At 38.4% G+C, this 69,454-nt stretch overlaps 5 protein-coding genes across 8 annotated transcripts; 3 read left to right on the top strand and 2 right to left on the bottom strand.

Annotated features, from left to right (window-relative positions):
* The first annotated feature begins 18,967 nt into the window (after positions 1 to 18,967).
* Positions 18,968 to 22,131, top strand: COPS6 (COP9 signalosome subunit 6). The gene is made up of 10 exons (XM_051996053.1): positions 18,968 to 19,083; positions 19,291 to 19,416; positions 19,727 to 19,858; positions 20,148 to 20,236; positions 20,714 to 20,776; positions 20,880 to 20,927; positions 21,058 to 21,172; positions 21,264 to 21,356; positions 21,523 to 21,623; positions 21,805 to 22,131. The coding sequence occupies exons 1-10, from the start codon at positions 19,023 to 19,025 to the stop codon at positions 21,943 to 21,945; spliced, it is 969 nt and encodes a 322-aa protein (XP_051852013.1). The 5' UTR covers positions 18,968 to 19,022; the 3' UTR covers positions 21,946 to 22,131.
* A 194-nt stretch (positions 22,132 to 22,325) lies between these two features.
* On the bottom strand, positions 22,326 to 32,132 carry MCM7 (minichromosome maintenance complex component 7). The gene is made up of 15 exons (XM_051996046.1): positions 32,015 to 32,132; positions 30,735 to 30,814; positions 28,903 to 29,067; positions 28,662 to 28,786; positions 28,397 to 28,577; positions 27,951 to 28,088; positions 27,525 to 27,674; positions 27,298 to 27,412; positions 27,071 to 27,202; positions 26,797 to 26,880; positions 25,381 to 25,774; positions 25,024 to 25,107; positions 23,733 to 23,901; positions 22,769 to 22,878; positions 22,326 to 22,678 (listed from the first exon to the last, which is right to left on the bottom strand). Exons 1-15 carry the CDS (start codon positions 32,043 to 32,045, stop codon positions 22,468 to 22,470), a joined length of 2,169 nt encoding a protein of 722 aa, XP_051852006.1. The 5' UTR covers positions 32,046 to 32,132; the 3' UTR covers positions 22,326 to 22,467.
* A 177-nt stretch (positions 32,133 to 32,309) lies between these two features.
* On the top strand, positions 32,310 to 41,917 carry AP4M1 (adaptor related protein complex 4 subunit mu 1). 2 transcript variants are annotated; one of them, XM_051996051.1, is made up of 15 exons: positions 32,310 to 32,549; positions 32,740 to 32,828; positions 33,097 to 33,203; positions 33,276 to 33,372; positions 33,525 to 33,635; positions 33,723 to 33,803; positions 34,026 to 34,088; positions 39,785 to 39,851; positions 39,971 to 40,024; positions 40,280 to 40,386; positions 40,482 to 40,576; positions 40,699 to 40,743; positions 40,968 to 41,018; positions 41,178 to 41,289; positions 41,417 to 41,917. In XM_051996051.1, exons 1-15 carry the CDS (start codon positions 32,492 to 32,494, stop codon positions 41,627 to 41,629), a joined length of 1,350 nt encoding a protein of 449 aa, XP_051852011.1. In that variant the 5' UTR covers positions 32,310 to 32,491; the 3' UTR covers positions 41,630 to 41,917. The 2 variants fall into 2 exon arrangements, with proteins under 2 accessions (XP_051852011.1, XP_051852012.1); XM_051996052.1 differs by having other exon boundaries at positions 41,178 to 41,221; positions 41,417 to 41,500.
* On the bottom strand, positions 41,762 to 54,782 carry TAF6 (TATA-box binding protein associated factor 6). Of its 3 annotated transcripts, none has more exons than XM_051996048.1 (15): positions 54,641 to 54,782; positions 48,508 to 48,708; positions 48,280 to 48,366; positions 47,963 to 48,116; positions 47,397 to 47,453; positions 45,955 to 46,074; positions 45,556 to 45,701; positions 45,305 to 45,382; positions 45,080 to 45,181; positions 44,792 to 44,974; positions 44,522 to 44,596; positions 44,261 to 44,386; positions 43,140 to 43,313; positions 42,824 to 43,021; positions 41,762 to 42,330 (listed from the first exon to the last, which is right to left on the bottom strand). In XM_051996048.1, exons 2-15 carry the CDS (start codon positions 48,661 to 48,663, stop codon positions 41,950 to 41,952), a joined length of 2,037 nt encoding a protein of 678 aa, XP_051852008.1. In that variant the 5' UTR covers positions 48,664 to 48,708; positions 54,641 to 54,782; the 3' UTR covers positions 41,762 to 41,949. The 3 variants fall into 3 exon arrangements, with proteins under 3 accessions (XP_051852008.1, XP_051852007.1, XP_051852009.1); XM_051996047.1 differs by lacking the exon at positions 54,641 to 54,782 and adding an exon at positions 54,260 to 54,484; XM_051996049.1 differs by lacking the exon at positions 54,641 to 54,782 and having other exon boundaries at positions 48,508 to 52,403.
* A 242-nt stretch (positions 54,783 to 55,024) lies between these two features.
* Positions 55,025 to 62,070, top strand: CNPY4 (canopy FGF signaling regulator 4). The gene is made up of 6 exons (XM_051996054.1): positions 55,025 to 55,338; positions 58,951 to 59,077; positions 59,226 to 59,322; positions 59,604 to 59,726; positions 59,997 to 60,114; positions 60,204 to 62,070. Exons 1-6 carry the CDS (start codon positions 55,203 to 55,205, stop codon positions 60,302 to 60,304), a joined length of 702 nt encoding a protein of 233 aa, XP_051852014.1. The 5' UTR covers positions 55,025 to 55,202; the 3' UTR covers positions 60,305 to 62,070.
* The last annotated feature ends 7,384 nt before the right edge of the window (positions 62,071 to 69,454 follow it).

Here is a 69,454-nt window from a genome sequence, read left to right as displayed (position 1 = left end):
TATGGTCTTGGGTAAAGCCTGCTCACAGTTGTCCTGATCTGGGCTCTGAGTACCTAACCCAAGTTTATGTCTGTTAGCTTGTCATTGGTTGGGAATTTTGTAGGCCTGGTCTCAGGTACTGTAAATCTATTGCGAGGCTCTCCAGATTCCGAGCAACTGAATTGCATATCCTCCTTTGGGAGGTCTGCCTTGATTATTCTACTATAAATCTCCACCCTCAACTAGAGCTAAAACTGTGTCTCCATTCTGCTCCTGGAATTAGAATAACAAAGTTATTTTTATTTTTTATTTTTTATAATAATATTTTTTATTATTATTTTTTAATTTTTTATTTAATAATTACTTTATATTGACAGAATCCATGCCAGGGTAATTTTTTTTACAACATTATCCCTTGCACACATTTCTGTTCCGATTTTTTTCCCCTCTCTCCCTCCACCCCCTCCCCTAGATGGCAAGCAGTCCTTTATATGTTGGATATGTTGCAGTATATCCTAGATACAATATATGTTTGCAGAACCGAACAGTTCTCTTGTTGCATAGGAAGAATTGGATTCAGAAGGTATAAATAACCCGGGAAGAAAAACAAAAATGCAGATAGTTCACATTCGTTTCCCAGTGTTCTTTCTTTGGGTGTAGCTGCTTTTGTCCGTCATTTATCAATTGAAACTCAGGTTCCTTTGTCAAAGAAATCCACTTCCATCAAAATATGTCCTCATACAATATCGTTGTCGAAGTGTATAATGATCTCCTGGTTCTGCTCATTTCACTTAGCATCAGTTCATGTAAGTCTCGCCAGTCCTCTCTGTATTCATCCTGAAAAAAAAAAAAAAAAAGAATAACAAAGTTATAATTTGCTTTGGAAACTTGTTCTTTATTCAGTGTACAGCTAGGGCCCTGCTCCCAAACCATTCCTTTCCATCCTGTATCTGTGACCCAGAAGTGGATAATTAAGTAACAGAATTGCTAGACGGCATTCTTTCCAGGACTCAGTAACCTCTTGGCATCTCTTTCTGCCTTGGTGTCCTTGGTTCTCTTTTAGTCCTAAGTGCTTGAATGTTCTGCACCACTTGCACTTCTGGCCAGACCCCATCTTCAGGATCCATAAACCTATCTTTCTCCCTAAGCCATAGTGAGCTGGAAAAATGGCTCACTATGACTTTTTCTTGATTTTCATGATCAGAATTTGGTTTGATACATTTTATAGATCTTTGTGGTGGAGGTTTAGTGAAGAGCTAGACTGTATTTCTGCCAGTCTTGACTCTTCTGAGAGATCACTCCTTTCTACCCCTGGATTTATGACATAAAACTGGGTAGTGAAATACAGAAATGCTAGGGATCATCTGTTTTTGCAGCTTGTAATAGTTCAGGAATTTTTTCCTGCCCTGATGACCAATCTCAGCTCTATTTCAGTTTCTACATGCTGCAATTTTCTAATGTTGCTGGCCAGACCCTGTCCCCAATATGCACAGATTTGTTTCCCTAAGGCTCTATGGGCTGAAAAATTATTCATTTTGACTTTCTTGGATTTCCCTATCAAAACTAAGTCTGTTGTGTTAATGGTTTTTTGTTTTTTTGCTGAGGCAATTGGGGTTAAGTATCTTGCCCAAGGTCGCACAGCTAGGAAATATTAAATGTCTGAGGTCAGATTTGAACTCAGGTTGGTGCCCAGTCTTCTGCCCCTATTGTGTTTTCTAGATCTTTGTGGAGGTTTGGAGGTGAACTAGGCTGCTTCTATACTTCTTACTCTGTAACTCTACTTCTTTAGTTATCTCTTCATTTTCCAAATCTGCATCTTTTTTTTTTTTTTAAAGTCCCTAGGTTCCTTTGGCCAGAAGCCCTCTCTCCGAGGCAAGGCAGAATATTTTCCATTTGGCTGGCTGGTGGCAGAAGAAGAGTTTTCAGAGGAAAAAGCTACGAGTCGAGAGTTCAGTGGACAACCAGATTCATCTTCATCTCACATCACTGTGGTAGATGGCTGGGCTCCTGCACGCCCCCCACTGAGACCAAGCTGGTCTGAAAGACTCACCAAAAAGCTAGCCGAGCCCCAAGTGAAGGAGACAAGAGATTCATTCCATCTCTGTGCTGGTTGGAGGCAGAAGAAAGCAGAGGCAGAGGCTGAAGGACCAGACCTTAGGATTTGGTGACATTCGGAGGGAGCTCTTGGAACCAAGCAGAGAGATAGACCTCTAAACTAACCGGGCTATATTGGAGATAATAAAAGATCTGAACTTTTATCACCTGGCTGTGTTTTGAGAAGAAAAAGCTCACCACATTTTGGCGCCCGAACAGGGACCGACAAAATCCTGATTCCAGGGAAGGCACCCAGAGAGAACTTTTATAATATTTTAAAGAAGAACAAGAACACAACATTTGAACTCACAACATATGTCCTTTACAGTCTGTAAAAGTTCAGTGATTTGCTGTAAATTTATAATTAAACCTTGGCTTTCCATAACTTTGGCAATGCTCTCTAAACATTTTCCTTGAACAGAAACAGGCTGTTTTCTAAATATCTGTCCCATCTTAGATGAAATTCTACTTTAACTCTTTTAACAAAATTTCTTTGTTGTACTCACTCTAATTTCTGGGTCAAGAAGACTTTTCCACTGGATCAGGATCAGAGGCTTTTCCACTGGAATCAGGATCGTAGCTTTTCCACTGAAATCCACTGAGGAGTCTGTTGGTCCCTGTTCGGGCGCCAAAATGTGGTGATCTTCCCAAATGCAGCCAGGTGATAAAAGTTCAGATCTTTTATTATCTCCAATATAGCCCGGTTAGCTTAGAGGCCTATCTCTCTGCTTGGTTCCAAGAGCTCTTGCCGCTTTGTCCTTTGCTTCTGCCTCTGCTTTCTTTAGCCTCCTGCTTGGGGGAGAGGATTTGCTTGCATCTCTACATGTGGAGAAGGAATCAGATGGGTGCCGATAAGCGGCATTCGCCTTGTCCATCGCAGAGAGATGGAACAGACCCTTGAAACAAAGGAGAAGACCCAAGAAATATCAGGTGGTTCTGTTGCTGATTGTGCTCACCATTGAAAGAGCATAGCTGACAATGAGACTGTTAAAAGAACTTTTAAAAATCTTTAGGAATCATTGGATTAAGACAAGATGAGACTGTTTCAGTTCTTGAAAAAACAGCAAGAATCATTGGATTCCTTCAGATGAAAAATTGTTAATGAGACTTTTTGCAGTACTTTCAGTTCATGCTGGCACATGAACTAATGGACAATGGATTCCTTATGAACTATTTCTAGGACTTATGGACATGTGTAAATTTTCAGGTTGATTCATGTTGTTACATTACTACTAGCCTGTGTTATATTGCTATGTGCTTATGTAAATTATGTATAATGCCTCCCATATTGATGGATTTATGTATACCATGTATATCTGTTACAAAGTTCTGGCCCATATTGATGGATTTATGTGTACCCCTTCAGAAATCCACTAATCTGATTTGATTTCCTATTTCCTTTGGTGTTTTCATCTCCCTTCCTGAGGTGTCAGGGAAGGCGTGATCACCTTTTAGGTGGGGTTCTCACCTCCTTGAGAAATCAGAGAGGTCATGACCACCCTATGTTCTAAAACAAAAGCAAGGGGGAGATGTTGGAATCCTTACAAACTGCTAACTAATTAGAGTTGATCTAATCTTACAAGAAGATGTTTTGGGCAGACCTGAAACAAGGTACTAAGTAGAACTAATTAGTACAATGGTTGTGTTTGCACCTTTACTCATTGGAGTTCACAAGTTTGCCAGATTCACAAAGTAAACTTTGTACCTTCGTGAATTCACATCTCCCATGAAGCTCTTTGGGCCAGAGAGCACTATGGGAGAAAACCCACAATTCCTCTCTTGAAGGAGCATAAATAGAGCTTCAATGGGCCAGTCAAAGAAGTTCTTCAGAGTGAAGAAGCTACAAGATTTTCAAAATTCTTTCTAGATAATTTCTGGCAGTATATTTTGCCTGCACGGATTTACATCACTTGAAGTGGAATGATATCATTAAATTAGGTACATCTCAGGATGATATCTTTATTGTATCTTGGATACATGTCAAAAGAGTGGATTTTTCTGTAGATTATGCATTCAAAAAACAACTGTTTTGGTATCACTTAGGATATCCCATTTATATTTTTCTCAAATGTCTGTTTTGCTTCTGACCACTGTCTCCCTTAATCTATCCTCAGTTCCTTTCCTTCTCTTAATCTCTTTTTCTCTTATTTCCTTATAGGGTAAGATGGATTTCTATACCTGTAGGGTCCCAATTGGTGAAAACCATACTATTGGGATGAAAGACATTTCTAGGCGGTTGGAGGAACAGTGAAAGCTATTACAAGGATACTGTGCCTAGCAAATAACATTATGTGTTTGTCTGGGAGTTTACTCATGGCCTTGTGGGGTCCCTATTGCATTGAAAACAAAGATAAAGTAACTAGGCACAAGCTATAGCAAGACATAACAAAAACACCATAACCAGAACATAATCTTTGCTGTTTCCACCATGTGTGGGACAAAGATCACTGGCTCAAATAAATCAGATTCTCAAGGCACAAATAGGAAGACATTTTATTGTGATCTCATGAGAAAGGGAGTCTTCCTCCCAACAAGCAGTCAGACAAGGCAGGGATACAGTAAACAGACAGTGGGTCTGGGGTACACTCCTTATAGGCTGGACTTTTGCCCTGATTAATCAGGGAAAATGACCTTACATTTTAAGTTATAAATGAGGGAAAAGCTTCTAACCCAATCACATCTTTAGGATTACTAAATTACCTTATATGGGAATTTTAATGCCAAAGTGGCCCTAACTTAGTCTCACAAAGAAAAGGGTTGTAGAGGGCTGAAACTCTTGAGTCGTTGCACTGAGGTCAGTTCAAACACTTAGGGTTAATTACCAATTGGACAATATGGGCATATGCTTGGAAAATGGTCCTTCCCACTATCCTGTGCTGGCTCAAAGATTGGTGTATACAGAGGATTGTAGGAGGGGCTAGGGGGTGGAGTAAGACTATCCAGAGTCACACTCTTGGCGGTAGACGAGGAAGAAGGAGGTCGGGGAGAATCTGCTTCCATCTTGTTCAATCCTGGGTCTAGAGACCAAGAATCAGGACTAAGGATTTTTGCTTATCCTGACTCTGGCTGGTCCTGGGGTGTCTGGGGTGCTAGTGTGGTTGTCACAAAGGGCTATATGATCCTATTCTTTGTAAACCTGATTTCTGGAAGAGAGAAATTTGGGCCTGGGGCACAGCCAACTTCACTCAGTTTTAGAACACTGTCTCTATCTTGTGAGATAGCTTTCATAGACCACTTCATTCAACCACAGGTTTCTAGGCACTCACCCAAGGGTGCTGATATATTGCCCAAAGCCTGGGACCCAGGCCCAAAGTTAGAAATGCTTGCTAATGTCTGGGACCTGTTGGGTACAAGACCCCTGTTCCCAATTAACTAATTAGAGACAACATCAGGTAAAAAGAGAAAGCACTTATTTAATCCCTGAAGGTAAAGGCCCAGACACACCTGGGAGACATCCTTACCCCTCACCCATGCTACATGGTATCTCCCCTAACTCCACTGTGCTTCTCAAACCCACTTCTTCTCACAGCTAACTAATTCTTTTAGGATGCTAAGTCCCCTTCAGGATTTAGCCTGCCAGTTAAGGGCATGCCCTAAACTCACACGGTGTTTCCTTTCTCTTAGATAATTATGAGTTCCACTGAGGATCTTGGCCTTCTATGCTCTCTCAACTCCATTTCATATTTACTATTCCTGATGTCTATTGCATCCCTTCATTTTGTCTGTAACCCATTTCCCTAAATAAATCTACCTTTTGCCAAAAAGAATGGCCATTATGAATTCTTCATATGACTGAAGCCCAAATTTTGGTGTCTACTATAATCTGATGTCTACATCATCCACATCAACTTTACATATGTTTTCTTAATAGATGGAGGGTTATGTGGGGAGGAATGGAGACAATCTGAAACCCAAGTTTTAAAAAGAAATGCAAAAAAAACTCGGTTTTACATGTGACTAGGAAAAAATAAAAACACAAACAGAAAAAAAAAAACTTGTTAATCTCTTATTTTCAAAATTTGTTTTGTTGGAAAAACAATTAACAATTCATTGGAAAATCACTTAATTATTTAAAAAAAAAAAAAAAAAAAAACCTGGTCTATCAAATGATAAATGATAGGAAAAAACTCCATCCAGGAAAATTATAGAAATGAAACATCACAACAAAACTTATGGGATACAGCTAAAACAATCTTTAAGAAAAATTGACATGGAATAATAATTACAACAACCATCCCCATTTTACAGACAAGGAGACTTAATGACTTGCCCATAGCTACATAGCTAGGAAATGTCTGAGAATGAACTCAGATCTTCCTGACTTCAGGCCCAGATCTTTATCTACTGTTTCCCCTAGCACCAAATTCTAAATGTTTCTGTCAACAAAAGAAGGAAAGAATAATTCAATGAATTGGGCACACAATTTTTTAAAATACAATTTAATACAATTGTTTTAGTACAAAACAAAAGAAAACTAGGACAACTTTTCAAAATCTGCAATAAAACAACAAAGCAGAAGTTCAGAAATTAACAAAAATTGATAGCAAAAAAATTTCTCTTCAAATGAAATAAAAATAAGAGCTAGAAACGAAAAATGGACTCACTATAGTATATTATTATTATCATATTATAATCAGTGGTCATAAAACCATTTTGTACTGATATAATATAGCTTCTAGGGAAAACAGCAATAATTTTAAGGTCCCCTTACCTAGAATAGGTCCTCTGTTTAATGTTTAAAGGTCCCCTAGCCTAGAAATATAATAAATATTTCTTCCCTTAGACTTTAGGGAAGATATATTAGTGATCCTGACAGTATTGTTCTAACAATCTGTCAATGATTTCAAGTCTTAGAATAGTTCTACAAACATTGCTGTCTGTTAGTCAGTGATAACCAAATTCTTGAGCCACTCCCTGGTTCTATTCCTAGCCCACAAAATTAGCATATTAATGACATGAAGAACTGGATAAAGAACTCCTTGCTAAAATTTTCTTGGAATTTAGACCTTTTTAATTGATATTACAATGACCAAAATCTTTGCTTCTTCGACTTGGTTATGGATTCAACCTTAACAGTATTAAGAAGTAGAGTACTGGATCAGTGGAATAGGTTAGGTTAGATTCACAAGACCTAAATAGACAAAGCATAATCTAATGTTTGATCAACCCAAAGACTCCAGCTTCAGGGATAAGAAAACACACTATTTTTTCTACAAACAAAATCAATGAAGACAAGATTAGAAGGGAATCAATAAAATGGGAAAAAATTTACATTCAAGGGTTCTGATAAAGGGCTCATTTCTAAAATATATAACTGACTCAAATTTATAAGAATTCAAGCCATTCTCCAATTGATAAATGGTCAAAGGATATGAACAGACAATTTTTAGATGAAGAAATTGCAAACATTTCTAGTCATATGAAAATGTGATCAGAGAAATGCAAATTAAGGCAACTCTGAGGTACCATTACACACCTCTCAGATTGGCAAAGATGACAGGAAAAAATAATGACGAATGTTGGAGGGGATGTGGAAAAACTGGAACACTGATACATTTTTGGTGGAATGATGAACTGATCTATAACCATTCTGGAGAACAATTTAGAACTATGCTTAAAGGGATATCAAAACGTGCATACCTTTTGATCCAGCAGTGTTTTTACTGGGCCTATATCCCAAAGAGATCTTAGCGGGAAAGGGACCTGTATGTGCCAAAATGTTTGTGGGAGCCCTGTTTGTAGTGGCTAGAAACTGGAAACTGAGTGGATGCCCATCAGTTGGAGAATGGCTAAGTAGGCTATGATATATGAATGTTATGGAATATTATTGTTCTATGAGAAATGATCAGCAGGATGACGTTAGAAAGCCCTGAAAAGACTTACATGAACTGATGCTAAGTCAAATGAGCAAAACCAGATCATTGTACATGGCAATAGCAAGATTATACAATGATCAATTCTAGTGGATGTAGCTCTTTTCAACAATGAGACAATTCAGGCCAGTTCCAATGTTCTTATGATGATGAGAGCCATTTACCAGTAGAGAAACGTCTGTGGGAACTGAGTGTGAATTCACAGGGAGGAGGTACCTTTTGGGACAAGTTTTACATTTTAGTCCCTAACGCAAATAACCCTCCCACCACTGACCATCATCCTCATTGGCTGAAGAGCTTATATTCTAAAAATGGGAATTACCCAAGAAATTGAACTTTGGCCATTAAGTACATAGTTGCCTATATTTGATCGAAGTAGGGAGAAAATTATGTCATGGGAGAATAGCAGGAAAGTGACTTAAGTATGCCCTTGAGTCAAGGACTCTCAGGCTTACTTCAACTCTTAAGTAGATGAAGCCTTACTCGATTTTCACAACAGTCTTGAGAGATCTCATCCCATCTTGTTCAAAGTATATATGGCTCTTTTCATCACTGAACAAGTGGAACTGGTTTGAATCATGTCATTACTGAAGAGAGCCATGCCCATCAGAATTGATCATAGTATAGTCTTGTTGTGACCGTATATAATGATCTCCTGGTTCTGCTCATCTCACTCAGCATCAGTTCATGTAAGTCTCTCCAGGCCTCTCTGAAATTGTCCTGCTGGTTGTTTCTTATAGAACAATAATATTCCATAACATTCGTATACCATAATTTAATCAGCCATTTCCTAATTGATGGGCATCCATTCGGTTTCCAGTTTCTAGCCACTACAAAAAGGGCTGCCACAAAGATTCTTGCACAATTTCCCTCTTTTAAGGTACCTTAAACCCTTTCCCTCCTTTAGAATCTCTTTGGGATATAAGCCCAGTAGAAACACTGCTGGATCAAAGGGTATGCACAGTATGATAACTTTTTGAGCATAGTTCCAAATTGCTCTGCAGAATGGTTGGATACATTCATAATTCCACCAACAATGCATTGTGTCCTAGTTTTCCCATATCCCCTCCAACATTTGTCATTATATTTTCCTGTCATCTTAGCCCATCTGACAGGTGTATAGTGGTATCTCAGAGTTGTCTTAATTTGCATTTGTGATCAGTAGTGATTTGGAGCACCTTTTCATATGAGTAGAAATGATTTCAATTTCTTCATCTGAAAATTATCTGTTCATATCCTTTGACCATTTATCAAGATCAGAAATGGCTTGAATTATTATAAATTTGAGTTAATTCTCTATATATTTTAGAAATGAAGTTTTTATCAGAACCTTTGAATGTAAAAATCTTTTCCCAGTTTATTGCTTCTCTTCTAATCTTGTCTGCATTAGTTTTATTTGTACAAAAACTTTTAAGCTTAATATAATCAAAATTATCTATTTGGTGTTCAATTACGAGTTCCAGTTCTTCTTTGGACATAAATACTTTCCTCCTCCACAAATCTGAGAGGTAAATATTCTATGTTTTTCTAATTTGTTTATAATATCAATCTTTATGTCTAGATCATGAACTCATTTTGACCTTATCTTGGTATATGGTGTTAGGTGTGGGTCAATGCTTAGTTTCTGCCATACTAGTTTCCAATTTTCCCAGCAGTTTTTGTCAGATAGTGAATTCTTATCCTAAAAGCTGCGATCTTTGGGTTCATCAAACACTAGATTGCTATAGTCATTTACTATTTTGTTTTGTGAATCTAACCTATTCTACTGATCAATTGCTCTATTTCTTAGCCAGTATCAAATAGTTTTGATGACCGCTGCTTTATAATATAGTTTTAGATCTAGTACAGCTGGGCCGACCTTCATTTGCTTTTCTTTTCATTAATTCCTTTGAAATTCTTGACTTTTTTTTTCCAGATAAATTTTGTAATTTTTTTTTTAGGTCAGTAAAATAGTTTCTTAGGAGTTTGATTGGTATTGCACTAAATAAATAGATTAGTTTTAGGTATTGTCATCTTTATTCACACTTGATATTTTTCCAATTGTTTAGATCTAACCAATTTAAAATTGTTTTAAAATTAATCAATACTTTAGTTTGTAAGATTTCCTAAAATCTACCAAGATGTCCCATTCAAGTAGAATTGCCTTCTTTTTTTCTGATTCCCACAAACCTCTTTTTGTAAGCCAGGAAAGAGTTAAGTACCCTTTCCTGGGTTTTACCTTGAGATTCTTCCTGGCAGGTTTCCACAGACTTGAGTTCTGATAACAAAGTTACAGGCTCCTTGCTCACAGAAGTTTTTAAAATGATAGCTCATTACTTTCCCTCATTTCTCTAATCCCTCTCAGTCTACACTCTTCTCATTCCTACATACTTAAACTTTCTCACTGACCTTTCTATATATATGTTTCTCCTTTCTTCTTGCTTTTACTTTCTAACTGACCTTTCTATATACATATTTCTCCTTTCTTTTTTTTTTTTTTGCTTTTACCATCTTCACTATATTAAATATATTTTCCTCTTCTCTCTCACTCTTCTGCAAAGCTGATGCAGTCAGCCAGACTCAGAAGGAGAGCAAGAGAAAAAAGATTCTCTTTCCTTGGGCTAAGGACCCCAGAATTAGCTCCCAAATTACCTTACCAAACCAACATACTCACTCATCCAAAGTGACTTCAGTTAAAGATCTTATCGAGTCACTCTGAAAGAATACTACTCTGAATTCCAACAATTCAGCCTGGTCTTTTCCAAATCATAAACACATCACAAGAGTGCAAAGGAGACATACACACAGAAATCACACAGTCACAGGTGGTTAAGTTGAACATACTCAATTAGTGCAGGGAGGGTCCTCCTCACAATATTTAATCATTCTTTTCCTCGGAGAGAGCTTTGGACTAAGCCCTCTCATTATGAATAGATGAAACTTTTCAGGATCAGTTGCCCTTAGATCCCAGTCTCTCTCACACCCAATTCGGAGTGGGGGTGGTCTCCCTTAAGCCTTCAGTCACCCATTGAACAGTTCTGACCCTTCCAGGGATCTAGTATGCTCAGACTCAAAGGTCTAGTTTAACTGTCTTGGATTCTGTGCAAGGTGTTGCTGACTGTTCTTGTACTTTCACTGATCTGATCAGGTTTTCTTTTTTTTCTTTTTTTTTCCCCCAAGTTTTTATTTATTTATTAAATAACTTTTTATTGATAGAACGCATGCCAGGGTAATTTTTTACAGCATTATCCCTTGCATTCACTTCTGTTCCGATTTTTCCCCTCCCTCCCTCTACCCCTTCCCCCAGATGGCAAGAGTCCTTTACATGTTGAATGGGTTGCAGTATATCCTAGATACAATATATGTGTACAGAACCGAACAGTTTTCTTGTTGCACAGGGACAATTGAATTCAGAAGGTATAAATAACCTGGGAAGAAAAACAAAAATGCAAGCAGTTTATATTCATTTCCCAGTGTTCTTTCTCTGGGTGTAGCTGCTTCTGTCCATCTTTGATCAATTAAGGCTCTCTTTATCGAAGAGATCCACTTCCATCAGAATACATCCCCAAACAGTATCATTGTTGAGGTATATAATGATCTCCTGGTTCTGCTCATTTCACTTAGCATCAGTTCATGTAAGTCTCGCCAGTCCTCTCTGTATTCATCCTGCTGGTCGTTCCTTACAGAACAATAATATTCCATAACATTCATATACCACAATTTACTCAACCATTCTCCAATTGATGGACATCCTTTCATTTTCCAGCTTCTAGCCACTACAAACAGGGCTGCCACAAACATTTTGGCACATACAGGTCCCTTTCCTTTCTTTAGTATCTCTTTGGGGTATAAGCCCAATAGAAACACTGCTGGATCAAAGGGTATGCACAGTTTGATAACTTTTTGAGCATAGTTCCAAATTGCTCTCCAGAATGGCTGGATGTGTTCACAATTCCACCAACAATGTATCAGTGTCCCTGTTTTCCCACATCCCCTCCAACATTCCCCATTATCTTTCCCTGTCATTCTAGCCAATCTGACAGGTGTGTAGTGGTATCTCAGAGTTGTCTTAATTTGTATTTCTCTGATTAATAATGATTTGGAGCATATTTTCATATGTCTATAAATAGTTTCAGTTTCTTCGTCTGAGAATTGTCTGTTCATATCCTTTGACCATTTATCAATTGGAGAACGGTTTGATTTCTTATAGATTAGAGTCAATTCTCTATATATTTTGGAAATGAGGCCTTTATCAGAACCTTTGATTGTAAAAATGTTTTCCCAGTTTATTGTTTCCCTTCTAATCTTGTTTGCATTTGTTTTGTTTGTACAAACACTTTTCAATTTGAGATAATCAAAATTTTCTATGTTGTGGTCAATAGTGATCTCTAGTTCTTCTTTGGTCATAAATTCCTCCCTCTTCCACAGGTCTGAGAGGTAAACTATCCTATGCTCTTCCAATTTATTTATCTGATCAGGTTTTCAACAAAGGATTCACTTTCACATTACACTGAGTCTTTCTGCTTCAGGTCACTTTTGCTCAAAGGAGGTGGGGAAAGGACTCTCAAGCCATGGCAAACTACCAAAATTGGACAGGGTGCCTTTTGCCAAGTTCCAAGAGCTGGTGACCCTCAATGATCACATGATCCTGGGCTGAGCCCCCAAACTGGTACATAACCCACCCAATAAATTTCAGAGCCCTCTCAAGGTATAAACAAAAAAGTTAATTCATTTCTCATGAAAAGCAAGTGTCATCTGCTTACAAAAGGTGTAAGTGAGGTGCCAAGCACAGGCAGCAAGGACAATATATATGTTCCCCATTGCAACATTAACTCCTCTCTCCTCTTGCTGGTTCATCCTCAATAGCTGAGAATGTGGCCTTACATTCTAAACTATATTAGGGAAGCATCAATCATTAAAACAATCAGCACTGGCTGGGAAAATAGATATTAGATCAGTGGAAAATGGGAAACAACACATAAGTTTAAGATTTGGACAAAGACATGTCTTTTGTTAACCCTGAGATATGTGTTCTCAACATGTCGACTGGGTAAATAAGAGCCAGGTCAGTTAGTTCTATACATTCCCAGAGTTATTCTATTCACCCATATCCTGGGAATTGTTTGCCAGGGAGGGAAGGAAGGGAGAAACAGGATCAGGTTCCTATAGTTTAATTAATTTGTAGTTTTCCTTTTGAAGAAATATCAAACTTTTCCCATTCATTATTTGACAAAAATTTCTAGGAAAACTGGAAAATAGTATGGCAGAAACTAGGCATTGACCAACATCTAAAACCCTACATAAGGTCAAAAAGAACTCATGATTTAGACATAAAGGGTGATAGCATAAGCAAATTAGGAGAAAAGGGGATAGTCTCTCTCAGATCTGTGGAAAATAGAAAAATTTATCGCCTAGTTTTTTTTTAAGAACTAGAAAACATTATGAAATGCAAAATGGATTATATTAAATTAAAAAGAATTTGTATAAACAAAACCAATGCATCAAGGTTAGAAAAGAAGCAGAAAGTTAGGAAAAAAATTTTAAAGCCAGGATTTCTGATATATATAGAAATGAGTCAAATTTATAAGAATATAAAACATTTCCCAACTGATAAATGGTCAAAGGATATGAACAGATAATTTTCAGATGAATTAAAGCCCTCTAGAGTCATATAAAAAAATGTTCTAAAACACTATTGATTAGAAAGATGCAAATTAAGAAAACTCTGAGATACCCCTTCATCTCTCAGATTGATTAATATGATAGGAAAAGATGACAAATGTTGGGGGAAATGTGGAAAAACTGAAACACTAATATCTAACCATAAATTTAACCATTCTGAAAAGCAATTTGGAACTATGCCTAAAGGACTATCAAACTGTGCTTATCCTGTGATCCAGCTGCATCTCTACTGGGTCTGTATCCAAAAGAGATCATAAAAAAGGGAAAAAGACCTGCATGTGCAAAAACATTTATAGCAGCCCTTTTTATAGAAGCAAGGAACTAGAAATTGAGTGGACCCCCTTCAGTTGGGTAATGGCCGAATAAGTTAACAGTTTATGAATGTAATAGAATATTATTGTTCTAAAAGAAATGATCAGCAGCATTTCAGAAAGGCCTGGAGAGACTTATATGAATTGATGCAAAGTAAAATGATAGAAGCAAGAGAACATTGTACAGAGCAATAAGATTATGTGATGATCAACTGTGATAGTTTTGGTTCTTTTCAATAATGTGGTGATTCAAGCCAGTTCCAATAGCTCATGATGGAGAGAGCCATCTGCATCAGAGAAAGGATTATGGAAACTGAATGTGGATCACAACATAATTTTAACCTTTTGTTGTTGTTTGCTTGCTTTTTTTTTTCCTTTTTCATCGCCTCCCCCTTTTAGTCTGGTTTTTCTTATGCAGCATGACAAATATGCAAATATTTAGAAGAATTGCACATATTTAACTTATATTGGATTACTTGTTGTTTAGGGGAGGGGTAAGGGAGAAAAGAGGGAGAAAAAATTGGAATACAAGGTTTTGCAAAGATATATAGATATAAAGAAAAGATGAACAGGCTGATTTCAGAAAGGCCTGGAATGAGTTACATGAGCTGATGCTGAGTGAAGTGAACAGAACCAAGAGAACATTGTACATAGTAATAAGAGTATGTAAAAATCAAGTTGGCTTTTTTTTTTTTTTTTTTTTTTTTTAACAATGAAGTGATTCAAGGAAATTCCAATAGACTCCGTGGATAGAAAATGTCATCCAAATGCAAAGATATACTATGGAGACTGTGGATCAAAGCATAGTTATTTTCATCTTTGCTCTTTTGTTTGTTTGGGTTTTTTTTTTTTCCTTCCTTGTGTTTTTTTTTTTTTTTTCTTTTGATCTGATTTTTTGATGCAATATGACGATTATGGAAATATGTTTAGAAGACTTGCCCATGTTTAACCTATGTTAATTGTATGGATTATGCTAGATTGTCTGCTATTTTTAAGAGGGGGAAGGAAGAAGAGGGAAAAAAATTTGGAACACAAGGTTTTGTAAAAGTGAATATTAAGAGCTATATTTTCATGTAATTGGAAAAATAAAATACTACCAAAAAATAGGATTTGGTTTCTAAAGAGAAAAAAAGGCTAATAAAAGAAACAACTCATTTGAATTTTAAAAAGAGAGCAGAAAATCAAAATTTTGATTAAAAAAAATTTTAAGGGGATTATAACAATTGAAAAGTAAATACAGGAAATTTTAAGAAACTATTTTGCCCAATCATATTGATGGGATTGGCATTAGTCCTTGCCTTGTACTCTTTCCTGGAGAAACTACCAGTAATAAAGGTTGTTTTGGGGGCAGACATAACTGACTTTGTTTCCTAAGATCTTTGAAATGTTGAGCATGACCCAAGTTCCCTACATCTAAATATGAAACCCTTTCTCTATCTTGTTGCTAATCCCTTAAAAACCTAAGCCCACCAGGATGTACAGAATAAAATCTACCTTAACAGAGAACCAACTTGATTCCTGAAATTTTATTCCTGGGACATTGACTGATCCTCATCAATATACTAAAAAATATTAATAAATTAGAAGTTGATCAATACTTATAAAAAAGGCCCAAATTAAGAAAAATTATTTCCCAATATCGGCCAAAAAAAAAAAAAATGTGTGTTTTTTTTAAAACAAATCATGAATAAACTTTCAAAGAAAAATATTTTAAGGTGAATTACAGCAAACATTCAAAGAACAATTGATTTGAAAAGGAAAGATCTTTCCATTTTCTTTCTAATGATACAAATCTGGTTTTTGATACTTAAACTAAAGAGAAACAAAACAGAGAAAGGAAATTATAGAGTAAAATGAACATTGACACAAAAGTTTTATTTAAAATAACATATTAGAAAGATTATGTATTCTGAAAATGTTGGATTTATACCAGGAATGTAGGTTTTGCTTCAATATAAGGAAGATGACACAATTACAAACCATATTAATAACATAGTACTTAAAAAAATGCTAAAATCATTAGATAGTGAAATCTTTTGACAAAATACAATACCATTTCTGTTACAAAAACTTCAGACATTATAATGCATAGAAATAAATGGATTTTTTCTCAATATAATAAATATTATCTTCCTAAAACCAAGAGCAAACATTGATGAGGGATGAAAGTACTGATAATGAGATTAGGCAGGAATGGGTGGGGTTCTATTGGGCACGGAAACCTTCTACCCCACCTGTTTTCCATGACCCCTATAATATAATGCCTTGGCTAACAGTACAAACCAGAATTGGGTTGAGGTACCTGGGCGTATATTCTGCTGACAGATGTGCACTAGGTGTTCCAGCAAGAGGAATAAGTCACAGTCATGCATCGAGTACGTGTGAAGAACGGGGCAAACACTCCCCTCCATTGGAAGGACTGTTGCCTAGGCATGTGACCTGGGGGAAACGGAGGATGGTTGGGGGAAAAAATATAAGGGACAAGGGACGAGGGAGAAGTAGAGACATCATGGGAGACATCATGAGCTGTACTAAATAAAGTGTGCCTGCTGCAACCTTGACTGGGTGTGGTGACTATCTCCTTTCGTGTATCCGGACACATCCGAAGAGGCAAAGCATGGTTGAGGCCATTAAGTAAGGAAAGGTACCACCCAGTTAGGAGTAGCCTAACAGGGTTTCATTCTCCAAGGCTTAGGTTGGGGTGAAGGAATTCACTAAACCCAAAGACTATGGTAAAAAAAAAAAAAAAAAAAAAAAAAAAAACTTTATTGTTAAAAAAAACACTAAGAGGGATTCTCTTGGCAAGACATCTCATTCTTTAGAAAGAAGTGATCTGCAAAGAGTAATTTTCTGAAGATCCATTTTATGCATGAGTCTAAGGGAAGTCTCAGGTAAATATGAAATCTTGCCTGGAGTTGTGACTTCCCCCAAGAAAGCTTATTTTGCTCCTAGAGGATGCAAGACCATTTGGATTTGTAGATCCAAATTGAGATAATTTTTTGGTGATTTTACATAATTTTACAAGGCTCACTCAGGTCAAACAGAGTTTTACTCTCATCAATTATATGTAATGGAATCAATCATATGTCTTTCCAATAAAATCCAGTAAAACAAGAATAAAGCAAGCCATTCAAGGGGGTGGCATTCAACTCTGATTGGTTAACAATTAATGCAGAAGTCAGTGAGATGAATTTTTTGAGTTGCTCTTTGGGAAAATACATTCCACTTGAAGCCCTGTCACTGTTAGGTTCATGTCTGAATAGATGGATTATAAAAGGTACCAAGGTCATAGTGATTTTGCTCTTGAAAGTGTAGTTCTGTGGTAGAAAAGATAATTCTCTCATCCATGGCCCTTGGAGCCATATGTCTATACTTTCATGCTATGAAAAAGATGGAACACAAGGAAAGCCAAGGACAGTCACCCACAGGTTTTTATGAAAACTAATCTTAGGTCAATCTTTAACAGACTAAAAGGATATGATTAGAAATGAATGGGTGCCTATCATATCCATTTGAAGAAAGAGAATTGAAATAAAGACCACTAATTCCAACTATGTTATTTTTATTGGCATTCTAGTCTGAGAGATTGCAATTAAAAAAGAAAACAATAAAAATCCCAGTCTTATGCCTGTTACTTATCTTTTTTAACTTTTACTTCTCAAGGTATTGCCTAGAAGTTTTGCCAAGGATTTCCTTTATAACCAGGGATCTGTTAACACTCCTTTGCCAAATTCCTAATGAGGAATTTTGTCCACTAAGAGAGCTTCTTCTTGGTGAACATAAACCTATGGGTTTGCAAATTCTTTTGCATTGGACCTGTTTCGACCAGAGGGGATTCCCTACCTCAATTCTCACACCTCTTCACTAACATTAGCACTGCATCAGGTGTAATGGATTTCATTCTTTGAAAACTGTTTATTCATATTCCTTGATCACTTATTTAATGGGGAATGAGCTTTTAATTTTAATTTTGAATCAATTGAATAAATTTGAATCAATATACTTGGATATGACTTTTATTAGGGAAACTTGCTGCAAAGATCTTTTCCCCTCAGTTATGTTTCTCTTCTAATTTTAACTGTATTGGTTTGAGTTTTGTTTGTGCAAAACTCTTTTAATGTTATATAATCATAAGTGTCCCTTTTAATTTTTGTGACCCTCTGCCCTGCTTTGATCACGAACTCTTCCCCTATCTAAAGTTCTGAAAGGCAATTTCTTCCTTGCTTTTCTAATTGGTTCAGTTTATTCAAGCCACATGCCCATTTATATAAAACTTAAACGCTTTACAAATCCCATTTTATCCCTGTAATACTACTGGGAGGTATTTTTACATTTTACATATGAAAAAACTGAGGCAGAGATTCTCACAGATACTCCCACCTGTCAAGCGCTGTAGCCATTGTGTCCACCTAGCAGCCTAAAGAAAATAATTTTGTCTTTATTTTGTAATCTGAGGCATTAATTTTAAATTTTTATTCTTTAGAATTTTCTAAGTAAGTCGTCATATCTGTAAGAAGTGATCATTTTTTCTCTTTGCAGATACTCTCTTCCCTACTTACTCTGCACAATATTAGTAATTAACATCCCCACTTCCAGCCTCAAAGGTGGCAAGAACATCCTGGGATGTGGAAGGGAGAAAAATAGGAGTTCCAGGCTTAGTACGTAGCACTTAAGGGCCCCAGACTGCAGGTCAGAAGGATTTCTTTTCTCCCGGGTCAGCAGTTGCCACCTTGGGCAATTCCGGGGAGAGGGAGGGACGTGCAGTTATCTCTACACTCAAAAGTCCCGAAAACGAGGCGCAATCTTCCCTTAAGAAAGCGACTAACTCTTCAAGCCACATTTCGGATTCTCCCAACAAATTGCTGTTTCCCAGAAAAACTAGGTCGGGAGATCGGCCTCCGGCTTCCACCGACCGTTCCTTCTGCCCAAGGTCAAGAACTAGGATAGCCAAGCAGAAGAAGGAGGCAAGAATCTGGGCACCACAGAGAAAGAAAAAGATCGCGCGCCTCAGCCCCAAAGCCACTGCGCATGCGTTTTGCGTCGCCAATCCTCTACGGAAGCTGGGAGAGCCGGGAGTCCGCGGAGGCTGGCAGATGCGAGCAAGATGGCGTCGACAGCTGCGAACGGTGCTAGCGGGAGCAGCGGGATGGAGGTGGACGCCGCAGGTAACAGGGTCCGCCTCTATAGATCCCTTACCCCACGGCTGAGTAAACGAGATGTTCCCTTTCTTTGGGGAACTGCCTCCCCTCCACATCGAGAAAATAAAAACACTGTGCCCCCTTATGTGGCGGGAGGCGGGGGCCTGGAGTAAAGAGGAGGCAGACTTCGCTCTCTCACAGTGTGTGTGCGTGTGTGCGTGTGTTGTCCCCCAGTGCTCCCCAGCGTGATGGCCTCCGGCGTGACCGGCAGCGTGTCGGTGGCCCTGCATCCCCTCGTCATCCTCAATATATCCGACCACTGGATCCGCATGCGCTCACAGGAGGGACGACCAGTGCAGGGTGCGTGTGCATACGCGGCGGTGCCTTCTTTCATCCTCTGGCTCTCTTTTATGCCCTTCCTCCCACCTCCATCCCCTAAATCCCCCAGCATTGAAACCCTTCCTCCTAGGATTCTATTCCCTGGTTTGTTATAATTTGTGAAATCCTGCATTTCAGCTCTATGGGCTTCACTTTATGTATCCAATTAGGGTTTGGGTCTAGTGAATCTCTAACCCTTCCAGCCATTAATTTGAGAGTTCTTTTAACCCTAGGACCTCCTAAAGTGTGGTGCCAGATCCTTCCTCTTATCTGCTCTTCCTTCCTTTCTTAGTGATTGGGGCACTAATTGGGAAACAGGAGGGACGAAATATTGAGGTGATGAATTCATTTGAGCTGCTATCCCACACAGTGGAGGAGAAGATCATCATTGACAAAGAGTATTACTACACCAAAGAAGAGCAGTGTAAGAGAAACGGGTTGCCAGGTTTGGGAAGAAACGGGATGGGGAGGAAGGGATAAGATCACAACCCTATGAAAAACAGATATTAGGGTGGTAACAGGTACCTACCAGATAAATATAGGAACTGGGTGGTCGCTGTTTTCCATCACTGTTTTATGTAGAAATCCAGAGTGGTTGAAATGGCATTGGGGATCTGATAGGAAAGAAAATTATGCCAAAGAGGCCCAGGTAAGGAAGAGTAGAATGAGAAAAATATTCTTTATTCCACCCCCTTTCCTTTTGCCTTTCCCAGTTAAGCAGGTATTCAAGGAATTGGAGTTTCTAGGTTGGTATACCACAGGGGGTCCACCAGATCCCTCTGACATCCACGTCCACAAGCAGGTAAGACACCTCCACCTGAGGTAGGCAAGGAAGAATGTGGGGCAGAGGCAGCTTGGTATATTAGATACAGTCCTGGATAAATGAGTTGAAAAACCAAAGTTCTGACTCCTGTGTAATATTCATTTGTAAGACCTTAGACTTATTTATAAAATGAGAGGATTGGACTGAATAATCTTTAAGATGGTTTTGATAGTCTATGATTCTGTGAATGGGATGAGGGAGGGAAAGGATATGTTAGGATTTCTAGGAAATAGGGTAATGCAGTAGAAATAGTACTGGAATAGAAATCTAGAAGCCTAGTTTATATGAATTGTTGTCTAGGAAATGTATATAAAACATTAGATCTTGACTTTTGGGTCCCAACTCTGGGCCTGCTCTCATTTGCAAAATTGAGGAGTAGAATAAATGATCTCAAATTACTTCTAACTCTTTAATATTCTACAACTCTATTGTATATTGCTTCCTTTCCCTTCCCAGGTATGTGAGATCATTGAGAGCCCTCTGTTCCTGAAGCTAAACCCCATGACCAAGCACACTGATGTGAGTGTTCCAGACCCCAGCTTGGGTCTGTCAGTTGAGTACTAATGTTCTTCACTGTCAGACCTGTTTCCTCCTTTATCTGACCCCTTGTCTCTCACAACAGCTGCCAGTCAGTGTTTTTGAGTCTGTCATCGACATCATCAATGGAGAGGTAATTACTTACCTAAGGCCTATATTTTTGCTAAGATTCATACTTTCCCTCTGCTCATGTTTTACCTCTTCATTTCTGCTTGTGATATTCTCCTCCATCATTCCCACTTTTCTGATAATCTATTCTTCAGGCAACAATGCTATTTGCTGAACTGACCTATACACTGGCCACAGAAGAGGCTGAGCGTATTGGTGTGGATCATGTGGCTCGAATGACAGCTACAGGTAGTGGAGAAAATTCTACTGGTAAGTAGAAAGACACGATGAGAATTCTTTCCACTGTCTGGAACCTGAGGGATGGCAACTTACCATTTCTGATTCTTTCCTTACAATACAGTGGCAGAGCATCTAATAGCCCAGCATAGTGCCATCAAGATGCTACACAGTCGGGTCAAGCTTATCTTAGAATATGTCAAGGCTTCTGAAGCAGGTAGGATCAATGTATCCTTTAACTGTTTCTTTAGGACTTCACTAAACCAGAATAGAATCTTGGGAAACAAATAGTACTTTTCCAAGAAACCTTTATATTTTACTACCAAAATCAGGGAAAAGGTTAGAAATAGTGGACAAATACATTTTATTCTGTGTCTTCTCAGGAGAGGTTCCTTTTAATCATGAAATCCTGCGTGAAGCCTATGCACTGTGTCATTGCCTCCCTGTACTCAGCACAGATAAGTTCAAGACAGACTTTTATGATGTGAGTCTAACCTGTGGGGCTGGAAATGGATTCACTAGTTCTATGCAGGGGGATGTCTTTCAGCCTCTGGGAGGGTAACTATAGACTTGTCATCTGCCCCTTGAGCTATAGGTTTTTACAAGTTTTGGAGACAGTGGTGTTTGGAAGATAACCCAGACTTTGTCTCTTCCCTCCATTCTAGCAATGTAATGATGTTGGGCTCATGGCCTACCTTGGCACCATCACCAAAACATGCAACACAATGAACCAGTTTGTAAATAAGTTCAACGTCCTGTATGATCGCCAAGGCATCGGCAGAAGAATGCGAGGACTTTTCTTCTAGAAGGGGACAACCCTTTCCTCAAAATAAGTGAGGGCAGAGGACTGTAATCTGCTTCACTGAGGAAAAATATTGTCCCCACAGGCAGGGAAGTGGCTTATTTCCCCTTTAGAGAAGCCCTTAAGCCTGCATAGCTTCCTTCCACCCAAATTGTTAATAATAAATGGGGAATAGTTCCCCCTCCCACGATTCTGTCCTTTCTGTTAAAAGGAGTTAGGTTTAAGAGTCCCTATATATAAGCTCTAATTAATGTTAGGGATACCACTAGAAGATCTGAAGAGATGGTTCTCTTTGGCTCATCTGAAAGCCTGGAGAACTAACCATAATTGGTTGTGGTATTGTTCTCTTCCCCCTAAGAAAATAATAGTATTTTTTCAAAAGAGTTCAGGAAACAATTTATTAGCAATGTAAATATGTAACATACATATTGTAGCAGTTTTAAACTTCCCCCTGCCTAGGCAGAGAAGGCATTCTCTACATTCAAGCATTAGGCTTTAAAAAATGCTGCTTAAATAGTGCCAAAGGTCAAACAAATGTGATCCGTGTTCGGGCAGCATTAACCTGCCATATGTTGAGTTCTTCATACTCATCGAGTGCAGCCTGGAACTGGGCAGGTGTGAAGCCTCTAGATATACAGCGCTGTTCAGCCTCTGAAAAACGGATGCTTTGGCTACCTGAGCCCACAGGGACCAGCTCTCGAACTGTGGCAAAAATCACATCTGCCGGTTGTTGGGTTCTAAAGAGAGAGTAGTATGAAATGAATTTTGAATATCCATGCAAAGACACAGAAATAAGTAACAATTAAGGTCCCTTCCCAATTATTCACCTTGTTGTTTGCCCTTTGTCCCCTAGCAATGAATCCTTAGACATCTCCATTAGTCTTATGGCCTCATTCACATCTTCCTTTTCTACAGTGTCTACCATACGAAGTCGGGCCTAGAGTGGGGGGGAGGGAAAAGAAATTTTTATTCAGCAATTCATAGGAGATGAGCTACTCCACAAAGGACTACTCTTCCCTTTACCCCCCAAGATGTGCTGTGTTTTGCCAGCACTGTCAGACCGAGACAAGTGCAATGCCCAGGGCAGTGTTCAGCAATTGCCCAAGTCTCCGCCTCTCAACACTGGCCAGTCCAGATGGCCTGTAAGGGAGAAGAGTCCTGCTCTGACACCCCGCCATAACAAATGGGGAGCTCTAGCCAATAATCATGAACTAGGATCAGTCATTACCAACAAAGTTCTGAGTTACAAAGGAACCAGCCTTAGCCTAGAGCATTAAGAGAAAAGGAAAAACAAACAGGTTTGGATCCTAGGAATTCCAGGGGCCTAGTGTCCCAGGGGCTCGGGAAGTGCTAGCTCAGCAGTAGGTTGGGTTATTACACTACCTGCACGAACAGCACTTTGGAGCCCCCCAAGACTGATGAGACCTAGGATCTGGGGAACAGTGGCCCTAGAGTAGGAGTTCTTAAGTTGAAGTCCATGCAACTTTTAAAAAAAAGAAAGCTTTAGAATTTTATTTCAACATAATTGGTTTCTTTGTTATGTATTTTTATTTTAAGAACCCCTGCCTTAAGAGGACAATGGGAAAAGAGAAAAGAACTAGTGGTATACACATTGTGAGGATAACTGGCCAGGAAGAGCATCAGGGTCCCCTCCAAAGCTGCTAACCTTGTACTTGGCTCACCAGGACAGAAGTGCCCATAGGACAATATCCCTGGAAGGGCCTGGGGTAATAGAAAAGGAACAGCCCACAAGAATTAAGGATTCAAATACAGGATATACAGGCTATGTACCAAAGCAGTAGAAAGCCGAAGAATAGCTAGCAAAGTCCGAGCAGAGGTGTAGGTAGCATCCTTACTGGCCCAGGCTTCACGTCTCATCTCCACATAGGCAGCTGTGATATAATCAGCCAAAGACTCGGGCACTACAGGCTGCTGATCTCTGCACATGGCAATGTAACGCCTGTGAAAGATTAGTAGAAAGATGGGAAATGATAAATACATGACAAATATAGATGCCAGATTGTAAGTTATCTCATTTGAAAACCCTAAAAGGTAGGGAATTACATGAAGACAAATTTACACAAGCAATGTAAATTTACACAAGCAAGTAAAAATCCCATTCAACTTTATGTAAGGGGTTGACTTGATACACAAGAGGACTGGGTCCTTACTGACCCAAGTTACATCTAGTCCAGGAGATATGCATGTGAAATACATAGTGTAATGAGACAGTACTAATTTACACACACACAATAAAGCTAGTGAAATTAAGAGTCCGAGAGAATAATTTTTATGGGAATTTTAGATACAAGAGCGTATTATTTTTTCAATTTAATTTTTCTCAAGTTCTGCTCACTCTTAAGAGCATGGAGGAGTAAAAGTGATCAAAGGACCTGTAGTAGGGATAGAGAGCTATTCCGTTTCAAGAATAATGCAAACCCACCATTTCCCAAACTTTTAAGTCCGAGATACGTAGCAATGAAAATACATTTAAAGTTCACAACTTTATATGAGCAAATAAAGCTTTAAAGTTTATAACAATTTTACATATGCATAAAGTATACATTCATTTATCATTTGGTAATTGGGGAAAAAAGGCTTAAATTAAGTAGATTAGATCATGTAGCTATTTCAGAGATGAAGTGAACCTAAGTCTTCCTGATTCTAGTGTTACATCCACTATATCATGTGAAGTGACCTAAGCCTTTCTAAGAATATACCCATTTGTTGTGGTTATAGTCATTTAATCATGTCTGATTCTATGACCTCATTTGGAGTTTTCCTGTTGAAGAAACTAGAATAGTTTGCCATTCCTTCTCCACAGAGAAGGAGAGGAGAGCAGGAGGAAGTCCTCCTTACTCCTCATTTTGCAGATGAGGAAACTGAGGCAAACAAATGACTTGCCCAGGATCACACAACGTAGACAAATGTCTAAGGCCAGATTTGAATTCAGGTGCACGAGTCTTCCTGATTCCACGCCTTCTATCCATTGCATGTGCGTGCACACACACACACACACACACACAAAGTACAGAAGTTATACTAGAATGTCCAATATACTTTAATGGAAAAACCTTCCTACCTCATTAATTTCATGTCCAGTGGTTCAAACTGTGTAGGAGGCTGTCGACTATGTTGGTGCACATAAGTGATATGCTGGGCCAACCTTAAGAGGAGAAAAAGTGTCAGTAACAATCTTGAATCCCATATTCAAAACAATTTCCCACAAAAATGTAATGAGAAATGATTCTCCCAAAGGAAAAATATTTCTGGAATATTTCAATCTTGTCACTCTGGGCAAGTTAGAAAGAAGGTTACTCATTACTGGAAGCAGATATGTAGATATCTTTTTGAAGTCTAAAGTATAAAAGAGGCTGGAGGGTCAAAGTATTTCCAAAGGAAAGATGAGAAGGAATAGTCTCTGGTAATGTAGTCTCACCGCAGGTCACTGTCACGGTCAGGGCGATCTTGGATGAGCCAGAGAAGGTCAAATCGAGACAGGAGAGCAGCAGGAAGCTGTACATTCTGTTCCAGACTGCGACGAGGATTATATCGTCCATAGGCAGGGTTAGCAGCAGCCAGGATAGAGCATCGAGCATTAAGTGTGGTAAGGATGCCCGCTTTTGCTATAGAAATAGTTTGCTGCTCCATTACTTCATGGATTGCTGTGCGGTCAGCCTCTGCCATCTTATCAAACTCATCAATACAGCACACACCCTGGTCAGCTAGTACCAAGGCACCTCCCTCCAAGGTCAGCTCCCCACTTACTGCATCCCGAAGCACTGCTGCAGTTAGTCCCACACCTGATGACCCCCGGCCTGTCGTATACTGGCCTGGATATCACGGATATAGAGAGAAACAGATTACACAAGAAAAGAAAAAATAATCAGAAACAAATGGGGAAGGACAAAGACATAGACAATGCAAAGCAAGGCAAAAAGATGGAAAAAGACATTGGTGAGAGGCTGAAAAAAGAGAAATATGCCAACACTAACATACTTCAGGTTAGCAAACTAGCTTTCAAATATGACATTCCATGTTCAGTTTCCATGTCCTTGTACCCATGTCTGGCATGTACTCCTTGGAGTTCATCCCCAAACTCTCAAGCTAGGTAGTGAAGTGGACAGGGCATTTCTCCTGGAACCAGGAGAACCTGAGTTGAAAATCTGACCTCAGATACGAAGTGTGTGACCCAGGGAAGTCATTTAAGCCCAATTACTTCAAAACAACTAAACCCCCAAACCTAGTTTCAATTCTTCCCCTTCTTACATGAGGCCTCTTCTGACATTTTCTAGTAGCTAGTATTTCCCCTACCCAATAACCTTTTTATTTAGTAGGTACCACTAAAACTCACATGTTCTTGCATTTTCAACTCTTGGAACTTAATGAATTTGGAGCCACGAGTCTGTAAATAAAGCTGACCTCCTGAGCAGTTGGTCTGACACTCCTGGCTTGGGCACATAATGGTCACATTCTTTCCAAAATACTGCCTTTGGGCAGATTACTTAATTTTGTCTTTGTATCTCCAGCACCTAACAAAAAGGCCAGCATATAGTAGACCTTTTATAGATGCCCATAGACTTTTTACAGATGCCCGTTTCTTAACTAATTGAGGTCTGCTAGTCAAATCTTCTCCCTTCTTGATACCTAGAGCTACTCTATCCCCTGCCTGCTACTATTAATATTAAACTAAAGACTCAAGTATATCAAATACACTATTGTTTTCATCAATTCTCTCTTTTATCTACTCAAAACCTACTCCATTTAAGATTTCTCAATTATATTTCTGATTCCCAGAAACATTCAAGCCTAATTATGCTTTCCATCTTTAGCAATTGAGTTTAAAGATACTCACTTCGGGGGGCCAGACGATCAATATAAGACAAAAGCTGAGACTTGGCCACACCAGGATCCCCCATCAAGCAGATATTAATGTTTCCTGTTTGGGGAAAGAAAGGGGGTAAAAAAATGATACTAACCTACATCTGAATTCTTTTTGTGCCCCTAAGGTTAACCTTCATTTTCTAGACCATCAATCTCTATCTTCAAATTTGCCCCTTAACTACTTCCCTAATCCCTTTAAAAGCTCTTTATTTACTTTTGCCCCTTTCCTCATTTCACAGACTCACCCCTGATCTTCATTCCCCGAGGGGACTGATCTACCCCACCAACTAACAGGAGAAGCAGTGCCTTCTTTACATCTTCATGGCCATAAATCTCAGGAGCAATTGAGGCTGCCAGTTTTTCATAGAAATCTTCTTCTAAAGAAGGAAAATGAAGTCAATAAGGGCCTCTTAAGACAACAGAACTGTAGATTTTGACTTACCCATTTCATTTCCTCACTAGTTCTCCTCACCTGCAATCTGTCTCAACTCTTCTTTGTTCAGCTCCCCAATACTAGCTTCATCGTTTTCACTCTTATTCATCTTCACAATCCGATGGGCTTCCAAGTAAGTTTCTGACAACAGGCCCTGAAACAGGAAAAAAATAAGACTATGGTATTAAGTACGGGAGAACATATAGCCTTTGTAATTTGTGGCAGGGAGGGAAAACGGACTGATTTTGCTCTTTCAAATATCTAACCTGTACCACCTGTCGGAATCCAGTACGCAACATTGGCAGGAAAATACCAGTGACACTGACATGGTCACCTGGCTGGGCCAGCCGTGTATTTTCTCCTTCTACTAACACTGTGATACTTCGTGGGATGTTTCCCACAGGTACCTGGTCACTCTGAAGAGAAGGGAAAAGACATACATAAGGGTAAATACAAGCCACTCTTTTCCCATTTCCCCAGTTATCCTTTCCCTCCTAACTCAAGCACACCCAACCAGAAAGGGGGAAGATTGGTTTCCCTCATAGTGCAGCCTTGCTACTTTCTTCTGGTTGTCAAGGAAAAAAAATTTCCTTTTATTCCTTCTTCTTTCTAAATGAATGTAGGATCAGGTAGGATGCCTTGTCCCGTCTTATTTTGCCTTGGCCTATTGTTCACATACCACTAAAACTCACATGTTCTTGCATTTTCAACTCTTGGAACTTAATGAATTTGGAGCCACGAGTCTGTAAGTAAAGCCGACCTCCTGAGCGGTTGGTCTGACACTCCTGGCTTGGGCACATAATCAGTGGCATGAAGACAGGAGACCGAATCTGGAATAGGGGAAGAAGCACAGGGACTAGGTTAGAAGAGAATATAGAAATCATACCTTTAAGCCACCTTAGTATACTTTATAAATATGCTAGGAAAGTAAATTAACCATCCTGGGTCCTTTAGGAATAATGGAAAACAGAAGACAAAAAGATGACAGATGAACAAAACAAACAAAAAATAAATAAATGACAGATGGAATGACAGAAAATTACAGAAGAACCAAAAGATGGATATGTTTTACAAACAATGAAGAGGCTAAGTATTTTTTATTTTAACATCTTTTCACGTGCTCCTCTCTAATACATACTGGTTGGTAGGTCTCAGCTCCACATTGGTCACAGGTATATGTTGCCACTACCATCCTAGGTTTGACTTCAGAGACTCGGGTCACAATCCCACGCACAGTAACCAACTTTCCTACTGAATCAGCCCGTACTTCTCGAATCACTTTTGGTTTGCTGCTGCTTGGGCTACGAAAGTATAGTTCACTGAGGAGGAGGAAAAGGTAAGAGGATCAGCATCAGGACCTAGGAGGAAAGACTCTCCCATTCTTTTCCCACAAACATACTCACAATCTACACATGAGCTCAGAGGGATATTGATTCTGAGGATTACGGGTAGCTCCAAGGTCCTGGTTTCTTTGCTCCATCATTAGCCGGTGTTCAATATATACATCCAAAACATCCTTATTCACTACCTGTAGGAGAAAGATATGTCAAAATACTAAACTCTTATTCAACCTCTTAGGAGACATCAGTTTCTAAGGAGAAACTTGGCAAATAGAATGTCTCTTCTGCCCACAGCCTTCCTTGCCTCTTTTTCTTTGTACTGTGGTAGTAGCTCCTGCACAGCCTCGGTAAAGAGCTGGGTATATCGCTTTGTGTTCTCAGATATCGAGTCCACTAGCTCAGGGTCATCTTCTGCAATGTCATCCAGATCCACATATAGAGCTACTTGCTCCCTGTGAGCCAAACGTACCTGTAGGTGCAGGAAACAGCATAGTTACCAATCAGTTACTTTCCATAAATCCTTATTCAATTTAGAAAGCTCATAAAAGTTAGTCAAGAAAAGCTAGGCAATTAAAAATTAAAAACCTACAAAATTAATAGTCAAACTATTATGTAAGAACCCCCTTTATAATATCTTAAAGTGGTGGTCATTAACCATTTTTCACTTAGAAGATCTTTACTGAAGTATACTCTCAGCCTGAAATCTTTTCTTACACCAAGTCTAAATTTTACCTCTTGGAAACTCATACACATTGCTCCCAATTCTGTCCTCTAAAGCCAAACAAAACAAGCTTACTCCTTTTTTTTCCACATGATGGATCTTTAGATACCTGAAGACTCTTATGATCATAGATTTGTAATTGAAAGGAACTTTAATGGACATTTAATCTAATCCTTGTATTTTACAGAGGAAGAAAAGTGAGATTCAGACATATGGTGTGAGCAGAAAAGTGAATAGTTAAGATCAATTTGTTCTGGATATTATGCTTTTATCAAACTTTCCAGTTTTTATTACAAAAAAAAAAAAAGTGCTACTCCTCCCAACAAAATGATACTTCTATAATGCACTGGCAATTAACCTCACAAGCTCCCTTTCTATCTTTCAGTTCTTATTTACAATTTATTGTTGCCAAGATTTTTCTTTCGACCATTCCTGAGGATCATGGACTCGATACCTATCTAGAAATAGAAAACGAATCACACTGAACTTCTAGGTCATAAAAACCTTCCACCTCCATTTTTAAAATTTGAATTGTCTTACAGTCTTCATTAGATTTGATCTATTGGTCTAGCCAGTCAAGATTTTTTGAAATCTTAATTCTGTGATTATACATGTCAATTGGAAAGATTTGGTGAGTATACTCTGTATGTTTTCATCCAAGTAACTAATAAAAATATTGAATAGCATAGAGGCAAAGACATATTCTTGGGTCAATTTTACTAGATATCTCCCAAGATGAAAGGAACCCACAGGCCATTTGTTTAAGTTATTTAACAGATTCCAAATCTACTTAAATACACTAGCTGAAGTCTTCATTTTATTCAAAGAATGAGATGATCTGTTGAAACATTGCTGAAATCTAGATAACTATGCTTAAGGCACCCCTCTGATCTAATCTGGTAAACCTGTGTATAAAAGACCCTTTGTGAACACCATTTCTCTTTGTAAATGTTTATGAAACATCCTTAAATTTTAGTGCTATAAGCAAGAAATATATATTTCACTCCTTAATGTGCTTAGCCTCTGGAGACTCTGAACGTTTATTTTTGTATAAGTGTTAACATATAACTCACAGTTATTATAACTTAACAGGACCTGGCTTTTCAAAAATAACATCACCAAAAGAAAAAAAAATTATGAGCAACAGGAAATATGCCTTTCTGAACTTAAAAGTGTAGTTTTTGAAAGTATTAATTTTAATCAGTTTTCCTACTCTGCACACAGGAATAAGTGATTTACCTTAATGGTTACCTACTTTGCATAATTGGTTCATCTTTATCAGAACAAAGACCCAGCTCATGGCCCTTCAGTAAGTCAAACTTCTGTGGACCATTGCTTCTAGGAAAGCATATAGATAGAACGAATCATTCCTCAAGTCTCATCCCTGATCTGTAATCAACTATTCCTGAACTCACCAGTTGGTCTCCATACTTGAATTGTTTCTTGCCAAACTCATCATCCTGGTAAAACTCCTGTAGAAACCTTTTAGCTTTCTCTGTTAAGCAAAAAGACAGAAAATTAGTTTTTCTTTAGTTCTCCCTTGATACTAGTTTTGATCTACTTTGTATCAAAACAAACTGATTTGAAGAAATCATCACAGATCAATTTATGAAGAAATGAGGATTATTATCTCTTTTCTCTTGTTAGTGTAGAGTACCTCAAAATATTTCATGTTGGGTCACTATCATTTATCTCAAGGACACCACTGAAACCCATCTATACAGAATGGACTTTTCTTCACTTTCTGCTTCTTCGTACTTTCTTCCCTACAAATAAGTTTCTAAATCCCCAAAACTCTCAAAAGTTTTCAGCTTTCCATCCTAGAAAACTTTTAATTCGCTTTCTCCAATTCTCAAAAGATTCCTTTCAATGCACGAAGGTGAGCACATTGATCCAGCCTTATGTTTTTCACTAAGTTCTTAGCTGTTCCAACAGTTTCCATTCTTTGTAAACAAAGACGCACATGGCGCAAACCACAACCAAATCCTCTTCTACTTACTCTCTGGCCCCAGACCTCAGCACTCTTCTAGGTGCCCAAGATCCCTAACACATCTTCTGTGCTCAACAATTTCCTCTCCACTGGTTGGTTCTTCATTGCCCCAACCTAAGTTCCCTTGCTCAATTTATCTGGACCACATCACTATCCTACACGCGGAAGGAGACTATTTACAAAGTACAACTTTCGAACCGAAGGGCAGCGCTTCCGACCTCAAACGTCACTTCCGTCTAGATCGCCCAGTCCTTAACCAATATTAAGGACTCAGTGTGCCCCCGATTCTGAACTCAAGGAAGGGCCCGGTGATTATGGGGTTGGATGGCGAATTGGGCAGCAGCTCTGGAAATAGAGCCTTTTCTCAAGCTCTCCACCAAGAGTATAGGGATGATTTCTGTTCCTGCTCTGCCCTCTGCAGCTTCCACCGTCCTCCCCCTTTCTCAGGGTCCCCAGACAAGCTATCACTCCCATTCCCAAAGTCCGGTCGCTTCCCTTCTGCCTTAAGTTTGCCCTGCCCCTCCCGAAACTCCCCTTTCGGCCCTTCAGTATTCCTTGCTTGAGCCCCCAAAGTCCCTAATCTCACCCTCATCTTGCTAAATTGATCCTCCTCCCTTAAATCCCCTTTTCAGCTTCCAGCCTGGTATCCCACTTTTCTCAACTTCTGGCGTGTATGTTTTTGCTGCGCTCCTTTTAACGCCTTACCTTTTTCGGCCGCGTAGTCCTTAGGAGCCATAGCTGCAGAAAGGAGGGGACAGGATGTGTCCTGAACGGGATTAGCGGACCGGCGGCAACACGTTGGCGAGGTTCTTGATAGGGAAAAGAAATAAAAAGTAGAACTACGCAAATTCGGGGGAAGCAACCGAAATTGGCGCGAAACGTCCCAGTCTACGTGACCGGCTGCTCCTCGTCAGAGCCAATAGGGAAAAGAGCGTTTGCCGCCGCGACCGAAGTTCCCGCCCCGAGGGTGCGGCTTGGCCTAAGACCCCACCCAAGGGAGAACTGTAAGCGTTACCCTTTCCCTCTTCTTCCTCCGCTTGTCTGCCAAACTTCAGCCAATCAGGGGACAAAATGGGATGTTATGATTAGAAAGGAGGGACTTAAATGAGGAAGAAGGTACTTCTACTAGAAAGCGTTATCCTGGAGAATCAGATTCTTCTCTAGGCCAGCAACCTTGGAACCATGATCTCCCAGCTCTTCATTTTGTCCTCCAAAGGGGACCCTCTCATCTACAAGGACTGTATCCTCCCGCCCGTGAGCCATGGAGATAACAGCAGAGGGTAAAGGAACCAGGAGGAGCAGGGAAGGCATCCAGGGAGGGCCCAAGGGCGGTGGGCAACAGTAGCATGGCTGAGGGAAGCTGGGTCAGAAAAGGGCGAGAAACTGATTGACGGCTTAGCCTTGGTTTCCCTTAACCTCCGTAACTTCAGTCCGTGGAGACTGTGGAGGGAGTGATGTAGCCGAAATCTTCTACCGGAAGGTGACCGAGCTGCCGGGGGACCAGCCTCCTGTCGTGATGGTAACAACCTTTCTAGGCACTGGGTGGGATTTGAAACTAGGAATCGATGCTGTTTTAGTGCCTTTTGAGGTCGTTCATACTGGGGTTTTTGGATGGGATTTGGTTTCCCAAAGCTTTTTTTTTTTTTTTTTTAACCCTAGAATGCCCTCCCAAGACTCCCATTCCCATAATTTTGACCTTTATCCTTTTTAATTCTCCATTGGTGTTCATTCCTTCACTTTTCACTTCCCAACCCCACATTATCTCATCCCTCACATCCCTCTCTCAGCACCACAAAGGTCACCACTTTGTCCACATCCGACACTTCAGTCTCTACCTTGTGGTCACCACTGCAGGCTGTGTTTCCCCTTTCATCCTCCTGGAGCTGTTATCAAGGTGAGGAAAGTGGAAGTGAAAGGGGATGGGGAATTTGAACTCAGAAGACTCATTACTTCTTCCCTTCCCCAGGCTGGTCACCCTCTTAAATGATTACTGTGGCTCCATCAGTGAGAAGACACTCTCTCTTAATGTAGCCCTTGTCTATGAACTCTTGGATGAAGTGCTGGTAAGGAACAGAGGCTAAGGGTCTAGAGATTTCTTCCCCTATCTCTTATTTCAGAGATAGCTCCATTTTTATTAAAGTATCTAGGTACCTTTCACCTCCATTTCCACATACTTCTAGGTCAGCTATAGAAACACATACCTCTTCTATTGTAGGACTATGGCTACATCCAGACTACATCTACAGAGATGCTGAGGAACTTCATTCAAACTGAGGCCGTGGTCAGCAAGCCCTTCAACCTATTTGAGCTCAGCAGTGTTGGTTTGGTTAGTGAAGAAAAAGATGGAGGAGGTTTGGGAAGATGAGTTGAGATAGGATTAGCTAGTGCATTTACTATTTGTGGATTTTTACAGTTTGGAGCTGAAACACAGCAGAGCAAAGTGGCCCCAAGCAGTGCAGCCAGCCGTCCAGTCACAACTGTTCGCTCCGACCAGGTGAGGAAGTATATCTGTGTTTTCAAACATTCAGTCATTTTAGGATCCAAACCCATATGTCCAATTTTCTACTAGTTTTGCTATTCTCTATTCCAGCAATTCAATCTCCCAGATTCTTACAATTAATCCTCTATTTTTTGGGACCCAGAACCCATTATGGGTTCTACCTCCAGTCTTTAAGTACCAAGAATCAATTTATTCCGGATTTCTTTTCTTTTTCAGAGTCACAAGAATGAGGTTTTCTTGGACGTAGTAGAAAGGCTCTCAGTGCTTATTGGATCCAATGTAAGTTTGAGTCTTCAAACCCAATTTGGTTAAAAAAAATTTAGTATCTGTTATATTCAGACACTAAATTCATAGATGGGAGCAGCTAGATAGTACAGTGGATATAGTACTGGTCTTGAATTCAGGAGGATCTCAGTTCAAAGCTGGCCTCAGACGCTTAATACTTCCTCACTGTGTGACATTGGGTAAATCATTTATCTCTAGTTGCCTCCAAAACTGATTCAAAGACAGTATGGTATAGGGCATAGATAACTGGCCTTAGAGCTGGAAGGCCTTGCCTTCTGATTCAAACTGGCTTTGTTACCCTGGACAAGTAATTTAACCTCTTGGTGCCTCAGACAACTCTTCAAAACTTTAATTGGAGGGATAATTGCTAAATTGAATTGGAATCAATCAAGGTTTTATTGAGCACTTAAAGTGCCAACCACAGGAGGAAGAAGTTTCCTCACCAGGAGTTCCCTACTAATTAAATCACAGTACTGAACCAAAAAATAAAAAATAAAAACAGAACTCTGAATAACTAGGGAGCTTATGTAATGAAGACAATCTGTCCCATTCCAAATCTGGAATGGGATCATATCACAAAAATATGGGGAAGCTAGGGTTGTAACATCACTCCCAGTGGTGACACATGATGAGTCCTAGATAAAAGGTTCATTCTGTATACTTCCCCTCAATTTGATTATGAGTGAGTGAATAAGATGCCAAGTAACATTCCAATATCTGTGTTCACAAAATCTTTGAAGTGAAAGAAGCTTCAGAGGCCATCTGAATCCTCATCTGTACAAGAATCCATTCTTACCCATAACACTTGATTATCTAGCTTTCACTTAAATATCTCTAGTATTAGGGAGCTACCTTCTTTCTAAGGAGCCTGTCCCATTTTGGGATAGTTCTTTTGTTCCATTCTTTAATTCATTTAATAAGTATTAATGCTTATTGTATGAGAAATACTGCCAGATGCCAGAAATCCGAAAACAAAATTAAAAAGAATTTCTGCCCTCAGGAAGCTCAGAGTACTAAATAGGGAGATTAGCAAAGACTTCTTATAGAAGATAACATTTGAATTGAATCCTGAGGGAAGATAAAGATGCTATGAGGAATACATACATAGATACAAGAGGAAGGAATATATTTCAGGCTTGGAGGATAGTCTGCATAGGTCCTTGGAGGTGAGAAATGGAATGCAGTGAATCTGGGGAAATAGTTAATTGAGCCAATTTAACTGGAAGAAAGCATGGAACACTCTGGAAGCAAAGGTTTACATTCTGTTTCTTGACACTAAACTAGTTGTGTGAATATCATCAAAGTCACTTTACCTCCTTGAGCCTCAGTTTCCTTCCCTGTAAAATACAAAGGTTGAATTAGCTGGCATCTATGGACTATCCAGTTGTAGATCCTCTGAGCTTTGTAACTGTAGTGAAACATGAAAAGGAGTAGTGTGAAGTGTTAAAAATGTTTTCTTTTTTTTTCCTGGTAAATTTGTTTTTATTACACATTATTTTATGAATCATGTTAGGAGTAAAAAGGAAAAACCATAGGAGAGAGAAAAAAGCAACAACAAAAAAAGAAGTGAATATAGCATGTGCTGATTTACATTTAGTCTCCTTAATGCTTTTTCTGGATGAGATGGCATTTTCTGTCCAAAGTCTATCAGAATTGCTTTGGATCTCTGAACCACTGAGAAGAGCCAAGTCTTTCATAATTCATCATCACACATTCTTGCTATTATTGTGTACAATGTATTCCTGGTTCTGCTTGTTTTGCTTATCACTAGTTCATGTAAATATTTCCAGGCCTTTGTAAAATCATCTTGTTCATTTTTTATAGAACAATAATATTTCCATTATTTTCATATACCACAACTTGTTCAGCCATTCCCCAATTGATGAGCATCTACTCATTTTTTAATTCTCTTATACCACAAAAAGACTACAACTACAAACTACAACTACAAACTACAAACATTTTTGCACTTGTGGGTCCTTATCCCTCCTTTATGATTTCCTTGGGATATAAAACTAGTGATGGCACTGCTGGATCAAAGGGTATACATATTTTTATAGCCTTTTGGGCATAGTTCCAAATGCTCCAAATTAGATCATTTTACAATTCCACCAAGAAGGCATTAAATGTCTCAGTTTTTCCATATCTCCTTTAACATTTATCATCTTTTCCTGATCTGAGAGGCGTGAGGTGGTACTTGAGTTGTTTTTAATTTGCATTTCTATAATCAATAGTGATTTAGAGCATTTTTTCATATAATTATAGATAACTTTAATTTCTTCATCTGAAAATTGTCTGTTCATATCCTTTGACCATTTGTCAATTGGGGAGTGACTTATATTCTTATAAATTTGACACAGTTCTTTATGTATTTTAGAAATTAGACCTTTTATCAGAAACACTAGCTATAAAGATTCTTCCCCTAACTTTGTACTTACCTTTTAATCTTGTTCCTATTGATTTTGTTTGTGCAAAAACTTTTTAATTTGATGTAATCAAAGTTGTCCATTTTGCCTTTCCTAATGTTCTCTAGTTCTTTTTTGGTCATAAATTCCTCCCTTCTCCAAATTATCCCTTGCTCTCCTAATTTGTTTATGATATCATCCTTTATACCCAAATCATGTTCCTGAACATTTTTCTTTACATTGAATTTATATCTGCCTTTCTACAGATTCCATCTTTTATCCTCTGGGACCAAGCCAAAAAAAAAAAAAAAAAAAAAGCCTAATATATAGATATAGATACCCTTTCAGATACTAATGATCATATATTCTTAAAATTTTCAAGTTAAGCATCCTCATTTTTCTTAGCTCCCTCCATTTTCCAGCTCCTTCATTACCCTGTTGCCCTTTGAATAATTTCCAGCTTGTCAGTACCACTCAGTAGTCCAACTACTGTGATCTAATCAGGGATGCATGCAAGCCTGCTAAGATCTTCTTTGATCTTGACTCATCCAGCATATTAATTGGATGAATTTGATAAATATTGATAAGTATCAATACTTTATCCAGCTTATAAAAATTTTAAACGTAAGAGCCAAGGACAAATGCTTGGAGCATTTTGTTGGATACTCCCCTCCAAGAAGGCATCATTTTTATCCTTTGAAAGATTGGCAAATCTTTCAACCATTTTTACATCTACCAACTATTATCTAGTCCATATCTTTGCATCTTATCCATAAAGATAACATGAGAGACTTATCAGATGCTTTACTGAAATCTAGATATACTGTTGCTAACATTCTTCTCCAAGCAATATTATCAAATAAGGAAATAGAGGTTAGTTTTTTATAACCTGTTCTTTGATAAGCTATGTTGATTATTTGTGATCAAAACTTTCTTCTAAACATCCACAAACTGTCCTTTTAATGGTGTCTTTTAAGACTTGTTCTAAAATCAAGCCAAACTCATATGGCCTTAATAGTTTGTATGTAATCCTATATATAAACTTCTCCTCCCCTCCTTCCTCCTCTTCTCAAAGGATTTGTCTTTTTTTCAGATCTGCAGAATTTTCCATTATTCCACAATCTGGAAAAGAGTTCTTGACTTAGAGTAGAGAGAGAAAGATCAACCTGATATTAACCATGTCATCCTGGAGCAAGTAATTTAAAATCTTAGAACCTGTTTCCTCTTTAAAATAGAGAACAACAATACCAATCTCATGGCAATAGGTTTTTTTTTTTTTTCCTTTTTTTCTTTTCTGTGATCTTTTCCCTGTAGAGAGCTAAGGAAACTTTCCCCTAAGGAAACTTCCCTACAACTTCTTTCATGAGAAAAAGCTTGGGATCACTAGATGTATTGCTCCCTTGAACCTATACATCCACATAATTCAGTGCTATTAAAGGTATAGGCGCAAGTAACTCTGTGGTACAAATGATAACCTACTTCTCCATCTCTTCCCACTTCTTGCTGTATTGCTCTCCTTAGGGTACCATTTGTGACCTTTCTTGCCCTTAAGACAAACCAAATCGTCCTAACTTCTTAATGCACATGGGTCTCAGTGCAGTATATCTGTCTCTGCCTTTATGTACTACACATCCCCTATATGCAAGCCTTGTAAGTGTTAAGTTAAAGTAGATATGCTTATTAGCATGTCTAGTATCCTTGGATTCTGTTTTCTCATGACTGTTATTTTTCCATAACCATTATTTTCTGTTTTCTAGCTTAAAGCCCTCTCAGATGTGCAGTGATGTGTGTGTGTGTGTGTGTGTGTGTGTGTGTGTGTGTGTGTGTGTGTGTGAAATATATAAGTTAGTAGCCCCTGTTAGGTACATGCTCTCTCTCATTAGCATACCCTTATTCTTATTTCAAGATGTATTTCAGAACTACTCCATCTTCTTAATCTTACTGTTTAACTTCCCAAAGTTCCTTCTCTTCTGAAGTGCTTGTCTTCATTCTTAACTAGTGATTTAAAAAAAAAAAAAAACATAATTAAATACCTGAACCTCCTTAAAATCTTCAGTTTGTTACTAGAACTTCATTAATTCTGGATGTGCTTTTTAGATTCCTTCTGATGGTATCATTTATTCCTCATATGAATCATCAATAGTAGTAAAGATAAGTCTTGAGAGGCTCAACCATTTACCAATTAAGTACCTTAAGAAAAAGGTAAACCTTTATTTTTAATGTCAGGTAAATGTATCTCATGTCCAAAAAGTTTCAGTGCAGCTTTAAGCTGTGATAACCTTCTCTCATTAGCTCCATGGTTATATTATTTCATACATAACAAGAATTAAATGCCTACTCTGTGATAGGCTTTAGGGACATACAAAGACAAAAAGTAAAATATGACTTAAAGAATTTATATTCTATTGCAAAAAACAACATATAAATATGTATATATGGCATGTGACGGTACATATAAGACAAATTCTAGGAGGGGTCACTAGAAAAACAGATCTAAAAAGACCTCATGTAGGAGGTAGTTCTTGAACTGAGATTTGAAGAACACTAGCATAGTGCAAGATTGATGAGAAGTAGCAAATAACCCAGTTTTTTAGGGAAAGTTTCTGTTAATTCCATGTTCACTAGCTCTTTCACCCCATAATATCACCTATATTTCAATTACAGGATATAGATCCAAAATTCCTTTTTAAATCCTGAAACTTTTCCAGGTTTTCAAGAAACTTCTCATTTTCCTTAATCAGCTTAAAACATTAATCTGAAGGCTTTCCTTTAGCTCTTTTACATCTCTTCTTGAAAAACAAATCTGCATTTGCATATATCCAAAATTTCTTTTACTAATTTTTTTTCTAAATTCTGGAAGCAAGAACCTTAATCTTTGTTCTTTGTGATTTTTATGGTCAATTCCTATGGGTCACCCATGCTTTTTTCCCAGGTTACTCAATCATATCTATAATTGTCCTGTTTGGTGATATCTACTGTCGCTCCATTTACAGAGCACCACTGCACTTTCATCTCCTTAGGCTGGTATCTGGGACCTTCTTGTGGTGTTGATCATAAAATAGAAAAGAAATCTGTGTTCTGCCACTTAACTAATAGTTGTTACTTGATATTGATGGAGAGGGGAATAACCTCCCCCTGCATTTTAATGTGTTCTACATTCCTGTTGTTCTATTAGCAGTATAAAATTCTACTTGGGACCCTGGGGAGAAAATAGTTCTGTAACCAAGGACATGAAAACTATTATGAACATTTTAATTTTTCATCTCCCTTTCCTTAAACTCTTAGGGCTCTCTGCTGAAGGTGGATGTGCAAGGTGAAATCCGACTCAAAAGCTTTCTTCCCAGCTGCTCTGGTGAGAAGTGAAGAGGTTAGGGGATGTAGAGAACAGGGAGTAAAGTATGTTTGAGGAACCAGGTATTTAAGAGTTGGAGGGGATGATGATGTCATTACTAATATGCCTTTCTTTGACAGAAATGAGGATTGGCTTGACAGAGGAATTTTGTGTGGGCAAATCAGAATTGAGAGGTGAGGCACTAAAAAGCTTTCCTACTGCATATACATTTGAATTAATAGTATAGTTATAAAAGGGAGGTAGTAATAGAGTATCTATTAGAATTTGCCCAGAGCAGGGATTTTGATTGAAGATCAAAAGACATAGGCATGGTAGAAGAGTTTTTTTTCAATACAACATATTGATTAGGCATGCTGTTTATTATTGGAGAGAGGGTGTCTTTGATTAGGCATGCTGTTTATTGTTGGGGGGGGTGTCTTTTCTTACAGGGTATGGGCCAGGGGTACGGGTAGACGAAGTTTCATTTCATGGTTCTGTTCGACTGGATGAGTTTGAATCCCATCGTATCCTTAGGCTGCAGCCATCTCAAGGCGAGGTCAGACTGAGGGGGACTTGTTCCACAATAAGGAAGAGTGGGGAGGTTTGAGGAAGAAGAGAAAGACCAGGCTGACATTGTTTTTGTGTTTACAGTTGACTATAATGCGGTATCAACTTTCTGATGATCTTCCCTCCCCTCTCCCCTTCCGGCTCTTTCCCTCTGTGCAGTGGGATCATGGTTTAGGCAGGTAAGATACTGATGCTGTTTCAGAATTACATAGCTTTCTCCCCATTCACGATCCCAAACTCACCCTGAATACAAAGAGAGAAGGGAAAAAGATGACACTTCTGCCTTTATTCCTTACTCAAGGCTACAGGTTTATCTGAAACTCCGGTGTGACCTACCCCCAAAAAGGTGAGAACTGTGATAGTAAAACTGCTTGCTTTGAGCACATGCTGCTACTTTGAAACTCCTTTTCCCTCATATACTTCCTATTGCCTCCTTTTAATATATTCAGTTTCACTGTATAAGGGTAGGGGCAATCTGGGTCAATCCTTTCAGTGGGTGCCTTGAGCAAGGAGGGATAGGGAAATGAGGAATGGAACTAATGGGACTTTGTTCATTTATGATTGTTCCAGCCAGGCTCTTCATGTCAAGCTCCACCTCCCTCTTCCCCGAGGAGTGACCAGGTCAGTTGTGGGGAATAGGACAAATTGATATCTTAAAAAACTCCTCTAGGGAAATAGGGTAGAGGATGAAACTGGATAGTGGGCAATGGATTATTCAGTAATAGCTTTCGCTGGGGCAGCAAAGTCTTATCTACCCTTTCATATCTCTTTAATTCCTAGTTTATCTCAGGACTTGAGCAGCCCAGAGCAGAAAGCAGAGTTGGGTGAGGGAGTGCTTCTATGGGACCTTCCTCGGGTACAGGGTGGTTCCCAACTCTGTGGTCTCTTTCAGGTAACAACCACCAAACACCATCCCCCCTGACTTCCATAAGCTAATTCCCAGTTCCTTTGATTTCTTCAGTGTGTACCATTGTCCCCTCCAATAAACCTCACCTCCACCTATGTTTTCATCTTCCCAGATGGATGTCCCTGGACTTCCTGATCTCCCAAGCCCAGCCCCTCCTCTGGGCTTAGGTCCTGCAAGCCTCTCATTTGAGTTACCACGGTACACTTGTTCAGGGCTCCAGGTTCGATTTCTTCGGCTCACAGCTCCTGGAACTCCGGATAACACTGTCCCAAATACGTGGGTGAGACACTTAAGCCACAGTGATACTTATGTCATCCGGATCTGAGACCCAAATGAGAATGCTATGTCAACCTCGTTTCTGGAAAGGAATAGTGATGGTGTATTCCTTTCACCATTGCTGGCAGGGTAATGAGAATCTGATTGTAGTCTTTTTTCTTGACTTAAGAACTCAGGTAGATAAAACTGAACTGCTTTATTTAAGGGGAGGGATCTGTACAATGGGACATATATCCGAAGATTGCTGATGGGGTAAGGTGAGTTTTATGGGGATAATCACTCCTTATCCCAAACCAAAATGTAATAATGAATGAAAATTCATATTTGAGTATGAGAATATCATTTTGTAGGAGTCTTTGTCTGAAGCCTTCAAGGGGTAGGCTGAGGAGAGCTGGAACTAGAGGGATGTGAACCATTGGCCTTAGGGGTACCAGGAGCTGGAGAGGGGCTATCCCCATTGTCCTGTTTTCCTCCAGAAAGGGAACCACTCCCAAGGGGAGACGGGGAAGATGATGATGGAGGAGCTGGAGAAGCGTGGGAAGTCTGTCCTCCTTTGCCTTCCCCAGATGGTGGAAGAGATACAACAATGTATTTCTGGACACTGCCTGCTCCTGAGGGAGCTTGGCTAGGAGGGGCTGTTGATGCAGTAGAGACTAACTTCACAATAGGCTGGACACTGGGGACTGTGGTGGTGACAGGAGAGGTAGTAGTAGATCCAGAGCCAGGAGCTGCTGTGCTAAGAGATAAGACCTAAAGAAGAAGAGATGAATTAAGTGAGCATCGCCTCTTCTAAGACCTAACAACTCCCGTTTTTCCATTCCACTCTCTCCACTTATTTTATTTTATTTTTTTTTGGTTCTATTTGAAGACAGTAATAACTTTATGCCACTAAACCAGCTCAAATCAGATGTGGCTTACTACATACCAATCTATCATTCACCTTTCACCTCTTTCCCATAAAGATTTTTTTCCTTAAATACTCACAAAACTTAGAAAGACCAGTAAGAAAATACAAAAACTATCTATATCCAATACCATGTCATAACAACCCCAGTTTAAAGCTATTTCAGAAGCCTGAAAAGGTGCTAGTTAGAATAAACTCATATTGGAGCAGATCAATTTGACCAGGGTAGAAAACAAAGTTTTTCAACTATTTTCTAATCTGCCAAAGATTGGAAGGGTTCTTGCTTAGGGCCAAGTACTATATCTCTAGCTAATCTCACTAGCCCTTCTCCCCAAATACCTGCTGTGAAGACGAGGCACCAGAAGAAGATGACATGACTATGAACTTGGTTGGAGGTGGAGAAGGCTGGGCGGGGGCTGCAGCTCTTGCAGACACCAGTGTCTGAACAGGTAATGCAATGGACCCAGGGACTTTCAGAAGCCCAGTGGTTCGAGGACCTGACTGGGGGGCCTGTGAGAGCGTCAGGGTAGGCCGGGGCTGCAGAGAAGGAAAAACCAGCACCTGTTAACCTAGAGCACCAAGAGAGGAAAAATGGTGAGAGGGATAGGCCCTTCTTAGAGCTTTTTTCTTCCAACCACGTCCTGTAGTTACTGACCTGTGTGATAGTCAATGTGGTCCTATTAACCTGCTGGGCTTGCAGCGCAGCCTGGGCCCGGGCCTTGACCACATGAGAACACAGAAGAGGTCCCAGGGAACCAAAGTCTGTCCGAAAAGCATCCTGATTATCTGGTGGTGGCCGTAGCTTTGCCAGCACTGGGGCACAATGTTTCTGTGGAGATAAATGAGGTTTTATATAGTAGGAAGTATATAATGAAGTATCTATGATCATTATACAGGTAAAAAGCATGGAACAGGTAGGAAACCTTTTAAGTTTATAAAGTGTGAAAGGTTAATTATGCTATTAGGAGAATAGTTCATAAGCTTCTCTAGCTCCAGGATTCTTAACTGGGGTCTGTGAACTTATTTTTTAAAAAATACTTTGACAATTATGTTTCAATGTAACTGGCATCTTTTATTCTGAGGAATCCACAGGCTTCAAAAATCAAAAATTGCCAAAGGTCCATCAAGCATACAGATACACATGTGCGTGTGCGCGTGCGTGCGTGCGCACACACACACACACACACACACACACACACACACAAGATGAAGAATCTTTGCTCTAGTTAGTCATCATATCTATTTCTTGACTGTGAAAATATCAACACAGATAATTCCCAATTTACAAATGGATCACATTCCAAAAGTTCATATTTTATATATGTCAGTTATTAGAGGATCTATTCCTGGGTTATAATTTGTAGACCTACTTGAGTTGATTTTTATACTTATTTTCTAGAACCCATGTTTGAATGTTAAAAGTCATGATAGTGTGGAAGTGGTCCTGTTTTGCCAATGTTACACCAAGGAATCCTAAGTTTTTGCAGATTTTATATGAATTGGAAAGGTTTTTTACTTTTAATACAGGCCTGGTCATGTCTAGTACTTATGTTTGTTTTTCCAGAGGAGGAAATTTTGCCCTTTTAGAACCAAAGACTAAATCAGTTTGACCATCACAGCTTTGGAGATAATAGGCAATATGTTCTAAGAGAAATAGCTGAATCAGGGTGCCTTAGGTTCAGTTCTAATTAAATGTGTAACAGGTAGAATCAAAAATGCTTTGCAAAGTGTGTATGTTTCAAAGACATGGTGAAAAAAGAAGGCTCATTCACTGACCAAAAGGAGGCTCTGCACATGGTCAGCTCCAATCCGGTCAATATTGCTCAGCACAGGGCCATCTAGGACACTTCGAATCCGCTCACCTTCCTGCTGAAGCCGTGGTAAAATCAGCGTTTTAATCACCTAGAAAAATAAGGAACAGCATCAAATCACTATTAAGCTACTCCATACTATAAAAACTAACCATCCCCTCCCTGCCAGTTTTCTCCTCCAAAGGCTCCACTTTTTTATATTTTCTTTTCTCCCTGAGTAGCTTACATCATGTCCAAGTTCTGCTAAGCCAGCAATAGAGCCATAGCGGGTAGTCCAGGGAGTCTTCTCATCTACCCAGCTCTGAAAGGGAGGAATATTAAAATAGCAAGGAAGGTAAACAATGGAAGACAAAAACAAGGTCTTGACTAAGGCTATCAAATCTCAATCTAACTCCAAATCTCGTCTCCATCAGCCATGTTTACAATTCCTTACTCCTTATCCTAAGGAGTATATTTTGGCTATAGAAGTGAACTGAAACATTCCCCCTACACACACCTTGGTGAAAGTCTTTGTGATCCGGGACTGGATGTTGTTGGTAGTTGTGCTGAAATGTTTGCAGATCTGAGCTACTAGACGAGCTGCAAAATCCCTAAGTGCCCAGTGATTATCCACATCTGGTCGAAGACACAGCTGTCTGCTCACAATACAAGTCATTACAGCAGGAATCAACTCATGTACCTGGGTGGAAGAGACAAAACTGACCTTTGTGTACTGAAATCACTGTGCTCTCCAATGGCAAGGGCAAGAATTACTGAGGAGCAATGCTGATAGGAACCTACTCACGTATTTCTCCAGGTACAGAGTTGGATTATCCATCAGAGCCTTCACCATTCGCATCAGGTAGATAAGTAGGGCCAAGTTATTCTGAACAACATTCACACGTACCTAGGAGAAGAGATGGGAGAAAGAGCCATAAGTTTATGGGACATCAAAAGTGACCAAAGCCTCCCTCTCCTAGCTTCTACCCTTTGTCCTCAGCCCTCTTCTCATAACATCCATCCCTCTTACCCCCTCAGAGATGAAAGTGCTGAACCTTGGCAGCATCTGATAAAGTCCAGGGTCTGTAGCAATGCTTTGGAGAGCTTCCTATATGGGAAAAGATAGTAAATAGCCTGAGCCTGGCGAAGGAAGAAATGGAAGGGTTGAAAGCAGAGCAGGTGAGGCAGGGTAAAATGGAGAAATGGAAAAATAATCCTGGAAAGGGGCAAAAGATCTCTAGGATTTTATGGAATTAAATTTCTTAAGGAATGATGTCTTACCGCTCTCTTGGCCTCACATGACCCTACACAGGCTTCTGTTATCTCCTTATAATACAGCTGTTGCTCCACCGACAACTCATGGATACTCCGGGGCTTCAGTCTCAGTGGGGCACCCTCCAGCAGAGGTGGAGCTTTCTTTTCTTTCCCTGGTAGGGAGTGGGAAGGTGGCAAGATAGCAATAAGGTGGGTCTTCATTCCTATGTGAAGCCCCAGTTTGCACCAAGGGAATACCTAATTCCTATCCATCCTTTCTTCTTCCCTTATATCTACTGAAGTTATGAACCTTGATGATCTTTTTCTCCATAATGTCCAGTTTCTGACCCTGTCATCCCAACCACCTAATGTTTAAACCAACAATAAGAAACACCAGAGTTCTAGCCTCCATCTTGCCTCACTGACCTTTCCCATCAGTTGATGCAACACCTTGACCTTTGCCTTTCAGTGGTCCATCCTCTTCCTGTCCTGGCTTTGCAGACTTCAAGGGCTCTGTGGCTTCAGCCTTTTGCTGTTCTTTGGGGGCTGGGGACCCAATAGGAATGAGCAATAAAAGGAAGTAAAATTGAGTCAGGGAATACCTGATTTTAAAAGTAGAAAAGGAAGGAATTTATTGCCAAAAAACTAGAGAACATCATGAAATACAAAATAGATTTTATTTGTATTAAAAAGTTTTTGTAATAGCAGAAAACGGGGGGTGGAGGGGAAAGGGGGATTTTACATTCAAGGGTTCTGATAAAGGCCTCACTTCTAAAATATATAATTGACTCAAATTTATAAGCTATTCCCCAATTGACAAAAGGTCAAATTGAACAATTTTCAGAAGATGAAATTTAAAGTCATTTCTAGTCACGAAAAAATGCTCTTATTAAATAAAAGAAATTAAAGACAACTCTGAGATGTACCATTTCATACCTCTCAGATTGCCTAAGATGACAGAAAAAGATGGTAAATATTAGAGGGAATGTGGGTAAACTGGACAGCAATACATTGTTGGTGGAGTAGTGAACTGATCCAATCATTCTGGAAAACAATATGGAACTATGTCCAAAGAGCTATCAAACTACATACCCTTTGACTCCACTGAGTTTATAAGAAATCATAAAAAGAAAAAGGACCTACATGTGCAAAAATGTTTGTAGCATCCCATTTTGTAGTGGCAAGAAATTGGAAACTGAATGGATGCCCCTCAGTTGGGGAATGGCTGAGTAAGTTGTGGTTTATGAATGTAATGGAATATTATTCTATAAGAAACGATCAGCAGAATTTTAGAAAAGCCTGGAAAGACTTATATGAACTGATGCTAAGTGAAGTGAATAGAACCAAAAGAACATAGTATACAGCAGTAACAAGATTATGTGATGATTAACTCTGATGGATTTGGCTCTTTTCAACAAGGAGGTGATTCAGGCCAATTCCAATAGACTTGTGGTGGAGAAAGCCATCTGCACCCAGAGAGAGGATTATGGGGATTGAATGTGGATCACAACATAGTATTTTCACCTTTTTTATTGTTTGCTTTTTTTCTCTCATGTTTTTCCTTTTTGATCAGATTTTTCTTGTATAGCATGATAAATATGGAAATATGTTTAGAAGAATTACACATGTTGAACCTATATTGGATTACTTGCTATCTAGGGGAAGGGAGTTGAAGGAAGGGAAGGAGAAAAATTTGAACACAAAGTTTTGCAAGAGTCGATGCTGAAAAGTATCTTTGTATGTATTTTGAAGATAAAAAGTTATTACCAAAATAAAGAAAAAAAAAGATTGGGTGGGGAGGAGATAACTTAAAGTGGATACTAGAGAACAGAGTGTAAGGGGCAGAGAATAAATGGAACAAAGCTTACCTGGGGGTGGGTTTTCTGGGATAGCTGGCTGAAAACCCTCAATACTCAGCCAATGAGCTGGGAGAGAATTGAAAGTCTTAATTAATCACTTCAGCAAGACCTAAAGTGTCAGGAATAGCCAGAGAGGAGAATTTCTAAGAGTGAAATGGTTAGTAATGTAGAAGTTGTGGAAAGGTAAAAGAAAAAGGTAACATAAAGGTGCCATGGTAACTTAGTAATATGACCTTAGCAATGGCTAAAATTTTAATTACCTTGTATACAATCTACTGAGAAGTCTTTCCAACCTTGTCTAGATTGATCTTTGGAGACCATTCATGCCTTTCCAGCTTGTCAGTACCTGACTGAACTCAATCTCCACATACAGGTGTCCTTTGAGAACCCAGTCTCACTACCACAGCACAAGAAACCATTGGCATATGACTTGATAATAGTGTTCAATCCTTGTCACAACCACCATTCTCCCCAGAGTCTCTTCTTAACACTTAACTGGATCAGATCTCCCAAGTTACTTCTCTTTAATAAATTCCCTTATAATGCTTCTAAATACCTTCTATTTCCCCTCCTACCTTTGAGGCAGACATCAAGGGGGACACGGGGCAGGGGAGTGTTAATGATGTCACTCAGATCAACCTCTTTCTCTTCATAGAAATAAAGTTCCCGACCCCCACCAGAGGCAAACCGGAATGGAATGAATTCCTGGGCATGGAATCCATATAGAGGCTGAAATAGAGAAACAGATCACAAAGAGACTTAGGATGAGAGAGGGAAAGAAGGAAACAGTAAAACTAAAGTAGTGGAGCCTTTTTGCTCCAAGTTACTTTTTCCCCATGCAGCCTGGTTTCTCTACCACCATCTCTCCTGGCTAAGTTTTCTAACTATGTACCTCAACATTCTTTAATTTCAGGGCATAGTCTATATCACTTGTTGTGAGCTTCTGTCGCTTCCCCATATGCATAAATTTCAGGGCATCCTATAGGGAAGAAGTTGACAATCAGAATCACAGAAGAGAAAACAGCCAACTCCTAAATATAGGAGTGGAAAATTTGAGGGTTCCATTGGATTAGGAAGAAAAATTCCCCACCATACAGGCTTCTGAGAAACCAAGACTTACCTGTGCAATCTCCTTAATACGATAACTAACTTCATCTGTTAATAGCTGGCAGGTCTCTTCAGGCATCTGAGCAATGCCCATGGATTCTGCCACAACTTTCATTGACTCTGAGGGTAACACAGTGTTGCTTAACTTCAATTTCTTTTCTTCTGCCATGCTGGAGTTTGGCACCTCTCCCAAACCCCCTCTAGGGACAACAGCCTACAAAAGAGATGGAGAAATTGAGATTAGAAGGAGAAGACAGGGGAGGGGGACAGGAAAAAAAAAATAACCTTATAGTGTTGGGAACTGAACTAAAGAATGGGAAAGACCCAAAGAATGAAAAAGGACAGAGGTAGGTGATAGGGTAAAATATTTTCCAAAAGCTCTATCTAGAGTTAGGAAAAGATAACAGCAAATACAATTTTCATTACTTAATACATATTTACTATGTGCAAGGCTTATGCTTGGTGCCAGAGATACAAAGATGACGCTTTCCTACCTTCAAGGAACTTACTATCTGTAGTGGATCAAAAAAAGGATTATACATGTATATAAATTTACTTGCTAATCCATTAAACTTCTTGTTAGGATGGAGAAAGATTGGCCTTATAAAGTGATTTCACATTTTATTCCCTTAAGACAATGAGACTTGTTCTTATAGAAGAAAAGTAACCAGTGTTCTACACAACAATAAACACTTGCTAATTGCCTCCACAATCCATAAATGAAATTTCTCTTAGCTCAAATTCCAGTCCTTCCATTCTTGCCTGCTCATCCTCATACTCCTCCCTTTAAAATTTGACCACACTGTTAATATCCTCAGCCTTTGAATCACCTACCCTCAATGTTCTGTTGTTGCTGAACTATTTCCAATGTAATCTCTCAAGGAGTTTACATTCCAATGAATCCACCCCTAACTCTTAACCATGTTTGGACTGGGTCATCCAAGTATTTAAGTAATTTTGACCAGGCTACTATTGCACCACATCATTATTGCACCAGTATTTTCTGATTTTCTAGTGAATTCCTCAGTGTCTGTTTCAAACCTTTTCTCAACATACTAGCAAACCCCTAAACCCTTCTTTCCTCTAATCAGAGGACCTCAAATCATATTTCACTTACCAAAAAAAAAAAAAAAAAAATGAAACTTTCCATCCTGTGCTTCTACTCAGATTTAATAATCTTGACAACATTCTTTGCTCCACTCTAAGATTGAGGGGGTCCTTTTCCTTACCAATGTCTATCACTCCTTCCTCTAATCTTTATTGGCTCCTTTCCTATTACCTAAAAATGGTAATTTTAGCCATAAAAATTTTTACTTGACCCCGTCCATCACTTCAATCTATCATTCCAAATATCTCCTTTCACAACTAAACTAGAAATAGCTAAGAAACTTTACCTTGCCACCAAGGAAGTCAGTCTTTCTATTTATGCATAGCAAAGGCTGACTTCCCAATGCCAATAAACTTCTTTTACCAGTCTAAAAACAAAAAAAACAAAACCCAAAACCTAGAAATCGTCATCAGTCTTTTGACTCCATTTCCTCATCTCCCATTTAGATCTTAATCCCCTGTAGGCAGGGTTCTGACTCCATTGTAACTGCTCAGGACAAGATTAGCAATGTTTTCAATGAACCTCTTTTCAATCTTTATGTTGCCTTTTTCTTTTACCTTTCAGCAACTTTTACATTACTAACCATTTCACTTTTAGAAATTCTCTTCTCTGGATTTTCCTGACATTTCTCTATATCATTCCTCTTCTCAATAGTCCTCAGTCTACTTTGCAGGTCCATCATCTATATCCTACTAAATCCTAGTACACAAGGTATTTTCCCAAGAACACTGTCCTCATTACTGTTACTGTTAATATAATCTCAAATGAGCTCTAAATGCTTCTAGATAATACTTGTTGAAAAAATAGCAGGAAGAGTTGGTTTACTGGAAAAAATGATTCTTTTTTTGGAGATGTTGAATTTAGAGATTCCTATGGGACATTATCTAGGTGGAGATAGCCAGCAGACAGTTGAAGGTGTCATATTAGAAAGTGAAAAAGGAGAGAGGCTAAAATGTGAAGATTTGAGTCATGAATAAAGATGTGAATCTAATGACACTAGTCTCATAGCTATTCTGTGAACAAGATGCTCCATCTTTCCCAATTATTGATCTCGCTTTCTTTAAGTTGCAACTAAAATACCACCTTTTACCAAAAGCTTTTCCCAATCTTTTAATTCTATTGTCCTCTGTTAATTTCCTTTTTATCCTGTATATAGTTCGTTTTGTACATATTCGTTTGCATGTTGCCTCCCCTATAAGATTATAAGCTCTTGGAGGACAAGGACTGTCTTTTGCCTCTTTTTGTATCCCCTAAGCTTAGCACATAGTAGGCACTTAATGTTTATTGATTAATAGGAAACCACTGGATTTTATAGAGTAGGGGAGGATTATATTTGTACTTTATCAGCTGAGTGGAGAATGGGCTAGAATGGGGAGAGACTTATGGGAAGCAGACCAATCAGTAGGCTACTGCAATATTCTGTGTGTAAGGAGATGAAGGTCTGAAGTAAGAGTGCATGATAGTGTCAGATGAGAAAGAAATAAGAGGAAGATGTTACCAAGGTAAAAGCAAGAGGCTTTGGCAACAGACTGGATATGTCGAAGTGAGAGAGAATGAGGAGTTGAAGACACTCAAATTATGAGCCGAAGTGACTGAGAGGACAGTGATGTCTTCAGTAGTAAGAGAAAATTTGGAAGAGAAGCTTTTTGGAGGAAGGATAATAAGTTTAGTTTTGGACATGTTGAGTTTGGACATCCAATTCAAGATTTCTTTTAAATAATTGGAGACATGAAACTAGAGGTCAGCAGTCAGGGCTGGATAAGTGGATTTAAGAATCATCAGCATAGAGATGATTGAATCCATGGGAAATGATATCAAGTGAAATAATGTATAAGTGCAGAAGGTTCAAGACAGTTCTGCCATGTCCCACAGTTAGTGGGCTTAGACTAGAACAAAAATCAAGTGAAAGATACAAAGGAGTGATCAGATAGGAGGACTATAAGAATGGTGTCCAAAATCTCTTATGACTATGTAAAAGGCTGCAGGGCATCAAAAAGAATGAGAACTGAGAAAATAATATTCGATTTGGCAATTAAAAGATCATTGATAACCTTCATCTCACATTGCAACTACCCTAAGTTTAGGTCTTCTCCATTATATATAAAACTATAAAAGATATTTACTAAGCTGACAAAACAAAAATTACCTCATCTCCCAACATCCATTCTCTCTTTTCCAAACCATCTTCCACATCATTGCTAAACTGACATTCCTAAAGCATAGGTATAACCCGTGGCTGTCATGCTCAGTAAACTTCAGTGACTTCCTGTGGCCTCTAGAATCAAATACAACTCTTCTATTTGACATTTAAACCATTTCACAGTCAAACAGCAATTTATAACTAATGATACTGCAGAGTACACTCACACTCTACAAGCACTCCAACCAAAATGTAATGAATTATTCTGTCTTTCCACTCTTCCTCCCCAAATTGTTTTTATTTTGTATAGATCTTGTATTATCTATGTATGTCTTGTATGCCCCCAGGAAACTAAGCTCACAGCTAACAGGGGCATTCTCATGTTTGTATTTCTGTCCCTAGCATCTAGCACAGTGCTTGGCATGATTTCTTGCAGTTAAGTCAATTTTTCCATGTTTGATTCTTTGTGACTTGTTAAGGACCATGCCTAAGTGAAGGGGCAGGTCAATTCTCTGAGAGCCTCCGAAGCTGTGGATCATAACACTTGGAGGAATTGCAAAGTAGCCTTCAAAGATGTTCCTTGTGGATTAGGAATGAAAAAAATTGGAGACAAGAGGGAAGAGGAGAGAGATCAGACAACGCAACTGCCTGTCAGTCTCCTTGTGTCATTATCATCCTCTCACATGAAGAGATCCGTTCTACAGGTCTGAGTTAGACCTCCAGCAGCCACTGGCAGGTGGTTCCCGTATCACAACAGTGACTGTTTGGAGTGTTCTTTTTGTGGGGGTGGGGTTAGGGGGAAGGGAAATCAGCGTGAAATGACTTGTCCAGGGTCACACATCAATGTCAAATGTCTGAAGCCAGATTTGAACTACATGTCTTCCTGATTCCAGGACTGGTTTTCTATCCACTGTATTACTTAGCTGCTCACCATTTGGGGGCAAAAATCTTGAAAATGATACTCTAGCTCATTTTACAGATGAGGAATTGGGACAAACAGGATTAAGTAACACCTCAGAGTGAGAAAAATGCACACAGAGAATAGACAAAATTTGTAGAGTGCTAGTAACAAGCAGATCTCCTAAAAAGCTATGCAGAGGGTAACATACTCTCTGTGCAGCTGTGTATTGATTTGCAGCAGGTTCATCACTCTTCTGCAACCAAAGTAGACAAATAGGATTTTTTGATCTATTAGAGCAAACAAGTGCTGCTAGCACAAAGATGTAATAAATCTGGAAGTCACCTATGTGAACATGTAAGCATCAGGAAAACATGTTTGATATAAATTCAAAATAAGTTTGGTGATGAATGAATGGAACAGGAACAAAGCATCACAAATTAGACAATATATAATTATGTTGCAGTACATAGATTGCTATTGCTAGTTATTGTTTAATATTAATGTCTAGCTAGAATGTAACAATGGAATATACATCATGTAGCTTAGAGACATTATTGTAACGATAGCTTAAAGAATATATAAAGCCTGGCTGTCAGATCAATAAACAGACTTTATTAATCAAAGTACCCACCTATTTGTCATCATACCTTCTCTTCAAGGAGGCCATTGAGCTGGTCTCAACAATTCATGTTTCAGTACAGCTAAGTTCCTGGACCCTTTCACTACTCTACTCCTTGCTGGATTTGGCAGCTGAATTGGAAAGGCCATTCCAATCCTACCTGGAATTTATTACTCACTGGGAACAGAAAATTCCCCAATGGGCACCTATTGTCTCTTACCACCTAATTTAGCTGAACACAGCAGCAATTCAAAACAAGTATAAAGATCTGCACTTTTTCAGGAAAATTCCAGATCCTTACCCTAAGCTTCTCAGAAGCTTTCCCGGGTGTGCCATTTTGGGATCTCTCCTCTGACACTACCTCCCAAACTGAAGAAGAGGGAATAGGATCATTTCAACAAACTAAAAGCCTAGCCTTTTCTTTCAACAATTTTTCCTAGGAAAGGGCTGAGGGACTCAGCCAGACTTAACCTTAGCCAGACTTAACACCAACCTGCGGTGACTATCCCATATATTTCCCAAGTATTCTCTGCAGTCTAGACAATAACCATTCTTGCCCAATAATCAACAAATACCTCTACAATGCAGGGTTCCTTAATTTTAAAATTTCTTAGGTACAAAAAAAGCCATAGGGAGGACAAATGAGCACCATTGTATGTTCTTTCCACAGTACAAAATGGTCAACTCCAAATATGTAAAAAACAAAAAACAAAAAACAAACTCATGCTTTCTTTTTTGGAATGATTATAGTGATCAAAACTGATCCCAAAGAAGAAATGAGAAAATTCACCTCCCTCACTTTCTTACAGAGGTGAGGGACAAAAAGGTGATGAGTGGAAGAGAAGAAAGTCATTCAGAAGTTCTACTTAGTTGAGACAGTTACATCTTATATTTGGTTATGAGAGGGGCTTCATCTATGAGTTCATTGTATTTGGAACTCTCAAATGAGAATACCAATGCCAGTACTTTTATGAAACCTATCGTCTTATAAAGTTACCTAGGGCACCAAGAGGTTAAACAACTTGACCAGTGTCACAAAGGCAGCGTTCCTCAGAGGCAGGACTGAATGCAGGTCTTTCTGCTTCCCGCCAGCTGGCCAGGAAGCAATTTTGCCAAAGTCGAGGCCTACATTTATTTTCTCTGAAAACGACTCCCGAGAGTTCCCACACTCCTCGTACAGGCCACAAGGCATTCCCACTCTCCCCAATTCTCCAAAAGGACCGCTCTCCCTCTTACCTCCTAAGGAAAGAAAAATAAATAAATAAATAACCTAGCTTTTCCCCTACCCGCGCACGCGTAGAGTCCCGGTAGTCATCAGAGTACCCTGCGGGGAGCCTCCAATAAGTTTTGGGGACCACTATACCTATTCGTAACTTGCCTATCGAGCCCCTGAAAACGTGTCCCTAGACGTCTGGAACTTCACAGTGTGCTCACTCAGGTTCTTCACCAGCTTCCAACATCAGCTGACTAGGCGGGAACCAGGATTTCAAGACTCTGCCTCCTTCGCAGGTCCTCGCTGAGCCTTACGCTTCCTCACAAGTCCTGGCAGAGGCAAGTGAAATGTCCCTTAACCTACCTCCTCAAACTGGAAAAATCCTCCTCCACCACCAGCTTCCATAAAACTGTAGTTTCCATATCCCCTTGAACAAAAGGAATTTTTTTCGCTACGTACTTTAGCCGTGTTCCCTCTTTGTCCTTTTTCTCCACAGACAGGACCCGGGCAGTAGTAAACAGCCTCTGCGCCTGCGCTGAAGGTGAGCCTGAGGCTAGCTCCAGCGCTTTTATTTTCGGAGTCTGCGCGGTCCCTCACCGTCAGGTTCTAATAGCTCAAACTCGCTTTTTGCCAGGTTGGGTTTAAAGGGCCAGCTCCCTGGTAAACTAGCTTTTAAAGAATCCTTCTCTTGTCGTTACTGTCTGACATCGGGGCTTGGTAGCTTAATATGGGACAGTGGAGGAGGTGGCGGCGGCGGCAGCTCCTGCTCTTTTGCTTCTTCTTACTTGTATTGAGGAGCTGTTTTGGGACGCAGAAGGATAAAGAAGAGGAGGAGGAGGAACACCAGCCCAGCAAATGCGAAGGTATCCGTCCACCCCGCGGAGTGCGCTAAGAATGCGCATCTGGGACAGCCTTGAATGGAGTCTGTGATAGGGGCGGGAAGTCTGGAGAGGGAAAAGGAGAGGAGATGGAAGAAGAGACTGATACTCGCTGCGTGACAATAGATAAATCACATAACTTCTCTGAGCTTGCTTACCTATCTGTAAAATGGGTATAGAATGTATCCCACCTATGGATCTAGTTGTTGTGGGGGATGCACTTGGTAAAGTTCAGTTGCTGTCATTCCTCTTACCGTCCCTGCTGTTGCCTTAGCAGTGTCTGCTTCCTTAGCCTCTCCAGGACTCTGGGTTTTAGGGGAATTGGACCCAGGTATAAATTCAAGTTCTGTCACTTACTGACAAAGCCTCTTAAAGTTCTCTTGCTTCCTTTCCTTTTCTGTAAAATGGTAATAATAATGGTTGTATTACCTTTGTTCTCAGGGCTGTAGTGAGGGAGGCTCTAATAGATAGAAACTTTGTCTATTAAAAGTCCTAAATAAATACTGGTTATTGTTTGCTGTTGTTCAGTCCTGTCTGACTGAGAGGTCTGCCTTTTCTTTCTCCAATTCATTTTGCGATTGGAAATTGAAGGCAAACAGAATTAAATAACTTGCCCAGGGGTCACACAGCTGTTAAAGGTCTGAGTCTGGATTTAAATTCAGATCTTCCTGACTCCAGGGCCACTGGCTATTGCTACTGTAGTTTATTTAAGTGGTCCTTTGGTCCATCAAAAAGGAAATTCACTACTCTTGTGAGCTCCCAACCTTCACTAAAGCCCAATTTTAGTGCCTTACTGTGGCAGAGATAATGTTTTTGAATGCTATGCAGATGGGATTTAAGATGTAGGAAGCTCTACCAAACAAGAAAGGTTTCAAGTACATGTTCAGCAAAAAACTCTTTCTTTAGCTTTTCATCAAATGACCAGCTTAGCTAACTGAGAAATTTATGACTAGGTTGGTCCAATAACAATTTTTTTTCTAACTCATAAAGACCAACTTCTAAGCTACAAAAGGGCTGTGGTCTGCATTGATAAAGGGAGTATTTCCTACCTGGACAAAATCACAATTCCTTTTAAGTGTAAAATTCTAATGCCTCTGAGTTCTTGCCTTAGAATTGATGAAAACTGTAATTCAGGTCTATTAAGTTGAAGGTAACTGAAGTTGAAGAAGCATGTTACAATTGAAAAAGACCTTAGAAATCTTTTAGTCTACATGGCAACAATTGTGAATGCCTTGTCCTTTCCCACCCTAGCTTGGAAGCTTCCAAATTAAAAGAAGCCTTTTGATTTATTGGAGAGGAGGTGATTCAACTGCTCCTTGATGCCCATAAACCAAAGAGGAAGAAATAGGGTAGTTGTCACATTGCCTAACTGGGAGATGTTTTGGAACAGTATCCCCAAACAGTTTTGGCCTGTGCAGAAGTTGTGAACAGTATGGACTTTATCCCAACGTTGATTTGCCAGTGATTACACAGCTAGTATCTTTTCCCTGATAAACTTAGTGTTACTGATGTAATTCTTTGTTTCAGAAGATTTGATTTCTTAAGTATGGCCCTTAATGCAGAAAGCAACACACCTTCCCCCACTCCCATAACTCCTTTAATAAATGGTCTTTATAAAAAGTTATAGTGGGAAAAAAAAGCATCTCCTGATAGTCAACATTATAGTGATAAAACCTGTTCCCATTTAAACTGGTTCTTAAGGTAAGAAATTTATATAATTTGTTACCAAGGCTGTACATTACCAGCCTTGTCTTTTTTTTTTTTTTCCCAGCCTTGTCTTAAATAGCCCAGAAACACTTCAGAATAGGATGACATTAACAGTAATAATAACAAGTAGCATTTATATAGTGTTTTAGTCTCATTTTATCCTTATTACAGATTTGGGAGTGACTTGAACTAGGTCACATAGTAAATATCTGAAGCTGAATATGAACATGGGTCTGTTTTGATTTCATGTTTTGTCTTCTACTCATTGTGCTAGCCAGCTACCCATATGACATAAGTAGAATGAAAACAGTACAAAAACCCAAACATTTCTTTTGCCTATATCATAGGTTCAAGTGAGATAATATTTGTGAAGCACTTAGCACAGTGTATGGCACCTATTAGGCAATATAGAAATGTTTATTCCTTTCCCTTCTTCTTATACACATTCCAGGCATACAGAACAACAGAATCAGTAAAGGCATAAAATCATATGCTGTCTATTTTTCATTTTTTGTATAGATTGTTATACTATTCCTCTCCCCCCGACTTTAACTCTTGGAGAATTCTGACCCAAACCCATTCTCTTTATTCTCTATCTTCAATCCCCAGTTGCTAGTGCCTTCTTCCACCTAAGTATTTACTTTACTTTATATATTTATTTTTATGTTACTTTTTATAAGTTCTTTGAGGACAGAGACTGTTTTTCTTTTTATCTCCAACATATAGCATAGTTCCTGGTAGACTCTTAATAATGCTAAATAGTGGGGTAGTGAGGTAGCTAGGTGGCACAGTGGATAAAGCACCAGCTCTGAAGTCAGGAAGAACTGAGTTCAAATCTAGTCTCAGACACTTAACTCATCCTAGCTGTGTGATCTTGGGCAAGTCATTTAACCCCAATGGCTTCAGCAAAAAAAAAAAATAATAATAATGTTAAATAGTGATGGTCAGAGTTCTGTAGTTGGAAGGAGAATGTTATAATAGTCCAACAGAAAGAATTTGTGGCATCAGTAAGTATAGAATAGATAAGCTGGATTCAGGAGATGTTGCAGAGATAGGAATTAAAGGATTTGGTACCTGACTGAATGGCTTAAGAGGAAAGGAAAGAACTTTGAGGTTATGAACAAGGGTGTCATTGATGGAAGTAATTATGTGAGAAGGAAGAGTAAATTTGAGCAAAAGAATAATCAGTTTTTGCTGAAACATCACTTATATGGGGATGAGTAGGAGGAAGAGGAGAGATCTCAAGTCTCAGTATATAATATGTGAATGTACCCCAAAACAGGATGAACACCTTTTTCATAATGAAGAAAGGAGATGTTCAATTGGTGTCTAATAACTGACTCCTCTGTTCTTCTCCACTCTTCTACCTTCTAATTTACACAAACCATTCTCAGGAACTGATACATTTTTGAACTGACATAAACTTTAGTGAATTTCTTTCTGACTTTCCCATTTCATTGGGAAGCCTAAGTCTGGGGAAATAAAATGATTTACTAAAGGTCACATGACTAATTAGTAATGTCAATAATCATGACCGATGTTTTATAGAGTACTTTAAAGTTTGAATTAGATGCTACAGATAATATTAGCTTCAGTTTACAGATGAGGAAACTGAGACTGAGAGGCTAACTGATTTGCCCAGTCAGATAGCTAGTGTGCAAGATGGAATTTGAACTTATTTTTTTCTTTCAACCAAGTCAGGATATTGTCTATCACACCAGTCTGCCTAGAACTAAAACCTGGGTTTCTTGCCCACAAATGCACTGTGCTATGTATCTTTAAAAATATATATATATTTTTTATTAATTATTATATATATATATATTTTTTATATAATTATTATTTATATATATATATATTTCTGGCTATTGTTTTTTTCCACACACACAGTCTGTAAAATACTGAGCGTGGAGCTTCAGGGGGAGCTGAATCGGAGCAGCCGGTCTCGGGAATTGCTAGAACTAGGGCAAGTGCTAGACACTGGAAAGAGGAAGAGACAGATCCCCTACAGCACTTCGTAAGTCTCCCTTGACTTTCCTACTGTTATGGTACCTCTACAGCTTCATTCTTAACATAACCCTATAATCATTAACTTTCTTCATCCCCACAGTTCCCAATGAATAATCTATTTCTTTTCCATTGTCTCCTTTCTCTATCTCCCTCAGGGAAATTCGGCTGGAGGAGGCCCTGGAGAACCTGTGTGAACAGATTCTGGATTACAGTGTCCATGCTGAGCGTAAGGGATCCTTAAGATATGCCAAGGTAAAATGAATCTTCTCCATGAGGATCCCACTGTTCGGGGTACCATTTTCCTCCTCTTAGAATCCTCTGCCAAGACCTCTGCCCTTGGGATATCCCATGCTCTCTTCCATTCTGTCTCATCCTTTGATCTACTTAGGTACTCCATCCCCACCCCCAAGTTCAATTAAAGATCCTATTATAGTGGAAATGGGAAGGGAGGAGGAGAAAGAAATTGAAATAAAGGAGCTTGACCTGCTAGAAGTCCCCTATTTCTTTCTTCTCACCTCTTCCCTTCACCACAGGGTCAGAGTGAGACTATGGCAACTCTGAAAGGCTTGGTACAGAAAGGTGTGAAGGTGGATCTGGGAATCCCTTTGGAAATGTGGGATGAACCTAGCGTGGAGGTTTCATTCCTTAAGAAGCAGGTAAGAAAATGTCACATTCCAGAAAGATAAAATGAGCTGTGATAGAGAGCAGGATATGGACTTGAGAAATAGAATAAGACAATAAGTGCCAAATATGGGAGTGACCAGGGATGGGGCACAGACAAGACTGGATCCTTTTCTTAGAAGCGGATATTGGGGGAGGAATAAGGTAGAGACAGGTGACTAAAGGGAATGGATTTGAATTTCTGAGAATTCTTCACTCAGAAACAAAAACTTCCTTCTCCTTCTCTATTCTTCTCTCCCTGTCAGTGTGAGCTTATGTTAGAGAAGTTTGAAGATGTCATTGAAGACTGGTACTTTCATCACCAGGAGTTGCCACTTCAGCAATTCCTCTGTGAGGGGCATGTGCTTGCAAAGGAGGAGAAGGGTAAGTTGCTCAGGAGCAAACTGAGCCTTGCGGGGTGGAAAAACAAATATCTACTTGTATATTCACTGTCTGTCTTTTCATTAATTCAGACTGTCTTCAAGAAACCTGGACTGAGGAATGGAGAGAACAAAATGAGAAAGGCTTGAAAGAGAGCCTAGGACACCACTCCCATGATAGTGTAGATCTCTGATCACTTCCTATTTTTCTAGATCACTATTAAAGCTGATTTCTATATACATATATATGTGATGTCACATGAAGGTGATGTCATCTTTACAACTGTACCTTTAGCCTAGCCACATTTGGAAATTTTGTCCACTAAATATGGCTATTGGCTAGGGGATAATCTAAAGTTGGAAACAGAAGAAATGAGTGGAGTGGAAGAAATGAGATCTCATGAGGAAATGAGATATTTTCAGATTTGCATCTGTGACACTACCTACCCTGCACCTGTTTTTCATAGGGAGGTTTACAAGGCTGGTACCATCTTAGCAGATAAATACATAAAGGTCAATAGATTTTAATGCCTTTTCTGGGTGCTTCATAATCATAAGGTGATGGGAGGGGGTGGAGAGGGAAGGACAAGTGGCCCATAGAAGTGGGAAATGACCAAAATACTTAGAGGACCCAGGAAAGACTCTTTGTATGTACAGATGCAGATTACTAAAGCCAGTGAGCTTTGTTCTAAATCAGTGGTGCTTAATTTAGGGTCTATAAATTTTTTCTTAATATTTTGACAATTTTAATTTTTAATATAATTAGTACTTTGTAATAGTATATGTTTTTAAATGAATTTTTTAAATATTCTGAAATGGGATCCATAAACTTTAAAATCTGCCAAAGAGATTAGTAACAAAAATAGTTACTAGCAGGTAAGAGGGAAAAATGGATTGAAGACTAAAGGGGAAAGATAAGAGTGTTAAAAGATCCCATCTTATTGCAGAAAGGATAAATTAAATGGGGATAGGAGAGGACCCTATAAAGAGTTGGAGTTGGGTTGATCAGAATGAGTGGCAGAGTTTTATAAATAGCCAATAATCTACATGGCTTTTTCTCTCTTCTCTCTGCTGATAAGCACAAGAAGCCTCACAGTGACTGGCATCTTTGCAATGGGCAGGTTCCCTGAGTATACAGAGCTCTCTGATCATTATACCTGTAGCCCCTGTTATTACCTGACCAGAACTTCTGAACTGAGGAGAAACTTTTATATCAATATTGTTATGCCCTTTTCTCTAGTTCCCCAAACTAGTCTGTGGTATGATGTAGTGGTAAGAGCAAAGGTTCTTAAAAACCTCCCTAAGAGCCACTTTACTTTCCTCTCATAGTAAATGGGAACAATAATTCCTGCTTTCTTCACTGAAAGGATCAAGTAAAAGATATGATCTTATTTGTAGTAAAAACTACTAGGTCTTGTGTGATCCTGACTCCTTAGTATTGGATTTACTTTCTGGATGCTTACAGACCTTTAAATATAGGAGCTCTGGATATTGGATGACATTCCTTGGCCTTTTCCTTTTGAGGTTTCTTTCAGGAGGTGAAAATTGGAAATTTCTATTTCTATTTTCACTTTGTCTTCTAATTCTAAGAGACTTGGACGATTTTCATTCATTAACTGCCTGTTATTTGCCAAGCACCAAATAGTGTCAGAGTAAATAGCCTTGTTTTATTTCTATTTTTATTGTGACACCTTGTTTCTGTATTTTATATAACATATTTCATCATTTCAAATAAATATATTTTTTATCATTTTAAGGAAAACCTTACTATTCTGAGACATTTTAATATTTTCAACTTGAGTTGGCATACTTGTCAAGTCCTTCCTTAATATATTGGTTAATAATTATTAATGATTAATTATTGGTTCATTTAATTATTAATATAGTTTGCTATTCTCATTGCTTTCTAAATCTTGAGGTATCCTTTGTGTCCTATAAATTCTTGTTTATAAGATAAAAATTTTCTGACACATTGTATTTATTTTGTGGAATTCTAGAACATTTTTACATTGATACTCATTAATACTTTATCCTTCCTACATCCAAATAGTCAAAACCTTTTTATTTCATAAAAGCACTACTTTACATAAAAGCAGTCTACTATTCATAGAGCACTGTCTTTCTCTACTCTTGAAATCAACATATGTGTGTGTGTGTTTGTGTGTATATGTGTGTGTGTGTGTGTGTGTGTATGTGTAGGTAATACCACATGTGTGGATATGAATACATATATAAATGTTGCTCAGGTGAGGATCACAGATTTACCAGAAGAAGGTGTAAAATCAAAAAATGCAAATCCCATATTATAAGGGAAAATATCCAAAAAATCTTAATAAAGATAAATAGTACAGATCTATTGACTCTAAAAATTGCAATAGGAAAAACAAACACCACTCTTGGAATTTTTAAGAATTCGTTAACACATTGCAAGCCATCTAATGTGAAGGAATACCAAATAATCAATGATTACTATACAGTCATGAAAAATGAGAGAAGAGAATGGACTAAAGTCAGGCATTTTAAGAACCCAAAGTAGCATTCTAATCAATTTTTGAAATGAATGTTCAAAAAAATAAAATGAGATATTTCTGCTTCTCAAAAAGAAGCAGCAGCAAGCAGTACATGTGACTAGTAAGCACTGCAAACAAGGTAAAGAAAGGTCCAATCATTAAAGGAAAAAAATCAAATTCTCTCATATTTATAGGCTATTGCATTAGGTCAAGAAATTAACCTAAGAGATAAAAGAATAAAGAAGAGTCCTTAAAGAATGACAATGACTAAGATTAATTAATGCTAAAGATTAATAAATCATTTAAAGATTCAAGTGAAGGAACTGAGAAAGAGTTGAATGAATATTCCAGGAACAGGAGCAGCTAGTTAGTGCAAGGGATAGAGCACCAGCCCTAAAGTCAGGAGGACCTGAATTCAAATTTGACCTCAGACTCTTAACACTTCCTAACTGTGTGGCCCTGGGCAAGTCACTTGACTCAGAAAAAAAAAAATTTCCAGGAACAAAATTCCTGGAATTATCAATTGGTAATCTTTTTTTTATGGGAGAGATAATTCAAAGGGAAGTTATATGAATATAGAGGGAGGAAATAAAGTAGAAATGAGCTGGAACCAGACCATCTATTGAGTTCATATGTGAACAATGAAGTCCTCTTAGCATAGGTATTGGCAGCCATGGGACAGAATTAGAATCCTAAAGGAACTGGGGTAATACCATCAGTTCCTTGGGTTCCTTGGGCCAGGACTTTATACTGAGAAAGAACTAAGGTAACCAACATTGCTCTAGTTCAGAACTAAAGTTAGTTTCTGATGTACTGGTTTAATGCATTAATTTTACTTTCCTGAATCTCCTTTTCTTCACCAATACATATTCTTCCAAGTGCTGGAAAAGTATGGTTGAAATAACCTGGGAATTAAAATCAGCTAAGCAGAAGGCAGAATGAGTGTTACCTGAGTTTAACATGTCAGTGATCCTTTGTGGTATCCACTTCATGAACCTAAAACACCTCAGCTCCACAGGGATGGCTTAAATTGATTCATACTGTCCCCAAATGGACAGAGCTTGCACACAAACATCTTGTTTCTTGGTGTTCTATATTCTTCCTATTTTCCTGCCCCACTTTGTTGTAAAGTCATATAAACCATTCTCTAAACCCTTAATCTCTATTTAATTTAATATTTTATATTTCCCCAATTATATGTAAAAACAGTTTTCAATATTTTACAAATTGATTTCCAAATTCTCTCTCTATCCCACTCATTGAAAGGCAGTTTGATATAAGTTATACAATTGTAATCATGCAAGACATTTTTATATTAGGAATGTAAAATAAAACAAACCAAAATAAAAGCCCAAGAAAAATAAAAATTAAAAAAGCATACTTCTATTTGTATTCAGATTCTATCTGGGGATAGATAACATTTTTCATGATAAGCCCCAGGAATTGAGTTATTTCTTTGAGTACCTCAGCATTCCCATTTCTCCTAGACTACTCCTGTTCTCCATCCAGTTTCCTCCAAAAAAAGGGAGAAAAGTTAAATATTTGAAAGCCAGCTATTTCTAACACTACTACTTATTTAAATACTCTTATAGATACATCAGGTACAAGAGAAGAGAAGCCCTTCAAGATCATCCTGTTTACTCTCTTCATTACACAAGTGAGGGCAATGAGGTTCTTGAGCATTAAGTTATTTGTACACAGTCATGATACTGGTTATCTAAAAAGTTTGTTTCTGAACCAGGTCTTTCCACTTTACTACACTGCCTTCTATTGATGAATGAACAAAACACAAAACAAATGATCACCTTCCAAAATACTGAAGTTTGAATACAGAAATGTAATTTGAACTTTATTTTATTTCAAGTTGTGGTCATTGTTTCTGTTTTGGCCAGAAACTTTGAGAATCTTCCCCTACGAAATTCTTTTTTTCTTTCTTTCTTTCTTTCTTTCTTTCTTTCTTTCTTTCTTTCTTTCTTTCTTTCTTTCTTTCTTTCTTTCTTTCTCTTTCTTTCTTTCTTTTTCTTTCTTTTCTTTCTTTCTTTCTTTCTTTCTTTCTTCTTCTTTCTTTCTTTCTTTCTTTCTTTCTTTCTTTCTTTCTTTCTTTCTTTCTTCTTTCTTTCTTTCTTTCTTTCTTTCTTTCTTTCTTTCTTTCTTTCTTTCTTTCTTTCTTTCTTTCTTTCTTTCTTTCTTTCTTCTTTCTTTCTTCTTTCTTTCTTCTTTCTTTCTTTCTTTCTTTTTTTCTTTCTTTCTTTCTTTCTTTCTTTCTTTCTTTCTTTCTTTCTTTCTTTCTTTCTTTCTTTCTTTCTTTCTTTCTTTCTTTCTTTCTTTCTTTCTTTTTCTTTCTTTCTTTCTTTCTTTTCTTTTCTTTCTTTCTTTCTTTCTTTCTTTCTTTCTTTTCTTTCTTTCTTTCTTTCTTTCTTTCTTTTTCTTTTTTGAATAGGTAAAAGAGGTCATTCTTCCCTACTCTTAATTACTGATTGGGTAGTGCCTCAGTCAAAATGAGACCTGTTTTAAGACCTTAGCTTAAAAAGGCCAAGGTCTCCCATTGCATCCGGGGACATTTCCAGTTATCCCTTCTAGTCTGTATGTTGCCACTGAAATTAGATGGCTCCAGAGGAGAAAGTAAGACTGGTAACTTTGCATAGCATTTGCATTACCTCCCTTATGTCATGATCCTCTGAGAGAACGAAGGGCAAACAACAACAATCTTATTATATTGCTGTTACTGTGTTAAATGTTCTGGTTCATTTCTTTTTGCATCAATTTATGAAAATCTCTTCAGCTTTTCCTAAATGCATCTAGTTCATCATTTCTCATCTCATAATCACATACACAAATTGTTTAGCTGTTCCCCCACTGATGGGCATTCCCTTGATTTCCAAATTTTTGCCACCAGAAAAAAGCTGCCATAAGTATTTGGGCATAATTCCACATTACTCTACATAATAGTTGAAACAGTTTATAACTCCACCAACAATGCATTTTTCTCAATTTTCCCATTTTTCCTTCATTCTCCTTTCATTTTTCATTTTCATTTCCTTTCATTCTCCTTTTTTCTCCTATTAGCCAACCTAATAGGCAAGAAATAGTACTTCAATATTATGTTTTGTTTTTTTGCCGAAGCAATTAGGATTAAGTGACTTGCCCAGAGTCACACAGCTAGGAAGTGTTAAGTGTGAGACCAAATTTGAACTCAGGTCCTCCTGACTTCAAGACTGGTGCTCTAATCACTGTGCCACCTAGCTGCCCCCTTCATTATTGTTTTAATTGTAGATGGGGGAAAAAAACTGTTAGTTCAACATAAATTGAAATTGAGTACATTAGGTTTTTTTTTTTCTTTTTAGAATTCCTAAACAGGATATTTATGGTTTCTCACACTGATTTTGGAAGGGCACTCTTTCCTCCAAAAAAAAAAAAAAAAAAAAAAAAAAGAAAGAAAGGTCATGTATTTTGACCTTGACTAGAGCCAAGATGGTAGACTAAAGTCAGGAAGCTGCCTGAGTTCTCCCAGTTTTCCTCAAAAACCCTATTTTCATGGTGAACAAAGTCTGGAATGATAGTCTACAAAAAGACTGAATGAAACAATTTTCCAGCTCAAGATAGGTTGGAAGGACTTCAAGAAAGGTCAGTCTTGCTGGTTTGAAAGGGGTATGCATCCCAGCTCAGGTGATGTCTGGGAATGCCAGTGGAAAAGTCTTAATCACAGGCTGAGATCCTCAGTCCTGACTCAGTAAAACAATAACAGAGCAGACAATTGAGGCAGCTTCCAATACCAGTACAAAAGGCAAATCATGGGAAACCAGGCAATAACTGGTAAGACTAAGTCAAGCTATCCCAACGCTGTGAGCAAGACACCAAACACAAGGGGTCACTGTGATCAAAGGAAAAGCTGGAAGCTACACAAGAAGCTTGGGACAGCAACCTCTGTGTCTGCAGGAGCAAAGTTCCACTTTACAAGTCACAAAATGGGCTGTGGGGAGGGCCAGAAGAGGAGAAAGAAAGGAAGGAAAGAAGAAAAAAAGAAAATGAGCAAGAAACAAAAAAGAACTTTGATCATAGAAAACCACTTAAGTGATAGGGAAGACCAAAACACCAACTCTGAAGAGGACAAAATGCCCACATCTGAAATTTCAAAAGGGTATGAATTGATCTCAAATCCAAAGAGCCTTCTTAGGAAAGTTCATAAATTTTTTTAAAAAGTTAAATAAGAGAGGCAGAAGAAAAAATAGAAAAAATGAGAAGTATGCAAGAAAGAGTCAGCAGCTTAGAAAAGGAAAACAATTCCTTTAAAAATACAATTGTTGAAATACCAAAAAAAAAAAAAAATCCACTGAAGAAAACAACACCTTTAAAAGTAGAATTAACTTAATGGAGAAAGGAGATACAAAAGATAACTGAAGAAAATCGTACATTAAAAACTAAAACTGAGCAAATGAAGTCAATTAAATTTAAAAAGTCAAACTTTAAAAGAATGAAAAAAAAATAGAAACAAATGTAAAATATCTCACTAGAACTTACTTGGAAAATAGATCCAGGAGAGACAGATTAAAAATTATTGGACTACCAGAAAACTGCAACCAAGAAAAAAGCCTGGACAGCATTCTTCAAGAAATCATAGAGGAAAACTGCTCTGATATCATAGAACCCAAAGACAAAATAATCATTGAAAAACTGCATTGATCACTTCCTCAAAGAGCTCCCAGAAGGAAAACTCCAAGAAATATTGTTGCAAAACTCCATAATTATAAGGTCAAGGAAAAAATAGTACAGGCTGCCAGAAAACAAAACAAAACAAAACAAAAAAACAGGTTCAGTATTGAGGAGCCACAGTCAGAATTACTTAGGATTTGGCAGTTTCTACAATAAAATATTGGAGGACCTGGAAATACCATATTCCAAAAAGATGGATTACAATAAAAATCAACTACCTACTGAGACTGAGCATTATCTTTCAGGGAAGGAGATGGAACTTTGATAAAATAAGGGACTTCTGATAATTTGTATTAGAAAGACCAGAATTAAACAAAAAATTTGATCTACAAATATGAGACTCAAGAGAAGCATAAAACGGTAAACAGAAAAGAAAAAAAAAACATTATTTAAAGGTTAAACTGTTTATATCCCTACATGGGATGCTGATACTTGTAACTCTTGAGAATTGTATCTTTTATTAGGGCAATTAGAAGAGATATAAATAAACAGAGGGTGTGGGTATAAATTGACTTTGATGTGTTGACATTTAAAAGACAGGCAGAAAAAGGATTGCCCTGGAAAAAGAGGAAATGGGAGGTAAAATGGGGTAAATTAGATCACATGAAGAGGTACAAAAGACAGAATGCCAGGAATGCAGGGCTGGTTCAATATAAAGAAAACTATTGGCATAATTAACCATATCAATAATAAAACTAACAGAAATCATATGATAATCTCAATTGATGCAGAAAGGTTTTGACAAAATATAGCATCTATTCTTATTAAAAACATTAGAGAGCATAGGAATAAAAGCAGTGTCTATCTAAAACCATTTGAAGCATTATTTGTAATAGAGAGAACCTTAGAAGCATTCCCAGTAAGATCTGGGGGGCCGTTATCACCACTATTATTCAATATTGTACTAGAAATATTGGCTCTGGAAAAGAAAAAGAAATAGAAGGAATTAGAGTAAGTAATGAGGAAATAAAATCATCACTCTTTAGAGTTTAGAGTTTATGTTTAGAGAATCCTAGAGAAAACTTAAAAATACTTGAAATAATTAACAACTTTAGTAAAGTTGCAGGATGTAAAATAAACCCACATAACTTATCAGCATTTCTATATATTACAAAGCCTAATAGCAAGAGATAGAAAGAGAAATTCCATTTAAAATAACTGTACACAAAATAAAATATTTGGGACTCTATCTACCAAGATAAAACCAAGAACTATGTGAATATAATTTTAAAAACACTTTTCATACAAATAAAGTCAGATATAAACAATCAATTGCTCATGGATAGGCAAAATGAATAAAATAAAATAGACAATTCTACTTAATCTACTTATTCAGTGCCATACCAATCAAACTACCCAAAATGATTTTATAGAGCTCAAAAATTAATAGCAAAATTCATCTGGAAGAACAGAAAGTCAAAAAGGTCAAAGGAACTAATTGGGAAAAAAAATTTCAAAGGAAAGTGGCCTACCTGTAGCTGATGTATAACAATATCATAAAATGGCAGTCATCAAAACTATTTGGTATTGGCTAAGAAATAAGAGTAGTGGATCAATGAAATAGGTTAGGTATACAAGACACAATAGTCAATGAATATATTAATTTACTATTTGATAAACCCAAAGACAACAACTTCTGGAATAAAAATTTGATAAAAATTACTGGGAAAACTAGAAAATACTATAGCAGAAATTGGGTATAGGTCAATGTCTTGCATCCTATACCACATAAGGTGAAAATGGGTTCATGATTTAGACATAAAGGGTGATACTATAAGCAAATCAGGAGATCAAGGGATAGTTCATCTGTAAGATCTCTGGAGAAGGGAGGAATGTATGTCCAAACAAGAAATAGAGAACATTATGAAATGCAAAATTTTTATAGCCAATGTTTTTGGTAAAGACCTCATTTCTAAAATATATGGGAAATACACGGTATTTCCCAATTTATAAGAGTCAAAGACAATGTTCTTTTTTTTTTTTTTAATTATAACTTTTGATTGACAGAGCCCATGCCTAGGTATTTTTTTTTTTACAATGTTATTCCTTGCACTCACTTCTGTTCCAGCTTCTCCTCTCCCTCCTTTCATCCCCTCCCCAAGATGGCAAGCAGTCCTATACAAG

Source organism: Antechinus flavipes, chromosome 4 (genome assembly GCF_016432865.1).
Source record: "Antechinus flavipes isolate AdamAnt ecotype Samford, QLD, Australia chromosome 4, AdamAnt_v2, whole genome shotgun sequence".
Classification (NCBI taxonomy): Eukaryota; Metazoa; Chordata; class Mammalia; order Dasyuromorphia; family Dasyuridae; genus Antechinus; species Antechinus flavipes.
Note: the sequence above shows the minus strand (reverse complement) of the source record. Positions and strands in the feature narration are given on the sequence as shown.

What these genes read in the sequence shown, in the direction of transcription:
- COPS6 (XM_051996053.1), top strand. Translation starts at nt 19,023, where the DNA reads ATGGCGTCGACAGCTGCGAACGGTGCTAGCGGGAGCAGCGGGATGGAG. An exon ending in GATGGAGGTGGACGCCGCAG is followed by an intron (nt 19,084 to 19,290) that starts GTAACAGGGTCC and finishes GTTGTCCCCCAG; the next exon opens with TGCTCCCCAGCGTGATGGCC. An exon ending in TCAAGACAGACTTTTATGAT is followed by an intron (nt 21,624 to 21,804) that starts GTGAGTCTAACC and finishes CCTCCATTCTAG; the next exon opens with CAATGTAATGATGTTGGGCT.
- MCM7 (XM_051996046.1), bottom strand. Translation starts at nt 32,045, where the DNA reads ATGGCTCCTAAGGACTACGCGGCCGAAAAAG. An exon ending in TCGGGGAATGAAGATCAGGG is followed by an intron (nt 26,881 to 27,070) that starts GTGAGTCTGTGA and finishes TTCCCCAAACAG; the next exon opens with GAAACATTAATATCTGCTTG. An exon ending in CTGGACATGAAATTAATGAG is followed by an intron (nt 23,902 to 25,023) that starts GTAGGAAGGTTT and finishes AATCTTTCACAG; the next exon opens with GCGTTACATTGCCATGTGCA.
- AP4M1 (XM_051996051.1), top strand. Translation starts at nt 32,492, where the DNA reads ATGATCTCCCAGCTCTTCATTTTGTCCTCCAAAGGGGACCCTCTCATC. An exon ending in CAGTGCTTATTGGATCCAAT is followed by an intron (nt 34,089 to 39,784) that starts GTAAGTTTGAGT and finishes TTAAACTCTTAG; the next exon opens with GGCTCTCTGCTGAAGGTGGA. An exon ending in TGCAGCCATCTCAAGGCGAG is followed by an intron (nt 40,387 to 40,481) that starts GTCAGACTGAGG and finishes TTGTGTTTACAG; the next exon opens with TTGACTATAATGCGGTATCA.
- TAF6 (XM_051996048.1), bottom strand. Translation starts at nt 48,663, where the DNA reads ATGGCAGAAGAAAAGAAATTGAAGTTAAGCAACACTGTGTTACCCTCA. An exon ending in CCTTGATGTCTGCCTCAAAG is followed by an intron (nt 47,454 to 47,962) that starts GTAGGAGGGGAA and finishes ATTCTCTCCCAG; the next exon opens with CTCATTGGCTGAGTATTGAG. An exon ending in CCCAGAAAACCCACCCCCAG is followed by an intron (nt 46,075 to 47,396) that starts GTAAGCTTTGTT and finishes TTGGGTCCCCAG; the next exon opens with CCCCCAAAGAACAGCAAAAG.
- CNPY4 (XM_051996054.1), top strand. Translation starts at nt 55,203, where the DNA reads ATGGGACAGTGGAGGAGGTGGCGGCGGCGGCAGCTCCTGCTCTTTTGC. An exon ending in GATCCTTAAGATATGCCAAG is followed by an intron (nt 59,323 to 59,603) that starts GTAAAATGAATC and finishes CCTTCACCACAG; the next exon opens with GGTCAGAGTGAGACTATGGC. An exon ending in GCTTGCAAAGGAGGAGAAGG is followed by an intron (nt 60,115 to 60,203) that starts GTAAGTTGCTCA and finishes TCATTAATTCAG; the next exon opens with ACTGTCTTCAAGAAACCTGG.